Source organism: Coregonus lavaretus (genome assembly GCF_964263955.1).
Source record: "Coregonus lavaretus genome assembly, chromosome: 7".
Lineage (NCBI taxonomy): Eukaryota > Metazoa > Chordata > Actinopteri > Salmoniformes > Salmonidae > Coregonus > Coregonus lavaretus.
The window spans coordinates 43577771-43648815 of record NC_139994.1 but is presented as its reverse complement, the minus strand read 5'-3'; the positions used below and the strand labels follow the sequence as shown (position 1 = coordinate 43648815).

Here is a 71045-nt window from a genome sequence, read left to right as displayed (position 1 = left end):
CCGGAGCCTGTGCAGTTCAATCCACCGTCGTCGGGTCCAGCTCCAGTCAACGGTGCCAGTCCAGACCCAGACGTCAGCCCCTCTCCAGGTTCGGGGTCTCCCACACCAGGGTCCAGACAGGGCTTGGTACTTCGTGGGAGGAAGGAGAGGGGAAGCAGCGCGCCGAGGTCCAGACCAGACCAGGGGTGCAACAGGGAGGTGGAGAGAAGGTGGTGGTCACGCCCGGAGCCGGATCCGCCTACGAGGCGGAATGCCCACCCGGCCCCTACCCTGTTATGTTTAGGTTGCGAGGTCGGATTCCGCACCTTTGGGGGGGGGTACTGTCACGCCCTGGCTCTGGGGACTCTTTAATGTTGAGCCAGGTGTGTAGTTTCTATGTTATGTTTTCTATGTTTAGTTTCTAGATCGTTTAGATCTATGTTGGCCAGGGTGGTTCCCAATCAGAGGCAGCTGTAGCTCGTTGTCTCTGATTGGGGACCATACTTAGGCAGCTTGTTGGCACCAGTTAGTTGTGGGATCTTGTTCTGTATAGGTTTGTAGTGTGTACCTTGAGACTTCACGTATCGTTTGTTTTGTTGTTTTGTCGTGTGTTCAGTACTTAAATAAACATGTACGCTTATCATGCTGCGCCTTGGTTCAACCAGTCTTTAAACGATCGTGACAGTGATAAAGTTACTGTGTGATTTTCTGTGTTCTTCTTAGTCAATTGAAACGTTTTGAAAAAACTTCCTTTTTGATGATCTGTTTTGAGTATTGTACTAAGACCCAACACACCTCCAGCCTGTGTAAGGGCTATTTGACCAAGAAGGGGAGTGATGGAGTGCTGCATCAGATGACCTGGCCTCCACAATCACCCGACCTCAACCCAATTGAGATGGTTTGCGATGAGTTGGACCGCAGAGTGAAGGAAAAGCAGCCAACAAGTGCTCAGCATATGTGGGAACTCCTTCAAGACTGTTGGAAAAGCATTCCTCATGAAGCTGGTTGAGAGAATGCCAAGAGTGTGCAAAGCTGTAATCAAGGCAAAGGGTGGCTACTTTGAAGAATCTAAAATCTAAAATCTATTTAGAGTTGTTTAACACTTTTTTGGTTACTACATGATTCCATATGTGTTATCTACAATGTAGAAAATAGTAAAAATAAAGAAAAACCCTTGAATGAGTAGGTGTGTCCAATCTTTTGACTGGTACTGTATGGCAACGCAAAACTAAGGTGAGCCATAGGAGGTTGGTGGCACCTTAATTGGGGAGAACAGGCTTGTGGTAATGACTGGTGCGGAATCAGTAGAATGGTGTCAAATACATCAAACACATTCTTTCCAGGTGTTTGATGCCATTCTGTTTGCTCCATTCCGGCCATTATTACGAGCCGTTCTCCCCTCAGCAGCCTCCTGTGAGGTGAGCCTAGTATGTTGATATTTTTTGCTTACTGCATTCGTTTTCACTAAATAGAACATTCTAAATAGCAGGTAGTACGATTATTACACAGCATGTAGTTTTAGTAAGTAATAGACATATTTCGGACACGGCCAACGTGTGCGTGTGTGTAAATGTTTGAATTACTTTTTCTCGTCTCTGATGTGCCAAAGGGCTTCTTGAGACTTTCCAACCACATTAACAGTCTATATTACTCAGCATTAGTCATCTCACTGTGCCACCTCGAATAATGTACACACTTAGACACTACACACATTTATAATAAGTTTCTCACCCTATTTTTTAAAAGACATCTTAAGACTCATCTGATGAAGAGGGAGAGAGAGAGAGATGGAGGGATCTGATGAGATGGACAACACAGTCCAGATAGAAAAAGAGCAGGATTGGATGAGAAAAGCAGCCAACAAGTGCTCAGCATATGTGGGAACTCCTTCAAGACTGTTGGAAAAGCATTCCTCATGAAGCTGGTTGAGAGAATGCCAAGAGAAAATAGTAAAAATTAAGAAAAACCCTTGAATGAGTAGGTGTGTCCAAACTTTTGACCGGTACTGTAGGTCCTGGATGGCAGGAAGCTTGGCCCCAGTGATGTACTGGGCCTTACGAACTACCCTCTGTAGCGCCTTACGGTCGAATGCCGAGCAGTTGCCATACCAGGCGGTGATGCAACCAGTCAGGATGCTCTCGATGGTGCAGCTGTAGAACCTTTTGAGGATGTGGGGACCCATGCCAAATCTTTTCAGTCTCCTGAGGGGGAAAAGGTGTTGTCGTGTGTGCCAACCCTCCTCCCCGTGGTTGTGTGTGTGTTGGGTGCCGCAGAGCGTTCATACATCAGTCAGTTTGACAGATGGACTCAGAGGTAATTCCAGACCAGCACACTGACATGAGTTCTACTCCAGGCCCCTCTATCTCTCTGACTTTCTTTCTTTTCTGCTGCCCTGCCCTTTCTCTCCCTTTTGCTCCCCCCATCTCAATCGCCCTCTATCTCTGCTCGTCCACCTCTCCTCTGGCCTCTCTCTCGCTCTCTCCCAACCCTCCTCCCCTGCCCCCTGCCCTTTATCCCTCTAACCCCCTCTCCCTTTCTCTCCCTCCCTCCTCTCCTCCCCCCTCATCCATCCCCCTCTCTCATCCTAGGAGGTTAGTGTTTCTCTCTCTCTTTCTCTTTCTCTCCCTCTCTCTCTCAATTCAATTTAAGGGCTTTATTGGCATGGGAAACTTGTGTTAACATTGCCAAAGAAAGTCTCTCTCTCTCTCTCTCTCTCTCTCTCTCTCTCTCTCTCTCTCTCTCTTGCTCTCTCGCTGTCTTTCTCTCTCCTCCTCCCCCTCTCCAATCATCCCAGGCGGTTAGTGTCTGGTTGAGTGTTCTCCCGGCCTCCGAACCACTACATCCTGCCTCCTCTGATAACGAGGCGAAGCCTTGACAAACTCGCCCACTCTAACACACACACACGCACAAGCACACACACGCACACTAACAAGACCAACAGCTGTTCCATGTCCAGCAACACATTTCTTTAGAAGACGTTCCACGTTCCATGTTCTAATCCCTCTCATATCGAGCTCTCCTCCCATCTATCATGCTTTCACAGACTGATAGAGACATACTAGAAATGCTAGTGTACATGTTTTTGTTATCAGTTAGTTAGTTCAAAGAGTTTGTCTTCTTTATTTGTATTTTTTTTAAACCTTTTTTCATCTCTTTCAGGGTTGGGAGGAGTAGGAGGAAGTTGCCACAAGAAAGATCTAAGACTGATCTACGATCAGTTTGGAAGTTCTCCCTCTTATGGTTAAGGTTAGGATTCAGAGAGGGTAAACTGATACTAGATCTGTGGGGAAGTTTCTTCCCCAAGCAAAGGCCCATCATCAGAAGACAGGAAGTGATCCATTTTAATATCTCAAGGGGAGTGATCTCATTGGTTAATCTGTCAAAGGGAGTGATCTCATTGTTTATGTTGTTTTCAACGGCGGCAGTGGGACGTGAGGAAGAGAGCTGGCCAGTGAAAGATGAAGGAGGAGACCATCAACAACTGCTTATTAGGGTATAGGGAAGGAGAGGGTCATCATCACATGCATCTCTCTGAGATCCTTGAGCACAAATTATGACTTTTTTGTGTCATGTTTTGACTTCCTTTGCAGTAAATTCTGGGTATATACTGGTAAATTGTCTTTATCGAATACTTTAGTCAGTTAAAGCATTGGCAATGTATCACTCTGGATGAGATGTAACTTATCGTTGTACCATTTCAGTAATATTTTATTTGTATATAATGTATAAGTACTATCTAACTAGATATATATATGTAAAAAAAAAAAAAGGCATGTAAAAAGTTTGTAGAATGTACATGTAACAACAAAAGAAAAAGCTGTAAAAACAAAGTTTATATACACACTACATGACCAAAAGTATTTGGACACCTGCTCGTCGAACATCTCATTCCAAAATCATGGGCATTAATATGGAGTTGGTCCCCCCTTTGCTGCTATAACAACCTCCACTCTTCTGGGAAGGCTTTCCACTAGATGTTGCAACATTGCTGTCGGGACTTGCTTCCATTCAGCCACAAGAGCATTAGTGAGGTCGGGACTGATGTTGGACAATAAGGCCTGGCTCACAGTCTGCATTCCAATTAATCCCAAAGGTGTTCGATGGGGTTGAGGTCAGGGCTCTGTGCAGGCCAGTCATGTTCTCGCTTTGTGCACGGGGGCATTGTCATGCTGAAACAGGAAATGGCCATCTCCAACTGTTGCCACAAAGTTGGAAGCACAGAATCGTCTAGAATTTCATTGTATCCTGTAGCGTTAAGAATTCCCTTCACTGGAACTAAGGGGCCTAGCCCAAACCATGAAAAACAGCCCCAGACCTCCCGGAGCGCGAACATGAGGTGGGGCAACAACATATCCCAATTCTTCACGTGATGATATTATTCAGCCGTTTACACAGCCCATCCGTCTGGGGGTGGTACACACTGGTTCTTATTTGTTTGACCCGGTATAACTGACACAGGTCCTTCATCAGTCTGGACAAGAACAGCGTGCCCTGGTCGGTCAGGATGGTGGCTGGGAGTCCCACTCAGGAGAACATGAGATACAGTTCTTTCGCTATGGCTTTCGTTGCCATCGACCTCAGGGGAATAGCCTCTGGGAACTTTGTTGCATAGTCCACCAACACCAAGATGTACTCATGTCCGCATGCCGAACACGGCAGGGATCCCACCAGGTCCATGGCTATGCGCTCAAACGGGGTCTCTATAATTGGAAGAGGGATAAGAGGGTTACGGTGTGTTTGCTTAGGAGCAGTGCGTTGACAGGTGTCACAAGATTTACAATACTTAGCAACATCTTGGGTAATCCTCGGCCAATAGAAACGCCCCAGCAACCGTTCAGTGGTCTTCTCCCTGGCGAGGTGGCCACCTAGTACATGTGTATGGGCCACGTGTAACACAACCATTCTGTATGAACGGGGCTCTATTAACAGTTCCTGTTCTAACCCTCTACGTTTGGCCACCCAGTACAAGAGACCCAACTTGATGGCGTAATAAAGAGTGGTTAACTCACCTCCCAAGCCGATACTCCTCCCATCTATCCTCTTCATCTTCCGCATAGCCTGGCGAAGGTCGGGGTCCCGGTGTTGGGCGGTTCTGAATTAGCCCATTAGCTCTTCCGTTGGGGCGAGGGAGGGGGTGCTCCTGGTCGGGGTCGGATGACTCCGTGCCAAACCCCCTCCAGGTGCTCTCTCTCGATGACTCCTGAAACACCTGGCATAACTGCTCCCTCTGGAGCTCATCGACTGGACTCAGTACGGGGGTCTGGTTAGAGCCGGCTCCCACCAGGTCTAACACCCTCCAGGTGTCCTCCTCCGTGGTCTCCTGGAACAAGTGCCTCAGTCGGTCATCGGGGGAGTCTCCTTCTCCCCCCTGGCCTGACGAGGAATCCCGGTTGCCCTGCCACACCTCCTTCGCTTCATCCCGTCCTTTCCCATGCGGTGTGCGCCATCAAGTGTGTCTCCGGGTGGGCTCTGAGTGCACCAGTGCTCGGCGATTAGGATTGTTCGGTCTCAGTGCTCTATCGGGGCCACTCTCCCATCCCGCCTTCCTCCACAGAAGCTTGAACAGGGGGCAGTCCCTCCCCAGTAGCACCAGTGCCTTCATTTGGGGAACATCCCCGATGATTAGGGAGGTCTTCCTGGCAGGGGTATGGAAGCTGACTCAGGCTGAGGGGTGGCGTTTCGTGTCCTCGTGGATGCAGGCTACCGCTCTTTCCGTCTCGAGTCGGGGCGCATTGGACAGGATCTCCTCCCGTACCAGAGACACCATGCTTCCCGAATATAGGAAGGCCTCCCAGTCCGTTCCTCTTACTCGTACCGGCACACGCCAAGCCGGGGCCAGCTCTGCATGCCAACATACCTGTGGCGCGGGACATTCCGTCCGGTCACGGCTCAGGATTCAGTGGGCATAGGGACGTCTACACTGGGGCAGTATCTAGCCAAATGACCATACGTGTTGCACTTCAAACACTGTATATGGCCCTGAGGTGTGGCCTTACTAAAAGTCTTGCCTATGGGGCTGGGTTCTGGCCTTGTCGACCCTCCGGCTAGCCATGGGACATACCACTGGAGTGGTCTTTTCGTACCTGCTAATGGCAGCAAGGCTTTTAAATAGACAAGTATAACTCGATGCACTGGACTAGGTGGTCAACTGTAACTGGATTAGCCTGACTGACTATTCTCTGCATGGTGATGGGTAGTTCCCCCAAACACTTGTCTATGACCAGGGTTTATAACATTTCGGCCATGGTTTTTGAGGGGCCTAGCCACCCCCTTACCAGAAGGATAAGTTGGTAGAGCTGGCCTCTCGGAGACTCCTCTTCGGCATACTTCCAGGCATGAAAACTTTGGGCCCGGTCTCTGGGGTTAAGCTGATAGCGGAACTGAATCTCCACCTTCAGACGTTCGTAATCTGTGGCAGCCGCTTCCTCAATGTCGTAGTACGCCGCCTGTGCTTTGCCTATGAGCAGGGGAGCCAGGAGGCCCGCCCAGTAATCCTGAGGCCATCTCTCTCTCTGCGCCGTTCATTCGAAGGGCAGAAGATAGGCCTCCACATTGTCGTCCTCCGACAGACGTGGAATCAGCACGCTGACGTTGGGCCTCCTACGATCCCTGGGAGACAGGCGGTCTGCTAGTTCGAACCTGAGGAGGTCTAGGGTCTCCTGTTGGGCGATGGCGCAGACCGTTAGCTGAGGTTTCAACTCTTCGCTCATACCTATCAGCGGGTGTAGTGGGCTTCCGAAATATTTAAAAAAGAATCATAGCCACCGTAAAGGGGAATGATTGTGGTCTTGCCTCAAGATGCCATCATTCTCCACCAGTTGTGATGGATCAGCTTGTCCGAAACACCCTAACACAGGCGGGAGGCATGAAATGAACAGACCGGAGGCAGTGGTTGTGGTTCCTTTGCTTTGTATTGACAAAATGATTCCAGTACAGAGTAGCGTCCACCGTTGAAACAACAGCGAAAAAAAAGGAATACAAATAAACTAAGCAGTTGACCTAAAGGCCGTGGCCAAACAGGGAAAACAAAACAATAAAAGGCTTCACCCATCTTTAGACTATCGTCTACACATAGCATTTACAGGGGGAACGCTTCTCTCTACATATAGCCTGCCTTGCTTAACCGATAGCCAAGGTGCATCAGAAGAAGAAGCTTTCTATGAGGTAGGAGAGTACTACGTCCTCATAGGTCCTCGTGTATGCTCCCCGCCCCGAGCTCATCTCCTGGCACACCTTTATAGAGGGAGACACTAAGCAATTAGTGGGCCCAGCTGTGTACTAATTGGCTTTACACTGAGTACCTATCCCCTGAGGAGGGTGCTGTCATGTCGTCTTCCTCCGGCCGGTCACTGAACTCTCACAACGCGTACAAACACTTGCGTGGCATCAGCCTCAGGCAAACAGGCATTAGATGTAACAACGTTGCCCCTCAGTGTCATTCAAACTTACTTTTTTGTTTTATTTTTAAACTTTTATCTTTGACCGTCATTCTATCTCCCGCCCAGCAACTCCACTCCAACTTGTCTACAATTCCACATCCCAACCCTCAGCTTCCCTCAGCCCATCCCACCTATCTCTGCTGGCCACCCTCTTCGGATTTCTACGCACCATATATCTTTCAACTATGCTGTGATGTTTAACATACAATTTGGAATCTATTGAATAAAATAGTATCCACAGATTGCGAGTTGAAGATAAATACTTTTACTAAGAGTATTAGTATATTGGTAATTGACTGACCAGGTCTCTCCAGATCTCCCAACAATGTTATTTCTAGGGTCAATTTTAGATTAATGTAATGCTATTTCAGCCATTGCTGAACCTGAGACCAGAAACAGGCTACCTGAAGGCAATACCAAAACAAATGGTCTATTGATTCTGTATCCTCACAACAAAATCTGCAGAGCTGTGATGATTGTATGCCCCAAATATTCAACATGTTGTTGGTAGCAAGAATTCTGTACAATAATTTTAGCTGAAAAGCAGTGGTGGAAAAAGTACCCAATTGTCATACTTGAGTACAAGTAAAGATACCTTAATAGAAAATGACTCAAGTAAAAGTGAAAGTCACCCAGTAAAATACTACTTGAGTAAAAGTCTAAAAGTATTTGGTTTTAAATATACTTAAGTATCAAAAGTAAATTTAATTGCAAAAATATACTTAAGTATCAAAAGTAAAAGTACAAGTATAAATCATTTCAAATTGCTTATATTAAGCAAACCTGACGGCAAAATTTTCATGTTTTTTAAATTTACGGATAGCCAGGGGCACACTACAACACGCAGACATAATTTACAAACAAAGCATTTGTGTTTAGTGAGTCCTCCAGATCAGAGGCAGTAGGGATGACCAGGGATGTTCTCTTGATAAGTACGTGAGTTGGACCATTTTCCTGTCCTGCTAAGCATTCAAAATGTATGGAGTAAAAATAACATTATTGTCATGATCGTCGATAGATGAAGCGGACCAAGGCGCAGCGTGATAAACGTACATATTTTATTGAAGTACACCACACGAACAAAACAACAAACGAAACGTGAAGTCCTAGGTTAACACAAACCTTTCGGAACAAGATCCCACCATGACTAGTGAAAACAGGCTGCCTAAGTATGGTTCCCAATCAGAGACAACGAGCTACAGCTGCCTCTGATTGGGAACCACCCTGGCCAACATAGATCTAACCGATCTAGAACGAAAACCATAGCAAACAAAACATAGAAAATCCACACCCTGGCTCAACAATTAAGAGTCCCCAGAGCCAGGGCGTGACAATTATTTTCTTCAGGAATGTAGTGAAGTAAAAGTCAAAGTCAAAAAATATAAATAGTAAAACAAGGTACAGATACTCCAAAAAACTACTTAAGTAGTACTTTAAAGTATTTTTACATAAATACTTTACACCACTGCTGAAAAGCACGAAGTCTTGAATCGTGTGTCATTTTATATATCAACTCATACACCCTGTACCATAGAATCGGTACATAAAAATATCTTCCCAACTATTTTACAATCTGTATGGCACAGCTGTCAACATCCTGATCCTCAAATGAAACTGGTATACCTTCAAATGTATGCTTGTTTTATTCTCCACCAGTTTTGATCCTATATTGGGCAGACAGACCAGTTCCCTATCTCCTTCCGCTGCCACATGCCTCCTCCATTTTTGGGGTAATGCTGTAATCAATTGGTTGTAATCTTGGATTGAGCTGACCTGCCCATACAATTCTGATAACTCCATGAAAGACATAACTCTACCATTCCAATTTACAATATCATTTAAAAACAAAATACCCTTTTAAAACATATTTTCCATAAATACAGGTATTTTATCAACCAGCACATTTTAGTTCAACCATAATATTTGTTGTAATATTTGTTCTGTCTTTTCAGGGGGATGAAATTGAAATTGTAACCAGCTCTGCAATGCTTGAAAAAGAGAAATACTTTGAAAAAGGTTTAATTTTCAATTAATCGAAAATGAGACATGGCAATCTGCACAAAGGCAAAAAGGCTATTTTTAAACAATAGATTAGCTTTTCTTAGTAATCTACTTGAGAACCATTTAGGGTTCAAGCAGGGGCGCAACTTTCACTGGGGACGGGGACGGGGGGACATGTACCCCAACATTCATTTTTGTCCCCCCCCCCCCAGTTTTATAATTGGAATGTGATACAAAACAAGGCAACGGTGTGCTTTAGGACCATGCGGACGCCTCCGAGCAGTCTTTTGGAGCTGTTTGGAGTGTTTATCCGACTGGATAAAAATTGTCTTAAAGTAATAAGAATTATGTCCCCCCCCCACTTCTAAAACCAAAGTTGCACCCCTGGGTTCAAGTAAAACTTTTGTATAAGTGAAGCTTTTATATTTAATAATCTCAGCCCACCCAGTTCATATTCATTATATAGATAGGCACGTTTTATCTTGTCTGGTTTAGCATCCCAGAAAAAGCTAAATATGTTTTGCTCATATGATTTGAAAACGAATCATCAGGAGTAGGCAGCGCCATAAGTAAGTGAGTAAACTGAGATATGACTAAGGAGTTAATCAGTGCAATTTTTCCATAATTAGATAGGTATTTACCTCTCCATGGTTGTAGGATCTTGTCTATTTTTACTAGTTTTCTATTGAAATTCATTGTGGAGAGCTGATTTATATGTTTTGTGATATGAAAACCAAAGTATGTCTACTTCACCGTCAGCCCATTTTATAGGTAAACTGCAGGGTAATGTAAATGTTGTATTTTTTAAAGATCCAATACGTAATATTGTACACTTATCATAATTAGGTTTTAGTCCAGAGAGTCCAGAAAAGTTATCTAGATCTTCAATGAGACATTGCAGGGATCTAGCTTGCGGAATTAATATAAAACTTGAGTCAGCGGCATGCATGAACACCTTTGTTTTTAAGCCTTGGATTTCTAAACCTCTAATGTTGTTATTTGAATTGATTTTAATAGATAGCATTTCAATGGCCACACAGAATAGATGTGGTGACAGCGGACACCCTTGTTTTACTCTTCTTGACAATTCAAAACTCTCTGATTAGCCGCTATTTACTATTTTACACCTGGGGTTGCTATACATAATTTTTACCCATTTTATAAGACTCACCGAAATTGAAAAAATCGAGGCATAGTTTATTGAAGGCCTTTTCCAAATTTGCTATAAATACCAGGCCTGAATTCTTAGATGTTTCATGTTGTTCTATTATTTCTAGTAGTTGTTGTATATTATCTCCAATGTATCGTCCATGTAGAAAACCTGTCTGATCAGGATGAACAATATCTGGTAAAAACCTTTTTTATTCTGAGTGCTATGCATTTCACTAATATTTTTGCATCACAACATTGAAGTGTAAGAGGCCTCCAGTTTTTTAAGATAGACTGGATCTTTATATTTGCCATCTGGGTCTTGTTTTAATAATAGTGAAATCAGACCTTCCTGCTGAGTACCTGACAGACTACAATTTATGTAGGAGTAGTTATAACAAGCTAATAATGGAGCTTTGAGTATATCAAAAAAGGCTTGATATACCTCTAACAGTATGCCATCAAGCGCTGGGGTTTTTCCAGACTGAAAGGATTTAATAGCCTCAAAAAGTTATTCCTCTGTAATTTGGCCTTCACACTGATCTTTTTGTACATTTGTTAATTTTAAAGGTGTTGTATTATTTGGAAATAATTCCTTACAGTAATCGTCATTCAGAGGGTGAGGAGGAGACGGAAAAGAAAACAACTGCTTAAAATATTTAGCTTTTAAATATAATTCTGAGAATCAACTACCTCAACTAGCCGGTGCCCCCGCACATTGACTCTGCACCGGTACCCCCCTGTATATATAGCCTCCCTCAGTGGCGGCTCCTGAAAAAATTCTCAGGAGGGGCAATTTTTCTGATGATTTAGGTGACCTACACACATTTTAAAAAAGATATGTCCAGCAACAACATGAAGACAGGGGCAGCATATAAGTCAATACCAGAAGCATTTATTGACTGATCTGGGGAGATGGATTCCAGTTTCTGTGACAGATTATAAATAATCTCTGATGCCTTTGTTATATTAGCTTTTGGTTGAATGTACTGTCGTAGTAAATATATAATGTTATAGCTTGGTCTGACTAAAATCTTGTGCATGACCCATTTTGTGTTGGGCCTTTGTATTCAATACAATGAACAAGATTCCTATCTTGTCAGCCTTGTCAGCAGGTGGCTAAGGATAACACCCACGCCATAGGTCTCTCAGTTCTTCCAACTCACGAGTTCTTGCCCTGAGGACACACACACACACACCCACACACACACACACACACACACACACACACACACACACACACACACACACATCATCACTGATAAACACACACACACACACACACACACACACACACACACACATCATCACTGATAACAAACACACACACACACACACACACACACACACACACACACACACACACACACTGATAACAAACACACACACACACACACAAATCCTCTTCTCTTAGGCTGAACATCTGAAGACAGAGAACCCGACTCAGAGCCAATGCAACAGTGACACTAGCCTGGAGGTGACCTCGCCCAACTCATCAGGACCAATCAGAAGATCAGAACTACTAGATTCAACCTACTTCATTTTATTGTATAAAATGTCAGCACACAATGTTTAGGGGCTCTTCTGATAAACTCCCTACGAGTTTGACGAACGGGTCCGTGCACGCGATTCCAGATATCTTTACCTCTGAATAAACTGCCTTATATTATACAATTATCCACCTTGTCCAAAAGTCTCTACTTGGTCTCCGTTCTCCAGTAAACTTGTTTTATCAACAATAGTAAGGTTCAATGACACAGAAAGCAGTTCAATGTCGGGGTACAGAGTCGCTCTCTTACCAGGATCGCGGTCCGCTCTGACCAGGGTGAAGCCGGCCGGCTCCACCTCTCTGTCCGGGACTCTGTCATCCAGCCAAGTCTCCCAGCTGTATTGGGATTCCGCTGCCAGCAGCGTTTTCATTATTTAGTCCGTTCGTAGCGGGTATGTACACGATCAACAAGATCAGTCCAAAACCGAAGATCAGTCCAAAGCAGAATGTTTGCAGAATGTTTGTAAACTAAGTCTACAAATTAAAAACATAAAATAACGCCACACTGCAGGTCGCAACATAGACGCTGCTAGCCGCCATTGTCTTAGTTACGTTCAACGTTACGTCACGTATGACGAAAGCGCGTAAGTGCATGCACACAGACACCCATAGAGAATGTATTGAAAGCTTTGAAATGTGAAAAAAATAGATTTTACATGACAGGCTATGAGAGACTTCTGGGCGATTTTCAACCTGACTGAAATCGCCCAAAAAACGGGCGGGGCCATTTGAAGCACGACTTTAGCCTGATTTGACATTTAGTGGCTGGCAGATCAGACGTGAACACTGATAACTGCTGTTGCCGTGATATAATTGATTAGAAAAAAAATCCCTTCCTTTTCCCGTTTGGCAGTGCGTCGCCCATATCGCCCTATTGAACAAGCCGTCCCTGGCCTCCCTACTGTTATTTTATTTTACTTCTGCTCTTTTTTTTTCTCAACACTTTTTTTGTTGTTATTTTATTTTTACTTTTTTTGTTAAAAATAAATGCACTGTTGGTTAAGGGCTGTAAGTAAGCATTTCACTGTAATGTCTGCACCTGTTGTATTCGGCGCATGTGACCAATAAAATTTGATTTGATTTGATTTGATTTGATGTCTTTAGTAACGAGTTTCTGCAAATTATTTTTGGTAGCGTTCCTGTGTTGGAGATTCAGGAAGAATTTGGTGAATTTTTCTACATATTCCATCCAGTTTGCTTTATTTTTGTAATAGATTACATTATATAATTCTTGAATAAGTTCCTCCAGTTCTTTTTGTTTTTTCTCTAACTAATTTTGTATCTCTGTAGTACCATTTGTTTTGCTATCTACCTGTACTATTAGTTCATGTATTTCCCTTGTTAGTCTTGTCTAAAGAGACAAGACTCCTCTGTAGCTCAGCTGGTAGAGCACGGCGCTAGTAACGCCAGGGTAGTGGGTTCGATCCCTGGGACCACCCATACACAAAATTGCATGCACGCATGACTGTAAGTCGCTTTGGATAAAAGCGTCTGCTAAATGGCATATTATTATTATTAGGCAGAAATTGCTTTCTTATTACTGATTAATATTGAATTGAATGACCTCTGAAGGTACATTTAAAGGTATCCCAAACAATAAGGGGATTTGCTGAACCTATATATGACTGGCTCGATTTGGTCTTATGTAGCAAAATTTGAAATTGTGTTTTTTTACATTGGATAAAAGTAGAGACTCAGAGCTAGAAAATGGTATATCCTACACTACAGTTGATGAACAATGGGAAAGTAATTCTGGTTTGAAAGTTGATAAACTTGTATCCTCACTTTTGAGAAAATGGCCTTTGAATGTTTTGGTACACCTACTGGAGACCTCTTCTTTGTATACACCAATTCAATATTGTTCACACCCTCTTAAGCTTTAGCCCCACCCATCTCTTTAAGGGTTAATCCGAGCATTCTGTCCAACAACAGCAGTCAAGCACCCAAGCTAACTGGCTAAAAATTTGTTAAACAAATCAAAATCTATTTTATATTTGAGATTCTTCAAATAGCCACCCTTTGCCTTGATGCCAGCTTTGCACACTCTTGGCATTCTCTCAACCAGCTTCACCTAGAATGCTTTTCCAACAGTCTTGAAGGAGTTCCCACATATGCTGAGCACTTGTTGGCTGCTTTTCCTTCACTTTGCGTTCCAACTCATCCCAAACCATCTCAATTGGGTTGAGCTCGGGGGATTGTGGAAGCCAGGTCATCTGATGCAGCACTCCATCACTCTCCTTCTTGGTAAAATAGCCCTTACACAGCCAAAGCACCCCCACACCATAACACCTCCTCCTCCATGCTTTACGGTGGGAAATATACATGCAGAGATCATCCGTTCACCCACACCGCTTCTCACAAAGCCACGGCGGTTGGAACCAAAAATCTCCAATTGGGACTCCAGACCAAAGGACACATTTCCACCGGTCTAATGTCCATTGTAAGGGGTAGATCAGCTTTAATAATGCAGATAGATTGTAACTTCCATCAGTGTGATTGTCTGCATCACTTCCAATCCCCCATATGTTTTTTTTCTCTTGCAATATATATATATATATATATATATATATATATATATATATATATATATATATATATATATACATACACATACGTATACACATACATACATATAAATAAATATACATACATACATACATACATACAGTTGAAGTCAGAAGTTTACATCAACTTAGCTTGGAGTCATTAAAACTCGTTTTTCAACCACTCCACACATTTCTTGTTAACAAACTATAGTTTTGGCAAGTCAGTTAGGACATCTAACCATTGTTCACAGACAGATTATTTCACTTATAATTCACTGTATCACAATTCCAGTGGGTCAGAAGTTTACATACACTAAATTGACTGTGCCTTTAAACAGCTTGGAAAATACCAGAAAATGATGTCATGGCTTTAGAAGCTTCTGATAGGCTAATTGACATCATTTGAGTCAATTGGAGGTGTACCTGTGGATGTATTGCAAGGCCTACCTTCAAACTCAGTGCCTCTTTGCTTGACATCATGGGAAAATCAAAATAAATCAGCCAAGACCTCAGAAAAAAATTGTAGACCTCCACAAGTCTGGTTCATCCTTGGGAGCAACTTCCAAATGCCTGAAGGGAACACGTTCATCTGTACAAACAATAGTACGCAAGTATAAACACCATGGGACCACGCAGCCGTCATACCACTAAGGAAGGAGACGCGTTCTGTCTCCTAGAGATTAACGTACTTTGGTGCGAAAAGTGAAAATCAATCCCAGAACAACAGCAAAGGACCTTGTGAAGATGCTGGAGGAAACAGGTACAAAAGTATCTATATCCACAGTAAAATGAGTCCTATGTCGACATAACCTGAAAGGCCGCTCAGCAAGGAAGAAGCCACTGCTCCAAAACAAAAAAAAGCCAGACTACGGTTTGTAGCTGTATATGGAGACAAAGATCGTACTTTTTGGAGAAATGTCCTCTGGTCTGATGAAACAAAAATAGAGTTGTTTGTCCATAATGACCATCGTTATGTTTGGAGGAAAAAGGGGGTGTCACGCCCTGGCTCTGGGGACGCTTGTATGTTGAGCCAGGGTGTGAGTTTTCTTTGTTTGTTCTAGTTTTGTATTTCTATGTTGGCCAGGGTGGCTCCCAATCGGAGACAGCTGTAGCTCGTTGTCTCTGATTGGGAGCCATACTTAGGTAGCCGTTTGGCATTGTTTAATGTGGGATCTTGTTCCAGTATAGGTTTGTGTTAGAACCGAGGACGTCACGTTATCGTTTGTTGTTTTTGTTCGTGTGTTCATTCTAATAAAAATAAGTATGTTCGCAAATAACGCTGCGCATTGGTCCTCTGTATCCGACGATCGTGACAGGGGGTACTTGCAAGCCGAAGAACAACATCCCAACCGTGAAGCATGGGGGTGGCAGCATCATGCTGTGGGGGTGCTTTGTTGCAGGAGGGAATGGTGCACTTCACAAAATATATGGCATCATGAGGAAGGAAAATGATGTGGATATATTGAAGCAACATCTCAAGACATCAGTCAGGAAGTTAAAGCTTGGTCGCAAATGGGTCTTCCAAATGGACAATGACCCCAAGCATACTTCCAAAGTTGTGGCAAAATGGCTAAGGACAACAAAGTCATGGTATTGGAGTGGCCATCACAAAGCCCTGACCTCAATCCTATAGAAAATTTGTGGACAGAACTGAAAAAGCGTGTGCGAGCAAGGAGGCCTACAAACCTGATTCAGTTACACCAGCTCTGTCAGGAGGAATGGGCCAAAATTCACCCAACTTATTGTGGGAAGCTTGTGGAAGGCTACCCGAAATGTTTGACCCAAGTTAAACAATTTAAAGGCAATGCTACCAAATACTAATTGAGTGTATGTAAACGTCTGACCCACTGGGAATGTGATGAAAGAAATAAAAGCTTAAATAAATCATTCTCTCTACTATTATTCTGACATTTCACATTCTTAAAATAAAGTGGTCATCCTAACTGACCAATGACAGGGAATTTTTACTAGGATTAAATGTCAGGAATTGTATAAAACTGAGTTTAAATGTATTTGGCTAAGGTGTATGTAAACTTCCGACTTTAACTGTATATATACAGTGAGGGAAAAAAGTATTTGATCCCCTGCTGATTTTGTACGTTTGCCCACTGACAAAGACATGATCAGTCTATAATTTTAATGGTAGGTTTATTTGAACAGTGAGAGACAGAATAACAACAAAGAAATCCAGAAAACGCATGTCAAAAATGTTATAAATTGATTTGCATTTTAATGAGGGAAATAAGTATTTGACCCCTCTGCAAAACATGACTTAGTACTTGGTGGCAAAACCCTTGTTGGCAATCACAGAGGTCAGACGTTTCTTGTAGTTGGCCACCAGGTTTGCACACATCTCAGGAGGTATTTTGTTCCACTCCTCTTTGCAGATCTTCTCCAAGTCATTAAGGTTTCAAGGCTGACGTTTGGCAACTCGAACCTTCAGCTCCCTCCACATATTTTCTATGGGATTAAGGTCTGGAGACTGGCTAGGCCACTCCAGGACCTTAATGTGCTTCTTCTTGAGCCACTCCTTTGTTGCCTTGGCCGTGTGTTTTGGGTCATTGTCATGCTGGAATACCCATCCACGACCCATTTTCAATGCCCTGGCTGAGGGAAGGAGGTTCTCACCCAAGATTTGACGGTACATGGCCCCGTCCATCGTCCCTTTGATGCGGTGAAGTTGTCCTGTCCCCTTAGCAGAAAAACACCCCCAAAGCATAATGTTTCCACTTCCATGTTTGACGGTGGGGGTGGTGTTCTTGGGGTCATAGGCAGCATTCCTCCTCCTCCAAACACGGCGAGTTGAGTTGATGCCAAAGAGCTCGATTTTGGTCTCATCTGACCATAACACTTTCACCCAGTTCTCCTCTGAATCATTCAGATGTTCATTGGCAAACTTCAGACTGGCCTGTATATGTGCTTTCCTGAGCAGGGGGACCTTGCGGGAGCTGCAGGATTTCAGTCCTTCACGGCGTAGTGTGTTACCAATTGTTTTCTTGGAGACTATGGTCCCAGCTGCCTTGAGATCATTGACAAGATCCTCCCATGTAGTTCTGGGCTGATTCCTCACCGTTCTCATGATCATTGCAACTCCACGAGGTGAGATCTTGCATGGAGCCCCAGGCAGAGGGAGATTGACAGTTATTTAGTGTTTCTTCCATTTGCGAATAATCGCACCAACTGTTGTCACCTTCTCACCAAGCTAATTGGCGATGGTCTTGTAGCCCATTCCAGCCTTGTGTAGGTCTACAATCTTGTCCCTGACATCCTTGGAGAGCTCTTTGGTCTTGGCCATGGTGGAGAGTTTGGCATCTGATTGATTGATTGCTTCTGTGGACAGGTGTCTTTTATACAGGTAACAAGCTGAGATTAGGAGCACTCCCTTTAAGAGTGTGCTCCTAATCTCAGCTCGTTACCTGTATAAAACACACCTGGGAGCCAGAAATCTTTCTGATTGAGAGGGGGTCAAATACTTATTTCCCTCATTAAAATGCAAATCAATTTATAACATTTATTACATGCTTTTTTCTGGATTTTTTTGTTGCTATTCTGTTCAAATAAACCTACCATTAAAATTATAGACTGATCATTTCTTTGTCAGTGGGCAAACGTACAAAATCAGCAGAGGATCAAAAACGTTTTTCCCTCACTGTACATATCCTTTAAAAAAAAATATTCCCTTTATTACTTTCCAACCCCACCACCCCTTCCCTAATTGGAGTAAACTAGTGAACAACAATGCTTAGGCCTCTACTTACATTCACATTTACATTTAAGTAATTTAGCAGACGCTCTTATCCAGAGCGACTTACAAATTGGTGCATTCAACTTCCAGCATATACATACTATATACATTTTTATGGACACAGTCAATTTTACAATAATTCTATTTTGTTTGTTTTTACTCCTGAATTTCCTCTACCCTCAACCTCTCCGATCATTTTCATGATGTCCATCCGGTTTGCTTCTATATGCCATATCTTTCTAACTGTGCTCTTTCACAAAATCTCTCAACCTATAACCTATATACCTATTATAGACACAGTATGCTTTACATTAGTTATCTTGTAGTTATTAGTTGTTGTTAGTTGTTATTAGTCCCATCCTTCAACTCAATTCAACACCACCCATCTATCTCTTAACACCATCCATATTGGATGTATATTTGCCATATAGTGTTCAACTGTACTGTGATGTTTTGCCAAAGTTCTGAACCCTTCTATTCCATTGTTTCTACAGATTGTAAATTCAAAATAAACATTTTTGCTAATAGTATTATGATATTATTGATCGATTGACTATGACTTTTCAGATCACCCAGTAGTGCTTTCTGCAGGGTTAGCTCCAGGTAACTATTGCAATCCTTTAGCCATGTCACGATCGTCCAATGAGGGAGACCAAAGCGCAGCGCGTTGAGCGAACATGACTTTATTAACTTAAAGTACTCAATGCCAAAACAACAAACAATGACGATACGTGAAGTCCACAGTGACAAAGACTGAATACGGAACAAAAACCCACAACCCCAAGGTGAAAACAGACAGTATAAATATGGCTCCCAATCAGAGATAACGAGCCGACAGCTGACACTCGTTACCTCCGATTGGGAGTCACTCAATACAAACATAGACATCGACAACCTAGAACACCCAACATGAACACATAGAATGCACACACACCCTGGCTCAACATAATGAGTCCCAGAGCCAGGGTGTGACAGTACCCCCCCCTAAAGGCGCGGACTGCGACCGCGCCTCAACTAACCAAAACAGGGGAGGGCTGGGCGGCCATACCTCCTCGGTGGCGGTTCTGGCTCCGGCCTTGATCCCCACCTCCTCTCCAACCCCCCAAAGTACCCCTGGTCCTGTCTAGCCCCGCCGGCCGGAGCCAGACTGACGACACGCGCCCCTGGCTTGGTGCGGAGAGCGGGACCGGACCGGACAGGGCTGACGAAACGCACCACAGACTTGGTGCGGGGAGCAGGAACGGGCCGGACAGGGCTGACGACACGCACCACAGACTTGGTGCGGGGAGCAGGAACGGGCCGGACAGGGCTGACGAAACGCACCACAGACTTGGTGCGGGGAGCAGGATTGGGCCGGACAGGGCTGACGAAACGCACCACAGACTTGGTGCGGGGAGCAGGAACGGGCCGGACTGGGCTGTCGACGCACACCGTAGACTTGGTGCGTGGAGCAGGAACAGGCCGGGCAGGGCTGTCGACGCACACCGTAGACTTGGTGCGGGGAGCAGGACTGGGCCGGACAGGGCTGTCGACGCACACCGTAGACTTGGTGCGTAGAGCAGGAACAGGCCGGGCAGGGCTGTCGACGCACACCGTGGACTTGGTGCGTAGAGCAGGAACAGGCCGGGCTGGGCTGGCGACGCACACCGTAGGCTTTGTGCGTGGAGCAGGAGTGGGCCGGACAGGGCTGTCGACGCACACCGTAGACTTGGTGCGTAGAGCAGGAACAGGCCGGGCAGGGCTGTCGACGCACACCGTGGACTTGGTGCGTGGAGCAGGAACAGGAACAGGCCGGGCAGGGCTGTCGACGCACACCGTAGACTTGGTGCGTAGAGCAGGAACAGGCCGGGCAGGGCTGTCGACGCACACCGTAGACTTGGTGCGGGGAGCAGGACTGGGCCGGACAGGGCTGTCGACGCACACCGTAGGCTTTGTGCGTGGAGCAGGAACAGGCCGGACAGGGCTGGCGACGCACACCGTAGGCTTTGTGCGTGGAGCAGGAACCGGCCGGGCTGGGCTGGCGACGCACACCGTAGGCTTTGTGCGTGGAGCAGGAACAGGCCGGACCGTCCTGGGAACACACACCACTGGCCTTAAACGGGGATCAAGAACGGGCCGGACCGGACTGGTAACACACCTCAGTCCTTCTCGCCGTGCCTCAACTACTTCCTTCCCTCCTCTCGCCAATGGCTCCCGTAATCCGGTGGCCTTCTCTCCACGTCTCCCTGTGGCAGCCTCCTGCTGCCCAGCCGCACAAGCCATGTGCCCCCCCCAAAAAATTATTTGGGGTTGCCTCTCTTCCATCCGACGATGGCCCTGCTGACGCCGTTGCTCCTCTCCATCCTGGGTCTCCCCCTTCATAGCCCTCCGGTACCGGACGGCCTCCTCCTCGGTGATCTGCCCCCAACCGAGGAGGACATCCACCAGAGTCACCTCCTGCGTGTGTTCCTGGACACGCTGCTTGGTCTTTGTATGGTGGGTTTTTCTGTCACGATCGTCCAATGAGGGAGACCAAAGCGCAGCGCGTTGAGCGAACATGACTTTATTAACTTAAAGTACTCAATGCCAAAACAACAAACAATGACGATACGTGAAGTCCACAGTGACAAAGACTGAATACGGAACAAAAACCCACAACCCCAAGGTGAAAACAGACAGTATAAATATGGCTCCCAATCAGAGATAACGAGCCGACAGCTGACACTCGTTACCTCCGATTGGGAGTCACTCAATACAAACATAGACATCGACAACCTAGAACACCCAACATGAACACATAGAATGCACACACCCTGGCTCAACATAATGAGTCCCAGAGCCAGGGTGTGACAAGCCATTCCTGGACCTGTGTCCAAAAACAAGCTACAAATGGACAGTACCAAAACAAATGACCTAATGATTCTGTCTCTTCGTAGCAAAATCTGCAGAGCTGGGAAGATTGTATCCCCCATATAAATAACATTCTATTGGTAGCAAGAATTTTGTATAATAATTTAAATTGAAAAATTCTAAGTTTTGAATCCGGCGTTGTTTTGCGTATCAGTTCATAAACACTATGCCATGGAATCGGTACATCAAAAATCTCTTCCCAACTATTTTGCAATCTATATGGTACGGCTGTCAATCCTTTGGTCCTTAAATGAAACTGGTATACTTTTTTCTTTATCACAATTTTCTTTAACCAATTATGTTCTTTAATGCAGGGCCGACAGACAAGTTCCTTACTTTTCCCCCCTTCCAGTAGGAAGAGTCTTAGTGGTTCCAAACTTCTTCCATTTAAGAATGATGGAGGCCACTGTGTTCTTGGGAACCTTCAATGCTGCAGAAATGTTTTAGTACCCTTTCCCGACACAATCCTGTCTTGGAGCGCTACGGACAATTCCTTTGACCTCATGGCTTGGTTTTTGCTCTGACATGCACTGTCAACTGTGAGACCTTATATAGACAGGTGTGTGCCTTTCCAAATCATGTCCAATCAATTGATTTTACCACAGGTGGACTCCAATCAAGTTGTAGAAACATCTCAAGGATGATCAATGGAAGGAGGATGCACTGGAGCTCAATTTCGAGTCTCATAGCAAAGGGTTTTAATACATTTGCAAACATTTGCCTTGTCATCATGGGGTATTGTGTGTAGATTAATGAGGGAAAAAATATATTTAATCAAATTTAGAATAAGGCTGTAAAGTACCAAAACGTGGAAAAAGTCAAGGGGTCTGAATTATTTCCGAATGCAGTGTATTCTTTGTAGCACTATTGAAACCAAGCATCCCAGATAAGGCCCTAGGCAGCCAGCCTGATCACTAGAAATAAACTTCGATTTCTGACATTTGAAAAGGTCCTGAGAACGTCGATATGTGCCTTGCTCGGTGCTCACAAAAAATTTACCAGCAAACTCGTGATGCTCGGAGCCGAAGCGCACTGCTCAGAACACTGTGCCACTGCAGTTCACAATGCTCTAGCAAGCCGTGAGAATACTGATGATACCTGATGGTAATAGTGAGTCGTTTTTAATTATTTTGTTTTAAGCCTTCCCGAAACCATAGCCCTTAAATTAACCACTCGGAATGAATGCTTAAACTGTTCACCTTTGAGTTGTTTCTGTTTTAACCCTGTAACCACACAGAATTAACCCTGTAACCATGCGGAATTAATGTGTCAAAAATAGACGTTCATCCATAATATGTCAAATTTCAAAGGGAAACTATGAGATCTTGTTGCAGCAGCACTATCAGTCCCACTACAGTCTAAAGACAAATTCCACAACAAACAAGATCCATAATCAGGCCAGGGTAGGTAGGTAACAACACATCTGCCACGTTGATCCTCAACACTGGGGCCCCTCAGGGGTGTGTGCTCAGTCCGCTCCTCTTCACCCATGACTGCATGGCCAGGCAAAACTCCAACACCATCATTAAGTTTGCCGACGACACAACAGTGGTAGGCCTGATCACCAACAACGATGAGATAGCCTATAGGGAGGAGGTCAGAGACCTGGCTGTGTGGTGCCAGGTTAACAACCACTCCCTCAACGTGATCAAGACAAAGGAGATGATTGTGAACTACAGGGAAAAAAAGAGGACTGAGCACCCCCCCATTCTCATCGACGGGGCTGTAGTGGAACAGGTTGAGAGCATCAAGTTCCTTGGTGTCCACATCACCAACAAACTATCATGGTCCAAACACACCAAGACAGTCGTGAAGAGGGCACAACAAAGCCTATTCCCCCTCAGGAGACTGAAAAGATTTGGCATGGGTCCTCAGCTCCTCAAAATGTTATACAGCTGCACCATCAAGAGCATCCTGACTGGTTGCATCACCGCCTGGTATCGCAACTGCTCGGCCTCCGACCGCAAGGCACTACAGAGGGTAGTGCGTATGGCCCAGTACATCACTGGGGCCAAGCTTCCTGCCATCCAGGACCTCTATACCAGGCGGTGTCTGAGGAAGGCCCTAAAAATGGTCAAAGACTCCAGCCACCCTAGTCATAGACTGTTCTCTCTGCTACCGCATGGCAAGCGGTACCGGAGCACCAAGTCTAGGTCCAAAAGGATTCTTAACAGCTTCTACCCCCAAGCCATAAGACTCCTGAACAGCTATCATGGCTACCCGGACTATTTGCATTGTTCTCATCACACCCAGACCACTGCGCCCCCGCAGTTCACAATGCTGTAGCAAGCCGTGAGAATACTGATGATACCTGATGGTAATAGCGCATCATTTTTTTTATTATTCTGTTTTAAGCCTTACCCAAACCATAGCCCTAACCTTATCCTTCATCAGGTCATGCCAGAGACCATCACACACACACACACACACTAAACACACACACACACACACAGAACAGTTAGTCCTAACTAGTTATATCCATGATAGGGTTCAGAGGTCAGAGCTCTTTTTCTGTGGTGGGCTGTGCACATGTTACTACTGTCTGCTCTTCTTCTATGGTGAGCTGGGACCACGTTTCTACTGTCAGGCTCTTCTTCTATAGTGGGCTGGGGCCATGTTGCTACTGTCTGCTCTTCTTCTATGGTGGGCTGGGGCCATGTTGCTGCTGTCTACTTATCTTCTATGGTGGGCTGGGACTATGTTGCTGCTGTCTGCTCTTCTTCTATGGTGGGCTGGGGCCATGTTGCTACTGTCTGCTCTTCTTCTATGGTGGGCTGGGGCCATGTTGCTACTGTCTGGCTCATCTGGTAGACTGGGTGGACTAAAGGTATTCAGGCACACTTGGAGGGAAATAAGAGTAAGGCTGCCTCCCAAATGGCACCCTATTCCCCACATAGTGCACTTCTTTTGACCATAGCCTATTCTCCATGTAGTGCACTACTTTTGACCATAGCCTATTCTCCATGTAGTGCACTACTTTTGACAACCAGGGTCCATAGGGTTATGTAGGGAATAAGGTTCCATTTGGGAGAAAACCTCAAATATAACGTATTTATTTTACTATTTGTAACATAGTCATACGCAAGTATTGTTTTTTGTTGATTCTCTGTAATACTACTAGCCACCTAGCAATTTTATGAAGTTGGCTTTAGCTAGCCCAGATAGGTTCCCAATCTCCCAACCTCATAACTATCTACCAAGAAGCCATTTCAGGCTATCAATCAAGTTAGAGTAGCTAGCTTGTCTAACTATCTCAGCTGGCATGCCTGCTGGCAAGGTTGGTAGACTTTAGAAAAGGATGCAATAACTAAATGTACTGAATAAGACTCACATTCCTTTCAATCTTTTACCCAGATTTTAGCAGAGAAGCATATTTAGTTTATTTTTAAAAATAACCACCAGTCAGGAGGATACAGACAGCTCAAGAGGTATGCTTAGATACGCAGAAAAATACACATTTTTTGTAATAGAATTGAGCATAATGATTATGGCTCTATATTGCAGGAAAAAGCTGTTTAAGGTGTTTGACAACCCCGTACAGACCACCCAACAGCCATCCTCACGTACTTTGTGCCCCCTTAGATTTTTGGTCGGTGCCAGTGGCATACCGGAAGAGGGTCTTTATGTGGGCTGTGGTGTGTGTGTGTGTGTGTGTGTGTGTGTGTTTGGAAGGAGTCGGGGAGTTTAGATACTCAGAGACAGGAAGAGAAGGACATTCAAATTGAAAGAATCCAGTCAATTACTTTGCTCTCATTTTTGACTTTACACAAGTTCAAGTTTCTTTATTAGCATTTCTAAACTACATCTCAAACATCAGGGTCTTGTTTAATAGGGCACTCAGCGGAAAACTGAAAATAAAAATAAGGTAGTCTCGCCCTGTTTCAGTTTGTTTGGTCCCTAATGAGCATGACCACTGTGAGATGAATCATTGTACTGCCACATACTGAGACTGATTACTTTTATAGGTTAAAAGTCAGGGGTCGAGGGGTTAAAAGGTTGTGAAGCGTGTGTGCGTGTGTGTGTGTGTGTGTGTGCAAGGTTGGGGAGTTACATGTCATCTGATTACAAAAAACTGTAACTGTAATAAGTTACGTTACCAGCAAAGATATTGTCTCACCTAGCTATCTTCATTTACTGCAGTGGGCTAAATCAGGGTCACACAGTGTTTCTTTGTAGTCTTAAACAAATCTACTTTGAAACAAAAGTATACACCTCACACACAAGGTTATGGGCTTAAAACACCTTTACCATGTCAGATATAGAGTTGAAATGTATTCAATTTTGAGTTTGCATCCCAATATTACACTTTATATACATCACAAAAGACTGAAATATAACAAAACCGTTTGGCATCGAAACACCGGATTTTTGTTAGTTAAAAAAAAACAATGTTTATTAATTATGAAATGACAAATATGACAAATATGAATAACATTTCACCCATGAGGCCACTAGAGGGCGATTTGGTCATTTGACTGCAGGAAAGGGCTACAGGGATACTTCGGGATTTTGTCAATGAAGCCCTTTATCTACTTCACCACAGTCAGATGAACTCATGGAAACCATTTTTATGTATCTACATCCAGTATGAAGGAAGTTAGAGTTAGCATGCTAGCAGTTGCCATAGACTTCCAGTCATTGCGTTAACGCTAGTTAGCAATTGCTCTAACGCTAGTTAGTAACTTATTTCGAACTGCACGCAGAGACATAAAAATGGTATCCACGAGTTCATCTGACTGGGGAAGTAGATAAAAGGCTTCATTGCCAAAATCCTGAAGTATCCCTTTAAGATGAATGCACTAACTAAGTCACTCTGGGTAAGAGCATCTGCTAAATGACTAAAATGTACATGTCAAATGTAAATTAAGTTACTGATTACAATTTTGGACAGGTAACTAGTAACTGTAACAGATTACATTTAGAAAGTCACCTACCCAACCCTGTGTGTGTGTGTGTGTGTGTGTGTGTGTGTGTGTGTGTGTGTGTGTGTGTGTGTGTGTCTAATGGAGGAGGTTGGGGGTAATGACCAGATTCACAAAGACAAATTCCAGATGCCGAGGAATTTCTCATTATCAGAGCACTGTGCCCCAGGCGTCCTTGTGTGTTTTCGTCTGTGCATCTCTCTTCTGGTTGTGTGTAACAGTCTTGCTTCCGTCCCTCTCCTTGCCCCAACCTGGGTTCGAACTAGAGACCCTCTGAACACATCAATAACTTGCCTCCCACGAAGCATCATTACCTATCGCTTCACAAAAGCCGCAGCCCTTGCAGAGCAAGGGAAACAATTACTTAATGGTCTCAGAGCGAGTGACGTCACCCATTGAAACGCTACTAGTGTGCACCGCTAATTAGATAGCCATTTCACACCGGTTACACTCACCCCCCTTTGACCTCCTCCTTCTCCGCAGCAACCCCAGCAGCTGGGCAGAGCCCAACTGAATGATCCGGGTCAACGGCATCAATGTAACAGTATTGCTTCCATCCCACTCCTTGCCCCAACCTGGGCTCAAACCAGGGACCCTCTGAATACATTGACAACAGTCACCCATGAAGCATCGTTACCTATCGCTCCGAAGAGCAAGGGAAACAACTTCTTCAAGGTCTCAGAGCGAGTGACGTCACCGATTGATACGCTACTAGCACACACAGCTAACTAGCTAGCCATTTCACACTGGTTACTTGTAGGGCCGAATTTGGAGGGCCGAATCACTTGGAGGGCCGAATTTGGCCCGCGGGTGATTTTATTTAGCCTTCTATGGTTTCGGAGCAAAAATATATATATTTTACTAAAAACACCAGCAAATCAGCTCCAAGTGATTTTAATTTTGGATATCTGTTCCAAAGTATTCCCACGTATAATAGAGAGATACCGTATATATGTGATCGTATACAAATGTAAGCAAGGTTTGAAATTATTATCTTGCGGTCTATTTGTGGTTTTCAAATTATTTGTAATTATGTTCCGGCCCCCTGACCATCCGCTCAAGAAAAAATCAGCCTGCGGCTGAATCTAGTTGATGATCTCTGCTCTGGTGTGTGTTAAAAAACTCTGACACAGCAGATAGAGGTGAAAGGTCATGAGAACTCTCAGTCTCATGTCTCTCCATGGTTGCACCCCAAATGGCACCCTATTCCCTATATAGTGCATTACTTTTGATGGGCCCTGGTCAAAAGTAGTGCACTATATATGGAATAGGGTGCCATTTGGGACGCAACCAAGTCTCTTCCTTTCCAGAGTCAGTCTCTTCCTTTCCAGAGTCATATAAAAAACACAGCCAGAAAGATACATCTGTAGGACATAGAGCCTCCACACATGTTACTTTAAAGGGGCCTGAGTAGGGTTGCAAAATTCCTGTAATTTCCCCCAAATTCTCAGGTTTTCCTGAAATTCTGGTTGAAGGATTCCAAATGTCCTGCTTATTCCCTCCTGAATCCAACCGACTTTTGCAACCCTAGACATCACAGTGGTTTGATGTAGGATGAAGTTTCCCCTAAGAACTGGTCTGTGGTCAGTTTTAGCTATTGCCTTCCTGATGGTTTAAGTTAGGGTTGGGGTAGGGTAAACTGATCCTGTGGTTAGGGACTGTTCAGGGGAACCAGGCTGGTATAGATTAGTACAGACCAGGATGTCAAGGACTGTGGTTGAGTGCGTTTTTAGCAATTACATTTAATTAAGCATGGCCCGTCCATGTTTTAAATGTTTAATTGAGAAAATACATAGGTTACATCTCAAATGGCACCCTACAGCCCCTGGTCAAAGGTAGTGCACTAGACTATAAAGGGAATAGACAATAGATATCTGCATCTGTGATGCCGACATCATTTTTCTTTGCCTCTGGGTACAGTACATTTTCAGATGACATTCTTTAAATACAAATGTATCAAAAGCAAGGAGAGTTGTCTACTGCATGATAGCTCAGTACGAATAGCGATCTCAGAGTAGCCTACGATTGGTCCGTTATACCTGTCAGTCATAGTCTGTTTTTCAGTCTCCTCAGTCACCCTTGGTTGAATCGGCAGACAGGCTTGTGACATCACATACCACGAAGCCCACTCCTTTGTTGGAAGCGTTTGGCCTTGCTGTCTCTGTGCCATTCCTTCCACAAGTGGAATATAGATTTCCTTATCTCAATGTTCTATTCCAATAGGAGGAAATAGAATATAGAACCGTTTATCACTTCTCACTGTTCCATTGAAACTGTTACATTCATTCTCATACAATGACATCACAAGAGAGTCAACTGGGCTAAATCCATAATTCCAATTCTGGAACCAAAACTAGAACCATCAGAACCATCTCCTTTTCCATTATTATCACAGCGTGGTAGTGGAAGACTTCCCCTTGGATGAGAGCACCTGTCGGAACCGCCTTTTTAGCTCTTGCATGTTGGGGGACTTAGGCCGGGCTAGGTGCAGCCCCCCTCTCCTCTTCTCCCCGTTCCCCCCGCCCAGCGCCCGGCTCACCTCGCCACAGAGGTGGAGAAAGGCGGCGTGGACCCCCTCGTGGTTCTCCCGGGCAGAGACTTCGTAATACGCACCACCCAGAGAGGCTGCCAAAGACTCACCATCGTCGGCTGGCACCTGGCGGGCACGGAGGAGGTCGCTCTTGTTGCCCACCTGGAAGGAGATGACAGATGGATTAGACCAATGTTAAGGCGATGTCCAGAAATACTTCTTGATAAAATAAAGGTCATCTAACCATCAGTATGACGAGGACATATACCGTGAAAGTTAAATATAACATATAATTTAATGTATCTCTATGGTCAAGGATGTAATAGATGGGTAATAGATACAGTTTAGTTAAATAATTATAATAACATCCAGCTCCCGTTACAAATAGATGTAATATAACAGTCAAACCCACCAGTATGACAGGTATATTCCCTGCAGGGTGGATGCGTCTGACGTGCTGGTAGAGAGGCTGGATGGTTCTATAGCTGCTGTGGTCGGTGATGGAGAAGACCAGGACGTATCCATCCGCCCAGTAGATAGACCTGTTGATCTGCTCCTGACAATATAGTCCCTCTGCATTGTCCTGGATGGAGGGGGGGGTGGGGGGGAGAGAAAGAGAGGGAAGAGAGAGGGAAACTCAATGGTATGTAGCTAGTGATGTGTTCATCTGAACTCCTACAGTAGTCTGCACGGTTATTATTATGAGATTATGGAGCAGGCAGACAGACAGACAGCCAGCCAGCCAGCCAGCCAGCCAGACAGCACACACTCTTTATCTCAAGCATATAGTTTGTTTACAAGACCAGGCCTTTGAACGGGTGGTTGAAGTGAGTTTGATAAATGAATGGGAGCCACCCCTAGGCCTGGCACTGAATTATCAAAAAACACTACAGAGGGAGAAAAATAATTGGGATATGCCCTGATACTGGATGTAGACCTGTTCTACTGTAACATCATACCTTCTTACTGGTAATGATGAACAGTAAATAAGGAGATGTTTCCACTTGGTATATCCAGACCGGGGTCAAATACATAAGCTACTGTATGTCAAATACTTTTTGCGATGAAACCAATACAACGGAATAGTCCCACAAGTGCAAACGGAGATACTGTCTGTGTTGGCACAACTCAAATACTTTCAAGTTTTTATTTACGGTCACTTTTATTTTATTTAACCAGAAAGTCCCATGGAGGTCAGAAAACCTATTTCCCAAGGGAGACTTGGCAAGTACTTTAAAGTACTTGACATTTGAAAGTATTTCACCTGTATTTGACACAGGTCTGGTTACATATACCCTTAGACTGTAGTGAGGACTAGGAGTTACCTGTAGCGAGACACAGGGGCCGTGTTCCAAATAGCACCACACTCCCTAATGCCTGAGACTCCAGTCACCCAAGCAACGGATTGTTCACTCTGTTACCATTTGGAAAGCGGTATCGGAGCATCGGGTCTCGGATCAACAGGCTCCGAGACAGCTACTACCACCAGGCCACCAGACTGCTGAACAGCTGACCCTAGCTGTCTCCCTGCACAGACCTGCACTGTAGTGACTATTTGCACCTAAGAGACTATCTGCACTTTAGAGATTATTTGTACTGACTACCCACACATCCGACCCTTACACACACACACACACACACACACACACAAACACCCATAAACACACACCCAAGCACCCACACGTACTCAGAACTCACACACAGACACACACACAGTCAACGCTGCTGTTCTATTATATACTATTTATTCCAATGTGGGAACAAGTCACTACCCACTTTATATTTGTAAATACGGTGTAATACAGTCCATTATTACTATGCTACCTCTCTTATTTGATATTTTTGACTTGACTCTTTTTATTGCTATTAATGTTATTGACTGATGTACTGCATTGTTGAGGGAGCTAGCACATAAGCATTTCACTGCACCTTTTATACCTGCTGTAAACTGTGTATGTGATGTGACTAATACAATGTAATTTGATTTTAAATGTAGTGTACTATATAGGGAATAGGGTGCTATGTGGGACACAGCCCTTGTGTAGAGAGAGAGAGACCTACCTGTAGAGAGACGCAGGGTGTGTCCTGAACCTGTAGTGAGACCTGTTCTCCATCTAGATTGATCTTTCTGGAGTACAAGGCCCCTGCGGACAGAGATAAGCAAAACATTACTGACTAAACACGATGGATTGATATGCAACAAATGAATGACGATGCAAAATGTATTAATTGCCTGTATTATTAGGGTGTGTGTTTACAGTATAAGTTAATAAAGAGAGTCGCCCACTCTATATCATTTATTGGGTAAACCACTAACGTTTCGGCATCCCAGTGCCTTCTTCACAGTGTAGTGCCCTATATAGTGCACTACACTGTGATACCGAAACGTTGGTGGTTTATCCAATAAATTACTGGGAGCTTATAGAGTGTGCGACTCTATTTATTTTTATAGCCTACATTTAAGTTGCCGTTAGTCAGCATCTCTACTAACTTTTTTGGGTGTGTGCCAGCTGATGCTTTTCACTGTGTGTTTATAACTGAAATTGTTTCTAAATGTATAGTAAACTAGTATGGGGTTCTTAAAAGATTATTACAATGTGAAATGACAAGTTCAAGTTCAAGTTTTAATGTCAGATGCACAAGTACGGTGAAATGCTTAACTTGCAAGCTCTACCCAACAGTGCAGTAATCAATATCAAAATAGTATAACTATATATAACAAAGAAAAACACAAAAATAAGATACATACAGGGTCAGTGCCAATACCAAATGTACAATATTATGCATATTATGCAAGGATACTGGAGTAATTTGAGGAAGATATGTACATGTAGGCGGGGGATTAGGAGAAAGTGACTGGTAGCAGGATAAATAAGGATAATAGCAAACAGTATGGCAGCAGCATAAGTCGTGGGTGGGTGAGTGCATGGTGGTGTGTGTATATTATATGACTGTGACTGTTAGAATGATAAAATCATACCGGTGTTTGCCTCATAGTCCCCGATGAACCTCTTGGTCAGAAACCTGACTATCAACGCTGTGAATGAAACAACGAGAAGAATAGTCTCCAATGAGAAACACCTTGAGAATAATAATGTAGTTGACTACATATTTTCATAGTTGCCATTGAAGAATACTGCAGTCCTATTTGGCATAGGCCAACAACATCCTAAACATGGCGGCAGGTAGCCTAGCGCAAAGCTAGGTCAAAAATATCGATGTACCCTTGAGCAAGGCACTTGACCCTAATTACTCCTGTTAGTTTCTCTGGATAAGAGTGTCTGCTAAATGGAAAAATTGAAATATAACACCTTGACAAGAATACTAGAAGGTCACATATCTGTTATAGTTGCAAGAAGAGAATACTGCAGGCTACATACTGTATCGTTTTCACAGTTGACATAGACTGCTCCTTAGCTGGCACAGGTCAGGTTCCCATCAGCAGCCTACATGCAAAATATCACCCTATTCCCTACGTACTGCACTACTTTTGCCTATACCCCTATGGGTCCTGGTCAAAAGTAGTGCACTATATAAGGAATAGGGTGCCATTTGGGACATGATCTCAGCCTGTCTATCTATCTTGGTCTGGTCTGTGAATGTACACGTCGCCCCCTGGCGAGATTGTTTACCTCTCACTGTTCAACTGGCACACCAGTGTGTAGCCTATCCCAGAGACACAATAACATATTTAAGTGATAGGTGGAAATATTAGTACGTTTTTCCAAATTTAATAGGCTATACAGGCTACATGTATGGCCAATCCGTTTGTGCCAAACTGATGCAAATACATTATTCCCATTCTAGCCTTAGTTTTCCATTAGGACCCAATTAATACGCCTCGATAGATTCTGAAATTAAAAACCTCCGGACTTTCACTCCAACGGTGCGATTCAGCTTACTTTTGGGCACTTCTCCTAAAGCTTGATCTCCTACCTGTTTTCCCCACGTTGCTCGCTCCCAAAACCACGATCTTAACGTTTTTGTTGGGCACGCAGTCTAGAACGGGATACTCCGGTATTGGAACTAGCAGAAAGTTGCTAGAACCACTATTCATTGTTGTCGTTAGGTCGACAGGAAGACGCATTTAGGAGTCCTTATCGGTCCAGTCTGGGAATGCCGTGCCTCTCTCTTCGTCCTCGTCACCCCACTGCTAAAGCAATCCTGAGCCTCAGGAGCTGAGGCTTAGTGTGTCGCCCATGATGATAACTGAAATTATAATCGTCCACTTTGGCTGCTACTCGAAACAATCCAAACTACCACTTGCATTGAGTGCGCAACAAGAACTGTTATCTGACCGCAGGTTTTATAATTGGCCCGGTTATTTCACATAGGCTAAGTATACCGAGACAGAGCACCAAATAGTCCACATAAGCCAAGAAGAGGTTAGAATAGCCTAGACAAGTCTATCCCCCCAGTTCCATAGCCCGCAGCAGTGGTTAGTCAAGTGAGAGAAGAGAGACAGAGCAGCCGGAGCGGGTTGAGAGAGAATAATGAGTAGGCTAGAGTTGCTGAAGAGGCACAACCCCAAACCGCAAGACACTTTTTTGTCTCATAAATGGCACCCTATTCCGTAGCCTATATAGTGCACTACTGTTGACCAGAGCCGTATTGTACCCTGGACCAAAGTAGTGCACTATATAGGGAATAGGGTGCCATTTGCCCTGGACGAAGTAGTGCACTATATAGGGAATAGGGTGCCATTTGGGACTCCCTCACAGACCCAACTCAAGGTGTCATAAAAAAATACACCTCACTCCCCAACGTACAAAATATTTTCACATCATTCTCCTACTGTAAAATGAATGTAACACCCTTCCCCCTCATAGAATTAACTCAAAATAATGTTTACGCCCACAAATAACAATAACTGTAGCGACCATGTGTTTATAAACGTGTATATCGACTTTGACACTTCAGCATGCTTTTGAGGCACAGTTGATACCACGCTGGGCTTCGGTACAGAAGGTTGAGGGTTAGCTGACCGCCGATCACCACAGACAAGCTCACTCTCCCTGAATGTTTCAATACCTCACGATCAGAGCCTTTTGCAGACAGTGATCAACTAGGAGGGAATCAGATTATCAACATATTGATGCCATATTTATAATTATATAAAAAGATATGCAACACATTTTCCACCATCAAGTTTCTGTGCCAATGCACCACACAACCGATAAACAAAACATTTTTTTGCTGTAGTTTTAAAACAGCATATCACTTGAATATTGTTGCTTTAAATCAGTGCGCACATGAGCATTCTGTCATAGTCTTTCTCTCTCTCTCCATCAATTCCATCCAAATTGCATCCAAAACAGATAATACTGTTCAAAACTAATAGATAGATAGATAGATAGATAGATAGATAGATAGATAGATAGATAGATAGATAGATATATAGATAGATAGATAGATAGATAGATAGATAGATAGATAGATAGATAGATAGATAGATAGATAGATAGATAGATAGATAGATAGATAGATAGATAGATAGATAGATAGATAGATAGATAGATAGATAGATAGATAGATAGATAGATAGGTAGGTAGGTAGGTAGGTAGGTAGGTAGGTAGGTAGGTAGATACAGTGCCTTGCAAAAGTATTCATCCCCCTTGGCGTTTTTCCTATTTTGTTGCATTAAAACCTGTAATTTAAATTGATTTTTATTTGGATTTCATGTAATGGACATACACAAAATAGTCCAAATTGGTGAAGTGAAATGTAAAAAATAACTTGTTTCAAAAAAATTCTCCTTCAAGTTGGATGAGTTCCGCTGGTGTACAGCAATCTTTAAGTCATACCACATATTCTCAATTGGATTGAGGTCTGGGCTTTGACTAGGCCATTCCAAGACATTTAAATGTTTCCCCTTAAACCACTCGAGTGTTGCTTTTATTTTATTTTTTAATTGGGTCGAGTATGGTCCTGCTGGAAGGTGAACCTCCGTCCCAGTCTCAAATCTCTGGAAGACTGAAACAGGTTTCCCTCAAGAATTTCCCTGTATTTAGTGCCATCCATCATTCCTTCAATTCTGACCAGTTTCACAGTCTCTACCGATGAAAAACATCCCCACAGCATGGTGCTGCCACCACCATGCTTCACTGTGGGGATGGTGTTCTCGGGGTGATGAGAGGTGTTGGGTTTGCGCCAGACATAGCGTTTTCCTTGATGGCCAAAAAGCTCAATTTTAGTCTCATTTGACCAGAGTACCTTCTTCCATATTTAATAATTAATTAATATGCCATTTAGCAGACGCTTTTATCCAAAGCGACTTACAGTCATGCATGCATACATTTTTGTGTATGGGTGGTCCCGGGGATCGAACCCACTACCTTGGCGTTACAAGCGCCGTGCTCTACCAGCTGAGCTACAGAGGACCATATGTGTGGGGAGTCTCCCACATGCCTTTTGGCGAACACCAAACGTGTTTGCTTATTTTTTTCTTTAAGCAATGGCTTTTTTCTGGCCACCCTTCCGTAAAGCCCAGCTCTGTGGAGTGTACGGCTTAAAGTGGTCCTATGGACAGATACTCCAATCTCCGCTGTGGAGCTTTGCAGCTCCTTCAGGGTTATCTTTGGTCTCTTTGTTACCTCTCTGATTAATGCCCTCCTTGCCTGGTCTGCGAGTTTTGGAGGGCGGCCCTCTCTTGGCAGGTTTGTTGTGGTGTCATATTCTTTCAATTTTTTAATAATGGATTTAATTGTGCTCTGTGAGATGTTCAAAGTTTAGAATATTTTTTAATAATCCAACCCTGATCTGTACTTCTCCACAACTTTGTCCCTGACCTGTTTGGAGAGCTCCTTGGTCTTCATGGTGCCGCTTGCTTGGTGGTGCCCCTTGCTTAGTGGTGTTGCAGACTCTGGGGCATTTCAGAACAGGTGTATATATACTGAGATCATGTGACAGATCATGTGACACTTAGATTGCACACAGGTGGACTTTATTTAACTAATTTCTTCTGAAGGTAATTGGTTGCACCAGATCTTATTTAGGGGCTTCATAGCAAATGGGGTGAATACATACAGTGAGGGAAAAAAGTATTTGATCCCCTGCTGATTTTGTACGTTTGCCCACTGACAAAGAAATTATCAATCTATAATTTTAATGGTAGGTTTATTTGAACAGTGAGAGACAGAATAACAACAAAAAAATTCAGAAAAACGCATGTCAAAAATGTTATAAATTGATTTTCATTTTAATGAGGGAAATAAGTATTTGACCCCCTCTCAATCAGAAAGATTTCTGGCTCCCAGATGTAATAATAATAATAATATGCCATTTAGCAGACGCTTTTATCCAAAGCGACTTACAGTCATGCGTGCATACATTTTTTTGTGTATGGGTGGTCCCGGGGATCGAACCCACTACCTTGGCGTTACAAGCGCCGTGCTCTACCAGTTGAGAGCAGGAGTGCTCTACCAGTTGAGAGCAGGAGTGCTCTACCAGTTGAGAGCAGGAGTGCTCCTAATCTCAGTTTGTTACCTATATAAAAGACACCTGTCCACAGAAGTAATCAATCAATCAGATTCCAAACTCTCCACCATGGCCAAGACCGAAGAGCTCTCCAAGGATGTCAGGGACAAGATTGTAGACCTACACAAGGCTGGAATGGGCTACAAGACCATCACCAAGCAGCTTGGTGAGAAGGTGACTACAGTTGGTGCGATTATTCGCAAATGGAAGAAACACAAAATAACTGTCAATCTCCCTCGGCCTGGGGCTCCATGGAGTTGCAATGATCATGAGAACGGTGAGGAATCAGCCCAGAACTACACGGGAGGATCTTGTCAATGATCTCAAGGCAGCTGGGACCATAGTCACCAAGAAAACAATTGGTAACACACTACGCCGTGAAGGACTGAAATCCTGCAGCGCCCGCAAGGTCCCCCTGCTCAGTAAAGCACATATACAGGCCCGTCTGAAGTTTGCCAATGAACATCTGAATGATTCAGAGGAGAACTGGGTGAAAGTGGTCAGATGAGACCAAAATCGAGCTCTTTGGCATCAACTCAACTCGCCGTGTTTGGAGGAGGAGGAATGCTGCCTATGACCCCAAGAACACCATCCCCACCGTCACACATGGAAGTAGAAACATTATGCTTTGGGGGTGTTTTTCTGCTAAGGGGACAGGACAACTTCACCGCATCAAAGGGACGATGGACGGGGCCATGTACCATCAAATCTTGGGTGAGAACCTCCTTCCCTCAGCCAGGGCATTGAAAATGGGTCGTGGATGGGTATTCCAGCATGACAATGACCCAAAACACACAGTCAAGGTAACAAAGGAGTGGCTCAAGAAGAAGCACATTAAGGTCCTGGAGTGGCCTAGCCAGTCTCCAGACCTTAATCCCATAGAAAATCTGTGGAGGAAGCTGAAGGTTCGAGTTGCCAAACGTCAGGCTCGAAACCTTAATGACTTGGAGAAGATCTGCAAAGAGGAGTGGGACAAAATCCCTCCTGAGATGTGTGCAAACCTGGTGGCCAACTACAAGAAACGTCTGACCTCTGTGATTGCCAACAAGGGTTTTGCTACCAAGTACTAAGTCATGTTTTGCAGAGGGGTCAAATACTTATTTCTCTCATTAAAATGCAAATCAATTTATAACATTTTTGACATGCGTTTTTCTGGATTTTTGTTGTTGTTATTCTATCTCTCACTGTTCAAATAAACCTACCATTAAAATTATAGACTGATCATGTCTTTGTCAGTGGGCAAACGTACAAAATCAGCAGGGGATCAAATACTTTTTTCCCTCACTGTATGCAAGCACCACTTTTCCGTTATTTATTTATTTAATTTGTTTTGCCAAGAATTTTGTAAGGAACTGTATCTCTTAACACCATCCATATTGGATTTCTACTTGCCATATATTTCTCAACTGTACTGTGATGTTTCACAAAAGTTCTGAACCCTTCTATTCTTTTTGTTTCTACAGATTGTAAATTGAAAATAAACATTTTTGCTAAAAGTATTATTATATTATTGATCGATTGACTATGACTTTTCAGATCACCCAGTAGTGCTATCTGCAGGGTTAGCTCCAGGTAAATATTGCAATCCTTCAGCCATTTCTGGACCTGTGACCAAAAACAAGCTACAAATGGACAGTACCAAAACGAATGATTAAATGATTCTGTCTCTTCGCAGCAAAATCTGCTGAGCTGGGAAGATTGTATCCCCCATATAAATAACATTCTATTGGTTGCAAGAATTGTGTATAATAATGTAAATCGGACAATTCTAAGTTTTGAATCCGGCGTCGTTTTGCGTATCAGTTCATAAACCATTTGCCATGGAATCGGTACGTCAAAAATCTCTTCCCAACGATTTTGCAGCTGTCAATCCTTTGGTCCTTAAATGTAACTGGTATACTTTTAAAATCTTTGTGAAGACAAAAGAAAGCCATCTGCATCTTATTCTATATTATAAACTGGGTGTTCGAGCCCTGAATACTGATTGGCTGAAAGCTGTGGTATATCAGACTGTATACCACCTGTATGACAAAACATTTATGTTTACTGTTATAATTATGTTGATAACCAGTTTATAATAGCAATAAGGCACCTCTGGGATTTGTGGTATATGGCCATTATACCACGGCTAATAATATTGTTTACATGCAGATTTTTGAATATTCGCATGAAAATCTGTTGTGAGCATTATGAGCAAAAAATATATATAACTTGTATAAATAAAGGAAGAGAAGCTTAGGCCTATCCCCAGAGAGATAGAGAGGTAGAGATATGCCAGCGGCATGCTACCACACTGACTGAGTCTGCTATATAGTTTAGTATACTATATATAAGGTACTGTAGACCAGGGTTCTTCAATTCCGGTCCTGGAGGGCCGAAACACCTCTGTTTTTCATCATCTCCTTCTAATCAGGGACTAATTCAGACCTGGGACACCAGGTGAGTGCAATTAACTACCAGGTAGAAATAAAAAACAGAAGTGTTTCGGCCCTCCAGGACCGGAATTGAAGAACCCTGCTGTAGACTATACTAACCTGTTGTAAAAATTAACACACAGAAAATAGTAGTGCATAAGGGAAGTACCAAAACACCTTGATATAGGGGAGGCGCATGCAAGCAGATTAGGAAATGTGGCTAGGATGGAATAAATTATATAGTAAAACCTGCAAAAGAGCAAACGTTAACCAGGGAAAAAAACGCACAACCCTCCCCCGTGCCAAATAAAAAATCACACAACCTTCCCCAAAGCAAATAAACAAGTTTGAAAACCAACCCCTATTTTGGACCACTTCTCCCCCCTCAATAAATTGCGGTCTGTCCCTAATTTAGCTCAACCAGGACACTTCCACATATTTGACGGTTTTGCCTGTCTATGACCATGTTTTCTTAGATCTGCATTCTTGCATGAGTAATCTATTAAACATTCTGAAAGTGAGTTGCATAGGTTACGATTTAGCCTGCTATAATGTATTATCTGCGCAACGACGGATCAATTATAATCCACCCAGTGCTAGTGCACAAACGTGTGTGCGCGTGTACTTTATCTGCGAGCCTCGTTCTCGCCATGAAACTGGCCTGTGAGAAAACAGTGCATCAACACTCTCTCATCCCCAAACTGGACGGTGCGAAAGGTCTCCCCGGAACAGCCGTTGCGGCTGTCACTGTTTTCAAATTGGGGTTCGGTCCAATATGGCGACAGACGGATGGAAATACTGATGACTGTCCGAAAGATTGCCTCGATTTGTACGATGGTACGGTATTTTTTCTGTTTAAAATCCGTTATTTTTTATGCGACTAGCTAGTTGGCTAATGCTAGCTAAGTAAACTGGCGAACAGGACATGACTGAGGAGGTTTTCCAGAAAGTTGGTTAGCTAGTTAGGCACATCTCTCTAGAGAAGCAAACATAGGTGACTGTTATTGATGCGTTTAGTTGTTGGGGTTCAAGAATGCTAAGTATCACTAGACTGCATGGTCTTTTGATATGGGTGGATCAACAGGGATAGCTAACGTTAGCAAATAAGATAGCCAGCTAACTAGTTAGCATATACCCTAGCCACAAGCAAATGCTAGTTTTATCAATACCACAAAGTTGTTTTGATAGTTAGCTAAATTACTTGTCTAGTTAACTAGGTAACGATAGTTATGTTGCTTTCTCAGTCATCTTAGGCGTTTATTTGATAAAGTAATTTGGAAGCTGCTAACAGTAGCTAGCGAAATCATATTGGTCAACCTTTCAACTTCAACTAGCTAGCTAACGGTACATCAAGGTAGCTAGAATATTAGCCAGCTACTACTGAATAGATGCTTGCCAGCAACATTTATCTGGCTAGTTAGCTACCTACATAGTGAGTTAGCTGTGTTCTGCTAATCTAGTTCTATGTATTATTTTGATGTGCCTAAAGGCAGTAATGAAATGGGAAATCCGTTGCAGAGGTCAGTGCTTTTTAGTTAGCTAGCTAGCTACATAACAAACCAATGAAGCCCGAACTATCAGCAGCAGCTGAATTCTATGGATTGAACGAACGCTGGCTGTATCTAGAATTCCTGGAGAGATGCTCCACCTGAAATGCAACTCAACCAATTTCCTCCCCTGTCCCTCTGTCAAAACATCAAAGTTGCCAGGGAACGCGCCGTCAGAGTGCCACCTGACAAGTGACAGTTTGTTTATTTACTTCGCCTACCAGTCGCTGACAAAGAAGTGCATTATCCGGCGACAGATTAAGTTTGAACCCCTCTGCCGCTGCACCAAGCCATATCAGACCAACAGCCGGTTGAGATGAATGACAGGGGTGTATTCATTATGGCGATTCTGTTACAAAACATTTTGTCTGTTGTACAACGTTTTGCAACAAACGGTTTACTCCAAACATAACTTTTTGCGACGAAAACGAGTTTATATTCGACAAAATTCAGTTAGGTCTCTCCCAGTGATTTATATATACACATCATTGGTTTCTCCCCGTTTCTTTCAGTTTACTCTATTTGCTTCAGTTTAAATGGTTTCCGTTGCAAGACGTAATGAATGCACCCCAGATGTCAGGGAGAAATCTCACACACAACCTTTTTTAATTAAGAGTGTGTTGAGACTACGTTTAAGCCTTGCTACTGCTAGTCATATTCATAGCCTTTGGTCTTCATGCACAGCGGTTAGCTAGTCAGTTCACTGGCATCTTCGGTCTGTCTGTGCATCTTGTAGATCTGTTGCATCATATGGAACCATCACACATGAGACACACACACACACATCTTTTAGTTATTTCAGTCAGCTGTGGCCGTTCTTAAATGATGACATAGAGCATAGTAAATGTGATATCATGGATAAGGACTAGGAGGACCACTCCTTCTGTCCCAAGGTGTTACTGGACTGGTGGAGTCTCGGGCAGACAGTGCACTTGATACCGTGTAAAAACATTACATAATGATTGTGAAAGACTGTTGCACATTGCAATGATAACTTAGCATAACCAGGGGTCAAACTGGGTGGGAATATAGTCCAAACAGTGGTTAGCGCAGGCCTACAGTGAATCTAACTAGGCTACGTCCCAATAATTATACTAGCATACTACATGGGCTCCCGAGTGGCGCAGCGGTCTAAGGCACTGCATCTCAGTGCTCACTACAGACCCCGTGATTGAGAGTCCCATAAGGCGGCGCACAATTGGCCCAGCGTCGTCCGGGTTTGGCCGGTGTAGGCCGTCATTGTAAATAAGAATTTGTTCTTAACTGACTTGCCTAGTTAAATAAAGGTTAAATAAATAAAAAAAAACATGTAAGCCATTGCCAAGCGTACTAACTTTGTAGATGTACGTACCAGACCCAGGGGAAAATGGGGTGGGTGAGGATACAGTCCAAACAGTGTGTAGGGCATGCCTACAGCCAATCTAACTAGGCTATATCCCAATATTCATACTACATGAAAAGTTATTAGAGTATACTAAAAAGTATGCTAGTGTTGATTTTATCGGCAGTATTGGCTAGAATACATGGCTCATGGTATGTACTTCCTTTGACTCTTACTGATTGTAAGTCACTCTGGATAATAGTGTCTGCTAAATGACAAAAATCGATGTAAATGTAATACTTTCCTTTCCAGGGCGCCAATGCCTCAGCTTTGGAGAAGGAGATCGGACCGGAACAGTTTCCAGTTAATGAACACTACTTTGGATTGGTCAACGTAAGTACCAACACAACAATATAAACCATAGCTGTTGGTCAACGTAAGTTTCCCAGCATGCACCTGCACAAACACAATATATAACCATTTTACTGTTAGTGTGTTTGCTTTTGAATTAAGATTGGATTACTTTGTTCCAACAATCATAACACAAGACTTAGCACACGCTCTCACACTTCTCCCTCCCTCTCTCTCCTCCCTCTCTCCTTTCGTCTTGTCTCCTCCCTCTCTCCTCTTCTCTAGTTTGGGAACACCTGCTACTGTAACTCGGTGCTGCAGGCCCTCTACTTCTGTCGTCCTTTTAGGGAGAAGGTCCTAGCCTACAAGGTCCAGCCCAGACGTAAAGAGTCCCTGCTCACTTGTCTGTCTGACCTCTTCAACAGGTAAATGGGAGGGAATGTGCCACACCCTTAGCATCTTGCATAAACAAATGAAATGGTGCTTGGAACCAAAAATTGATCAGAAATGGAAAAAAGGCCAGCATGCACTTTAAGTTACAATTTAAACTTTGTTACAACTTGTTCAACAGCATTGCTACACAGAAGAAGAAGGTCGGAGTCATCCCTCCCAAGAAGTTCATCTCACGTCTGAGGAAGGAGAATGGTGAGAAGGATGGAAGGGTGGGGTGATGGGAAGGGGTGTAAAGGAAAAAATAAAAGTTAATCTCGCTCCTGAAAAAGAAGGGATAGAGGGAATAGTGCAGATGGAGATTGGAGAAAATGTAGCAACTTTAGACAGCTCATTACTCTTCCTTCATCCCCTCTTTCTCTATCCTCTTCTCTCTCTCCCTCCAGAGCTGTTTGACAACTACATGCAGCAAGATGCCCATGAGTTCCTCAACTACCTCCTCAACACTATCGCTGACCTGCTCCAGGAGGAGAAGAGCCAGGAGCGACAGCAGAATGGAAAACTGGTGCAGAACGGAGGAGGTGGGGGGAGCAGCGGGACAGGAGGAGGAGACGAGGGGGAGAAGACACAGCAGACCTGGGTCCACGAGATCTTCCAGGGAACCCTGACCAACGAGACGCGCTGCCTCAACTGTGAAGCTGTAAGTGGAGGGAGATCCAAGATGGAGGCTGTTAATGGGGAGATGAATGGGTCTCTGAGCAGGAATGGATGCCGGGCTGTGCTAGTTTCCCGATACTATATTGTAATGGGAAAGGGAGATCCAAAATGGAGACTGTCATTGTTTTTTAAATTAAGGAGAGGAATAGGGCCAGGAGCTGTAATTTATGCCAGTTTCCTATTATTGAACATTGTTTAAACAGAGGTAGATTTAACCAGTGTTGTGCTTGGCTCTGCTTGTCCAGGTGAGCAGTAAAGACGAGGACTTCCTGGACCTGTCTGTCGACGTAGAGCAGAACACCTCCATCACGCACTGTCTTAGGTAGGTGTGTGTGTGTACTGTCAGAGAGATAGCCACTGAAGGGATGGAGTGGAGATGGAGAAAGGAATAGAGGTAAATAACAGAGAGAGGAAAAGAGAAATGGATGGAGGAAAAACAGAACAGAGTTCAGTAGGCCCAAATAGGAGGAAGCGTTATGGAAATGTCCAAGTCATACATATGCCAAATGACATCACTTTGTGGATGCTCCAGAACTCATCTGTGTCTTCTTTTCTCTCCACAGGGGTTTCAGCAACACCGAGACACTATGTAGTGAATACAAGTACTACTGTGAACAGTGTCGGAGTAAACAGGAGGCACAGAAAAGGTGAGCTGGCTGGTCTCTGTGAAAAACGTACCCAAAAAGTGCATTTAAATGGCTGTCCGAGCAAACATACAGTAAGTAGGTGATTAGTAGACAAGAACAAGGCTAGCCTGTCTTTCTGCCTGTCTTACACCTAAAGAGGTTTAAATACTAACATTAAAGGCCCAATGCTGTCATATATTTACACACTATGAGGTTGGAATAATACTTTGTTAAAATATTAATAATGCCCTTTTAGTGTAAGAGCTGTTTGAAAAGACCACCTGAAAATTCAGCCTGTTTTGGTGGGAGGGAGTTTTGGCATTCCATGTTGACATCACCATGCGGTAGATTAGTTAATAGACCAATAAGAAAGCTGATAAAACTGGTTGTTTGGATCCTGGATGCTGATTGGACAAGCAGCGTTCCAAGCTGTGCTGTATTGGCTGTCACAGGCACACTAGGTCTGCTAACAGTTCCATCTGAAAATGATCACTGCGCCTCCATAAGAATGTCATGTTGCTGTCCGATTCATCTTTTGTGTTTATCACACATTATTTCCCCTTGCTTCCAGCCTAGCATTTAGTTTGGTACAGCGGGGGTTAATATAATCCTCGCTGTCTGCCAGTCTGACCTCGGAAACAATGCTTCACTTTTGAGTGTCGGTCTCTGTACCATACATAGAGTGAACGGTGCCCAGACAAGATGAGACATTTTCTGAGCCAGGCGAAATCACACATCAACGTCATTATCATGGAGATATCCAAATAAATGATGCTATCGCTTTGGGCCGAACAACGCCATTTACCTGTGACTGTGTTCATGATACAGCACTGCCTCTTGTGCCTTATTGCTTAAGTGTTCCAAACCTCTCTGCCAATAACAGCTCATTTTCTGTTACCCAGAAATGATTTAATATTGAGATAAAAACGGCTGCATTGGACCTTTAACCCTTCCCGCTCTATCATATAATATTATCATGTTCTTTTATTATTAGGATGCGTGTTAAGAAGCTTCCTATGATCCTGGCGTTACACCTGAAGAGGTTTAAATACATGGACCAGTTGCATCGCTACACCAAGCTGTCCTATCGCGTCGTCTTCCCCCTGGAGCTCCGCCTCTTCAACACCTCAGGAGACGCCACCAACCCCGACCGCATGTACGACCTGGTCGCCGTGGTCGTCCACTGTGGAAGGTAAAGAGAGCGACTGTGTGTGCGGTCGCTCACTCAGTTTGTGCCAGAGATGATCTGTGTGTCTGTTTTAGACTGTGTGTCTGTTTTAGACTGTGTCTGTCACCTTTTCAATATTTCTCTCTCTTTCTGTCCATCTGTCTGTCTCTTCTCTCCTGCTCAGCATAGTGTTTAATTGTACCTCCTGTCTATAACGGTTATATTTATTTTCCTCTCTCCAGTGGTCCAAACCGTGGTCATTACATCACCATAGTGAAGAGTCATGGATTCTGGCTCTTATTTGATGACGACATAGTAGAGGTATGGAGAGCTTGTCTATACTCTATTGGCTATATTATTTTCTAGTGATAAGAGTTCTCTTTATATTCTAACGGTTGTTTTCCTTCAATGAGTCTATATTCCATATGTTCAAAGAGAAGAGTGAAAGACGCTGATCGTCTGTAGTACATGGGACCCTCAAACACCCAAGCTGTCTTTTCAAAGACAGTTCTTAGTTGTAATACGGTATAAAATAAACTTGTACAAGACCTGCTGGAGACAGGCAAAACAGAACGGCAAAATTAACTGTAGGTACTCGCAAATTCGCAATGAATGTCTCCAACGGCACCTCCAATAATGACGTGTTGTCAACAAACGACACCTTCATTTATTTTTATGGTATAAACTGGTAGTTTGATTCCACTAACTCATTTCCAGCATCCATAGAGATCCAACAGAGACCTATTCCAAGCTGCATTCCAGTCCATCCCCCTACTCCCTACCAGACCTGGGTTCAAATACTATTTGCAATAATTTCAAATATTTTTATCTGGGCTTGATTGAGCTTGCCTGGCACAGTGGAACCAATAAAATACTCGGAAGGAGTGCAAACCCTGAACATCTGGCACTCCAGGCAGGCTAGAGCAAACGCTAAAAGTATTTGAAAGATTTCAAATAGTATTTGAACCCAAGTCTGATCCCTACTCGCTCCCAATGTTGTCTGGAATTCCATTGCGCCGCACCGGTCGACCCAGATAGCTCCAGGTGGCTGTGTGAATAATGTATAATCTTTATAAATAGGGAGTGGGAGACAGACTGGAATACCAGTTTTAGATAAGTTAGTAGAATGAGCCGGAGGACTATGAGAACTTTTGTGTGTGCGTGTATGGTAGTGTCACTCTCTCTCTCTCCTCACTCACTCAAAATAATCAACCTGCTTTTCTCAGGTTATGAGAATGCATTAAAACATGGCAGAGCACACACTATGAAATACTTCAGTTCCTGTAGAACGTAAAGTAGGCTGCCTGCGTCTGTTGAAATGCTTTCAGTCCAGATCACATTCAGGGAATGAGTCCACACAGTAGTAGTATATGGCCCTGTTTCAAATGTACCCACAGTGTAGAGGTATGTTATAGCAATCGAGGGGCCTGCTTTTTCCACTCCGGGAAGACACTTTCCATAGGCAGAGATCTAGAATCAGTTTACACTCAGTTTACCCAGCGTAACCATTAGAGTGGAACAATGCAAAACTGACCTTAGATCAGTGTCTAGGGTTTTTCCACTATGGAAAGAGTCCTATTGTAACATCTGGTAGATGAGCAGAACCTGGCTGAGTGATGAAGTTTCCGCTGGTCTTGGAAAGACACTGGTCTCAGATCAGTTTTGGGTTTACCCTCTAATGGTTAAAGGGATAGTTCGACATTTTGGCAATTAAGCCCTTTTTTGTACTTACACCGAGTCAGTCTAGACGTCCAGTCATGAGCTAACTAATGTCTCCTACTACACGCGGAGACATTAATGGTATCCATGAGTTCATCTGACTCTGGGTAAGTAGAACATTCTTGAACTATCCCTTTAACACTAGAACCGCTGGGCTTCGAGGGAGCCCCCTTCAAGCTAATGAGCAGTCATTCTAACTGCAACATTCTAACAGTATAATTAATACATTTAATTAGGGATGTGCATCTTTCCCTTTCAAGACGCTTTGATATGTATCTAGATACATGGGCTCTGATATGATACTGGAACGATACGTTTTAGTTTGAAACGATTCGGTTTGATGCACTAACTTTTCTTGCTTAAGCATGTTCATTTTCCATTCTATACTGAAAACATATATAAACACAACATGCAACAATTTCAACGATTTTACTGAGTTACGGTTTATATTAGGTAATCAGTCAATTGAAATAAATGAATTAGACCCGTAATCTATGGATTTCACATGACTGGGCAGGGGCGCAGCCATGGGTGAGCCTGGAAGGGCATAGGTCCACCCACTTGGGAACCAGGCCCAGCCAATCAGAATGAGTTTTTCCCCACGAAAAGGCTTTATTACAGACAGAAACACCCCTCAGTTTCGTCAGCTGTTTGGGTGGCTGGTCTCAGACGATCCCGCATGTGAAGAACCCTGATATGGAGGTCTTGGGCTGGCGTGGTTACACATGGTCTGCGGTTGTGAGGCCGGTTGAACGTACTGGCAAAATCTCTAAAACAACGTTGAGCAGGCTTATGGTAGAGAAATTAACATTAAATTATCTCGCAACAGCTCTGGTGGACATTCCTGCAGTCAGCAGGTCAATTGCACGCTCCCTCAAAACTTGAGACATCTGGGGCATTGTGTTTTGTGACAAAACCGCACATCTTAGTGGCCTTTTTATTGTCCCCAGCACAAGGTGCACCTGTGTAATGATAATGCTGTTCAGTCAGCTTCTTGATATGTCAGGTGGATGGATTATCTTTGCAAAGGAGAAACGCTCACTAACAGGGAAACATGGGACCAACACATCTGTCTGAGCTTGTGTGAATTATGTATGCCTATGGTGTATGTACTATGTAGGCACCTGATGTGAACCCCAAGGGAGACTAGGTAGGCATCTACCACCCCACTATAGTGTTATAGGGTATAGCACTATGAGATGGGGGGGGCAATAGCATATGTTTTTTGTCCACTTTGGTTCTGAAATCACCATCACCCACTAATTAACTTGTCATTTTTGCAGATTAAGTGTTTGAGCTTGAGGTCAGGGCTCTGTGCATGCTAGTCAAGTTCTTCCACACCGTTTTCGACAGACCCTTTCTGTATGGACCTCGCTTTGTGCACTGGGGCGTTGTCATGCTGAAACAGGAAAGGGCCTTCACGAAACTGTTGCCACAAAGTTGGAAGCACAGAATCATGTAATTGTATGCTGCAGCGTTAAGATTTCCCTTCACTGGAACTAAGGGGCCTAGCCCGAACCATGAAAAACAGCCACAGACCATTATTCCTCCTCCACCAAACTTTACTTTGCATTGGGGCAGATAGTGTTCTCCTGGCATGCACCAAATCCAGATTTGTCCGTCGGACTGCCAGATGGTGAAGCGCGATTCATCACTCCAGAGAACGCATTTGCACTGCTCCAAAGGTCAATGGAGACGAGCTTTACACCACTCCTGCCGACGCTTGGCATTGCGCATGGTGATCTTAGGCTTGTGTGCGGCTGCTCGGCCATGGAAACCCATTTCATGAAGTTCCCGACGAACAGTTCTTGTGCTGACGTTGCTTACAGAGGCAGTTTGGAACTCGTTAGTGAGTGTTGCAACCGAGGACAGACGATTCAGCACTCGGCGGTCCCGTTCTGTGAACTTGTTTGGCCTACCACTTCGTGCCTGAGCCATTGTTGCTCCTAGATGTTTCCACTTCACAATAACAGCACTTACAGTTGACCAGGGCAGCTCTAGCAGGGCAGAAATTTTACAAACTGACTTGTTGGGAAGGTGCCACGTTGAAAGTCACTGAGCTCTTCACTCTCTTCACTAAGGCCGTTCTACCGCCAATGTTTGTCTATGGAGATTGCATGGCTGTGTGCTCGATTTTATACACCTGTCGGCAACAGGTGTGGCTGAAATAGCCGAATCCACTAATTTGAAGGGTTGTCCACATACTTTTGTGTATATTGTGGATCGCCCATAAATTCGAATAATTTAGATTTTTATGCCATATCGCCCAGCCCTACCTGGATTGTACAATATTTGCCCATTATTTTTTTAATTATTCAAGCTCTGTCAAGTTGGTTGTTGATCATTGCTAGACAGCCATTTTCAAGTCTCGCCATAGATTTTCAAGACGCTTTAAGTGAAAACTAAGTCGTCTTGGTAAGCAACTCCAGTATATATTTGGCCTTGTTTTTTTTAGGTTATTGTCCTGCAGAAAGATGAATTTGTCTCCCAATGTCTGTTGGAAAGCAAACTGAACCAGGTTTTCCTCTAGGATTTTGCCTGTGCTTGGCTCTATTCTGTTTCTTTTTATCCCAAAAAACTCCCTTGCAGATGACAAGCATACCCATAACATAATGCATTCACCACCATGCTTGAAAATATGAAGAGTGTTACTCAGTGATATGTTTGGGGCTAATTCAAAACAACACAACTTTTTGTGTTCAGGACATAAAGTTAATTTCTTTTTTTTGCAGTTTTATTTTAGGGCCTTATTGCAAACAGGATGCATGTTTTAAAATGTTTAGTCTGTACAGGCTTCCTTCTTTTCACTCTGTCAATTAGGTTAGCATTGTGGAGTAACTACAATGTTGTTGATCAATCCTCAGGTTTCTCCTATCACAGACATTAAACTCTGTAACTGTTTTAAAGTCACCATTGGCCTCATGGTGAAATCCCTGAGCAGTTTCCTTCCTCTCCGGCAACTGAGTTAGGAAGGATGCCAGTATCTTGGTAGTGACTGGGTGTATTGATACACCATCCATAGCCAAATCAATAACTTCACCATGCTCAAAGGGATATTCAATGTCTGCTTTTATTTTTATTTTTAACCCATCTACCAGTAGGTACCGTTTTTGCGAGGCATTGGAAAACCTCCCTTGTCTTTGTGGTTGAATCTGAATTTGAAATTTACTGCTCGACTGAGGGACCTTTTCAGATAGGTAGTCATTCAAAAATCTTGTTAAACACTTCTTGCACACAGAGTCCATGCAACTTATTATGTGACTTCAGCAAATGTTTTATCCTGAACTTATTTAGGCTTGCCATAACAAAGGGGTTGAGTACTTATTGACTCAAGACATTTTAAGCTTTTCATTTAATTAATTTGTAAAAATTTCTAAAAACACAATTCCACTTTGCCATTATGGGGTATTGTGTGTAGGCCAGTGACCCAATCTCTATTTAATAAATGTTTTATTCCGGCTGTAACAACAGAATGTGTAAAAAGTAAAGTGGTGTGAATACCTTCTGAAGGTACTGTGTTTTCGGAAGGTAGAAAGAAAGTAATATGAGAAAAAAATGTCAGTGAATCAGCGATTCGTAACGTTTTAATTGATCTTCTGACCAATGCATGCCACATTTGGATCGATTTGGGGTCCATGGAATTGATGCGTATCGGTGCATTGTTACATCTCTACCTTTCATATATATTCTATCGCAGAGATAATCATTTGGTTGTGTTTATGATGGTCTTATGTAATTGAAATAACACTAGCGTTTTCATTAATTTGTTACTGTAGTCTATATGTAAAAAAAAATATAAAACACATTCAAGGGCATATGTCTTGAAATGTGGTAAAAGCTTCTTTTTGTAAAGACAAAAAAAGAAAAATGACCCCAACCACCAAGATGCACACTCAGCAAGACGCACGATCAAATAATGAAAACATCAGTAGCCTACACATCATTATAAGCGCCAAGTGTGCTTGATAAATAGTGAAAATCAGGCAAAAGCAATAATGGCGTTATAGTGAATATGAATGTCGAATTGACAGGAGTCAAAACTAGTCAATTATTGTCCGTTCGTGCTTACATGGTGTGCGTCTTCCACGGTTACAAAGAAATTCCCTGGTTTTCCCGAAATTCCGTATGGAATATTCACGGAATCTGGAGGCAATAAGCAGGAAATCCGGAATCCTCCAACCAGGATTTCTGGAAAACCAGGGAATTTATTGAAAGTTCCTGGAATTTTGCAACCGTAGCGTCTTCATGCAATGGCATCAGTTGGAGCATGTCACATAAACAACAACAACATTTGGTGAGTGCGTTGCTGATGTCGTTTTTTGCTTGATGTCGGGCCTGCTCTCTGTGATAATCGACCTGTAGCATTGTCACCAGCTTGTTCTATCCAAATGGTGCCATCACCTCTTTTATCCTGCCTCGCAGTTTCATTTGGTGGTGGTGCGGGCACCTGTTCAGTGCGCACCGTTCTGGCTTTATTGCACTTAGGGCTCGGAAGTGTAGGTTCAGGCTGGGGCTCAGAATCAGAAAAATAATCATCAGAGATGTCATGATTCATTTCTTCCCCACCATCTGAGTCCTTTTCATTCAGATTTTGTAGCAACTTTAACGCGGCAGCCATTTTTCTTGGCATTGTAAATTACACACGCACTCACTGTGCACTCCAAGTAGGCCAGAGTAGACTTATTTATATATATATATATATATATATATATATATATATATATATATATATATATATATATATATATATATATATATATATATATATATACAGTGAAGTTGGATGTTTACATACACCTTAGCCAAATACATTTAAACTCAGTTTTTCACAATTCCTGACATTTAATCCTAGTATAAATTCCCTGTCTTAGGTTAGTTAGGATCACCACTTTATTTTAAGAATGTGAAATGTCAGAATAATAGTAGAGTGATTTATTTCAGCTTTTATTTCTTTCATCACATTCCCAGTGGGTCAGAAGTTTACATACACTTAATTAGTATTTGGTAGCATTGCCTTTTAAATTGTTTAACCTGTGTCAAACATTTCGGGTAGCCTTCCACAAGCTTCCCACAATAAGTTAGGTGAATTTTGGCCCATTCCTCCTGACAGAGCTGGTGTAACTGAGTCAGGTTTGTAGGCCTCCTTGCTCGCACACGCTTTTTCAGTTCTGCCCACACATTTTCTATAGGATTGAGGTCAGGGCTTTGTGATGGCCACTCCAATACCTTGACGTTGTTGTCCTTAAGCCATTTTGCCACAACTTTGGAAGTATGCTTGGGGTCATTGTCCATTTGGAAGACCCATTTGCAACCAAGCTTTAACTTCCTGACTGATGTCTTGAGATGTTGCTTCAATATATCCACATAATTTTCCTTCCTCATGATGCCATCTATTTTGTGAAGTGCACCAGTCCTTCCTGCAGCAAAGCACCCTCACAGCATGATGCTGCCATCCCCGTGCTTCACGGTTGGGATGGTGTTCTTCAGCTTGCAAGCACCCTCTTTTCCTCCAAACATAACGATGGACATTATGGCCAAACAGTTTTATTTTTGTTTCATCAGACCAGATGCCATTTCTCCAAAAAGTACGATCTTTGTCCCCATGTGCAGTTGCAAACCGTAGTCTGGCTTTTTTTATGGCGGTTTTGGAGCAGTGGCTTCTTCCTTGTTGAGCGGCCTTTCAAGTAATGTCGATATAGGACTTGTTTTACTGGGGATATAGATACTTTTGTACCTGTTTCCTCCAGCATCTTCAAGGTCCTTTGCTGTTGTTCTGGGATTGATTTGCAGTTTCACATCAAAGTACGTTCATCTCTAGGAGACAGAACGCATCTCCTTCCCAAGCGGTATGACGGCTGCGTGGTCCCATGGTGTTTATACTTGCGTACTATTGTTTGTACAGATGAACGTGGTATCTTCAGGCATTTGGAAATTGCTCCCAAGGATGAACCAGACTTGTGGAGGTCTACAATCTTTTTCTGAGGTCTTGGCTGATTTCCTTTGATTTTCCCATGATGTCAAGCAAAGAGGGGTTAGGCCTTGAAGAAGGTAGGCCTTGAAATACATCTACAGGTACAACTCCAATTGACTCAAATGATGTCAATTAGCCGAACAGAAGCTTCTAAAGCAATGACATCATTTTCTGGAATTTTCCAAGCTGTTTAAAGGCACAGTCAACTTAGTGTATGTAAACTTCTGACCCACTGGAATTGTGATACAGTGAATTATAAGTGAAATAATCTTTCTGTAAACAATTGTTGGAAAAATTGCTTGTGTCATGCACAAAGTAGATGTCCTAACCGACTTATCAAAACTATAGTTTGTTAACAAGACATTTTGTGGAGTGGTTGAAAAACAAGTTTTAGTGACTACAACCTAAGTGTATGTAAACCTCCGACTTCAACTGTGTGTGTGTGTGTGTGTGTGTGTGTGTGTGTGTGTGTGTATGTATGTAATATATATATATATATATATATATATATATATATATACACACACACACACAGTGGGGAAAAAAAGTATTTAGTCAGCCACCAATTGTGCAAGTTCTCCCACTTAAAAAGATGAGAGGCCTGTAATTTTCATCATAGGTACACGTCAACTATGACAGACAAATTGAGGAAAAGAAATCCAGAAAATCACATTGTAGGATTTTTTATGAATAGATTTGCAAATTATGGTGGAAAATAAGTATTTGGTCACCTACAAACAAGCAAGATTTCTGGCTCTCACAGACCTGTAACTTCTTCTTTAAGAGGCTCCTCTGTCCTCCACTCATTACCTGTATTAATGGCACCTGTTTGAACTTGTTATCAGTATAAAAGACACCTGTCCACAACCTCAAACAGTCACACTCCAAACTCCACTATGGCCAAGACCAAAGAGCTGTCAAAAGACACCAGAAACAAAATTGTAGACCTGCACCAAAGTAGAGCTGGGACCAAAGTAACAAAGCCTACCATCAGTAACACACTACGCCGCCAGGGACTCAAATCCTGCAGTGCCAGACGTGTCCCCCTGCTTAAGCCAGTACATGTCCAGGCCCGTCTGAAGTTTGCTAGAGTGCATTTGGATGATCCAGAAGAGGATTGGGAGAATGTCATATGGTCAGATGAAACCAAAATAGAACTTTTTGGTAAAAACTCAACTCGTCGTGTTTGGAGGACAAAGAATGCTGAGTTGCATCCAAAGAACACCATACCTACTGTGAAGCATGGGGGTGGAAACATCATGCTTTGGGGCTGTTTTTCTGCAAAGGGACCAGGATGACTGATCCGTGTAAAGGAAAGAATGAATGGGGCCATGTATCGTGAGATTTTGAGTGAAAACCTCCTTCCATCAGCAAGGGCATTGAATATGAAACGTGGCTGGGTCTTTCAGCATGACAATGATCCCAAACACACTGCCCGGGCAACGAAGGAGTGGCTTCGTAAGAAGCATTTCAAGGTCCTGGAGTGGCCTAGCCAGTCTCCAGATCTCAACCCATAGAAAATCTTTGGAGGGAGTTGAAAGTCTGTGTTGCCCAGCGACAGCCCCAAAACATCACTGCTCTAGAGGAGATCTGCATGGAGGAATGGGCCAAAATACCAGCAACAGTGTGTGAAAACCTTGTGAAGACTTACAGAAAACGTTTGACCTGTGTCATTGCCAACAAAGGGTATATAACAAAGTATTGAGAAACTTTTGTTATTGACCAAATACTTATTTTCCACCATAATTTGCAAATAAATTCATAAAAAATCCTACAATGTGAAGCTGCTTACCTATTGCAGATTCAGTCTTCCCAGCCTGGTGCAGGTCTACAATTGTGTTTCTGGTGTCCTTTGACAGCTCTTTGGTCTTGGCCATAGTGGAGTTTGGAGTGTGACTGTTTGAGGTTGTGGACAGGTGTCTTTTATACTGATAACAAGTTCAAACAGGTGCCATTAATACAGGTAACGAGTGGAGGACAGAGGAGCCTCTTAAAGAAGAAGTTACAGGTCTGTGAGAGCCAGAAATCTTGCTTGTTTGTAGGTGACCAAATACTTATTTTCCACCATAATTTGCAAATAAATTCATAACAAATCCTACAATGTGATTTTCTGGATTTTTTTTCCTCAATTTGTCTGTCATAGTTGACGTGTACCTATGATGAAAATTACAGGCCTCTCATCTTTTTAAGTGGGAGAACTTGCACAATTGGTGGCTGACTAAATACTTTTTTTCCCCACTGTGTGTGTGTGTGTGTGTATATGTATATATATATATATATATATATATATATATAGAGAGAGAGAGAGATATGGCCCTATAAAATCTGCATTGTGGACAGAATCACGGAATCCAGACATTAAAACAGAATTCAACAATATGTTTTTTATTGAACTTATTAGAAAATGTATTAATATGCCCAAATTTCATAACACATGAACAAAATGCATCAGGGATACATATTTTCTTTCGAGGCAACGCATGAATGCCCCGGTCTGTGTGCGTGCGTTTGTCTACCACTTTGTGTAACTGTTAGCGATGATGCTAATAATTATAAACGTCTTCTGGTAGATGGAAAGGCTTTCCTAAAAACCTTCTCAATTAAATGTTAACTACAAAGTAGCAAGTGCCTACCTTATATCATGATTGTTTGCATCAATGCAGTGGCGATTTGTTTAGCAAACTCTGCAATCACATGTATGCTACAGAAACACCACTTACAAAACAAGTCTCTTGCTGGTGTGCAGTTGAATTAAAGGATATCTACAACCAAAAATGACAATGTCTTTAGATTTTTCCCAAACCTCAAAAGTGGTCTCCTGGTGCGGTTTAAGCATTGTTGAGGACTTAGAACGTCCAATTTGGTTGTTCAGCATATGGTCTCACAAGGGGTCTGAGGATCTCATCTCGGTACCTAATGGCAGTCAGGCTACCTCTGGCGAGCACATGGAGGGCTGTGCGGCCCCCCATGACTGACCCACTGCCAAACCGGTCATGCTGGAGGATGTTGCAGGCAGCAGAACGTTCTCCACGGCATCTCCAGACTCTGTCACGTCTGTCACATGTGCACAGTGTGAACCTGCTTTCATCTGTGAAGAGCACAGGGCGCCAGTGGCGAATTTGCCAATCTTGGTGTTCTCTGGCAAATGCCAAACATCCTGCACGGTGTTGGGCTGTAAGCAAAACCCCCACCTGTGGACGTCGGGCCCTCATACCACCCTCATGGAGTCTGTTTCTGACTGTTTGAGCAGACACATGCACATTTGTGGCCTGCTGGAGGTCATTTTTCAGGGCTCTGGCAGTGCTCCTCCTGCTCCTCCTTGCACAAAGGCGGAAGTAGCGGTCCTGCTGCTGGGTTGTTGCCCTCCTACGGCCTCCTCCACATCTCCTGATGTACTGGCCTGTCTCCTGGTAGCGCCTCCATGCTCTGGACACTACGCTGACAGACACAGCAAACCTTCTTGCCACAGCTCGCATTGATGTGCCATCCTGGATGAGCTGCACTACCTGAGCCACTTGTGTGGGTTGTAGACTCAGTCTCATGCTACCACTAAAGTGGTAGCAGCATTCAAAAGTGACCAAAACATCAGCCAGGAAGCATAGGAACTGAGAAGTGGTCTGTGGTCACCACCTGCAAAACCAGTCCTTTATTGGCGGTGTCTTGCTAATTGCCTATAATTTCCACCTGTTGTCTATTCCATTTGCACAACAGCATGTGACATTTATTGTCAATCAGTGTTGCTTCCTAAGTGGACAGTTTGATTTCACAGAAGTATGATTGACTTGGAGTTACATTGTGTTGTTTAAGTGTTCCCTTTATTTTTTGAGCGAGAGAGAGAGAGAGGGAGAGAGAGGATTTTTATAGGGCCCTAGATATAGCGTACATACCATTTTGAGATTATAATTACAATAGATCAATACAAAAGAATGGCCCTCCCTCTTATTCATTCACAATTGGTGATTACATAATTAGGCATCATTCTCTCCCCTCACACATTCTCTCCCATCGTACTTGAACTTCATTTATTTAATCTGTTATACTGTATGTGTAAAATTTGTTTAGGTTAAGTTTCAAGGCAATTATCAACAGGGCACGGCACCTTTAACTGTCGGGGGAAGGAGGGGCATTCAAAGAGAAAAAAAAAAAATGAAATGCCCTCCTAAAACTGATTTATAACTCCAGTTCTGTTAGTGATAGTAAGATTCCAACAACGACAGTATGTTATATAGACTTATTTAGCAAAAGTCAAGGACGGAGGGGGGCATAACTTTAAAAATGGCAGTAATATTTAAAAACAATTCATGAGCAGTCAAATTACTGTTTTAGCGGTTCTAGTGTTGGGGTTTGGAGAAGGTAAGCTGATCCTAGATCTGTAGCTAAGGGCAAGGGGAGCGGAGGGAAGAGTAGACATGGCTGCTGTGGGTTTGTTTTACATTTCTTATTTTCCTCCACTCTCTCTCTCTCTGTCTCCGTTTGTTTACTAGCAGTCCACTCCAATTTCAGTTTCCAGACGAAAGGGAGAGGTCCCTTTATCCTGGAAACTGAGATGGCCGTGGACTTCTAGTAAACATTGTTTCCTCACTACTCTACCCCCACAACTGGTAGAAGCACAACCTATTTATTCTCGCTTTTCTCTGAAGGGATCCACATTTGTTGTACCACATAAACATATATTATTCTTACAGATTTCCAAAATGTGTTTGACAAGTAACACAGTAAAAAGATAGGGCGGTCATTACACATAAGGCTCCTCTCCAAAAGTAGCGCACTATATGGTGAACTTTGTCGCTACATGTCTGTGTCGTGACAGACGAAGTCATTGGAGATTCGGCCTTCTCTAACCTTAAACTCTCCTCCTCTTCTCCTCCTCTATAGAAAATCGACGCCCAGGCGATCGAGGAGTTCTACGGTCTAACGTCTGACATTTCTAAGAACTCTGAGTCAGGTTACATCCTGTTCTACCAGTCCCGGGACTGAACCAGCCAATGGCAGTGGCCCAAAGCTGAAATGGGCCATTGGGATTGGGACTCTGCATAGAGAGGGAGGGGCTTGGGCAGCCACAGGCCCTGCCTAGCCCACCACCTGTTTTAAATATTTAAGCTTTACAGTGGGAGCTGTGGAGTACCGAGAGGATGAATGGAGGAGGATCTTCAGCAGACAGGAGCCAACGATGCCCGAGCGACCGATCAGTTGATATGACAGGATATGACGTCATCATCGTAGAACGAAGAGCAGGTACCCGGGATTGTTATGTTTCGTCATCCTCTCTCTCCTCTTCATCATCGTCAACATCGTCCTGATTGTCTTTTTTTTGGTTTGACAGCAGATTAGAAATATATGGTGTGTTGGCTTGGCTAGCTCTCTGCTTACATGGTGTGCCATTAATGGTATGGCACCATTACTGGTGTTGAATCAATTATTGGTATCCTTGTCATATTTAGTGCCACTCAGGGGCTAAACAGGATTTGGGTTTGATGAAAAGTGGATCTGCCATTTCCTGAATGTTCTCAATACTTTGTTGCCAGTTGTTTTAGTTTGGAGAGTCGAGTTTGGTCCCTTTGCAGTTCAGCAGGCCAGATCTGGCTGTGTTTTATTATATCATGGTTCGGATGCTGAAAGCTGCACATATATTACCATCTGTTTAAAGGGACACACACACACACACACACACACACACACACACACACACACACACACACACACACACACACACACACACACATACACACATACATACATACGCTCTCTAGCTTCCCCCTCTGGCAACAACAGCAAACTACACCACCAACTACAAATAACCTGCCAACCAGATATTTATCTTATATCCATCTCCTAAGCAAGCAAGTTACTCATTGGTGTCAATGGCTGTGCTTCAAATTGCAGCATATTCCCTACGTACTGCACTCTAAAAGTAGAGCAATATATATCGAGTAGGCTGTCATTTGGGACATAACCCAGCCATCCTCTTTGTGTCGTCTTTAACGCAGTATAAACCTGATTGGCTGCTGCAACATTTAGCTCCTCTTCCTGTCACCTGATCTGAACCTTCAAATCAGAGCCTGAGGTAGACAAATGTTTCCTGTTTATTTTGTATTTTTTTGAACGCACAAGTAAACCAAACATAGCGGTTTTGTTTATAATATTAAGTATGTGCTACACTGCCAGTTGGGGTAATTAACCTAACTTCACTCTTTAAAAGGCTACGTCCCAATATCTATTCGAGCACACTACCAAGTATGTAGTCCCAATACATTCTAAGTAGTACGCTGGTGTGGGTATTGGAGCAGAGCCTGTTTCTCTCAACAGAAATATACATTGATTAAGGCCCACTATTCATAAAGCATCTCAGAGTAGGAGTGCTGATCTAAGATCAGTTTTGCCTTTTAGATCTGATCCTAGATCAACACTCCTACTCTGAGACGCTTTATGAATACAGGCCCTGATCCATAGCTCTGACATGGGAGGTGTTTATGTTATGTTAGCTAGGCCCAGAGTGGGCCCTGTATTAAGTTGAATGTAAGACAGTCTGCAGTTGAAATGTACAGTAAGAAACTGGCTGCTTATTGGTTGGCCCATACATAGGGCCTGGAGTTTTTACCTATCCTGACCAATACTAGATATATAGGTTACGTCCTAAATGGCACCCTATTCCCTACATAGTGCGCTATTTTTGACCAGGTCACATAGGGACTCAGCTATAGTCTATGACAAGGGCCCAGAGTTCTCAAATCTCAAACACACCCCACCAGTTGGAGACCTAGGCTGTGTGTCAAATGGCACCCTATTCACTACATAGTGCACTACCTTTGTCTAGAGCCCTAATGGGTATAGTGTGCCATTTTGTGTATTTAGGCTGTGCTCTGCAACCATATATTAATTCATATTTTAATACATAAACCATTCCTTTATGTGTGATCAAATCTAACTGTCTAAGACATGCTGCTTGTCTTTAAGGTTAACTAATTACTAATATGAGATTGTCATTTGTGAAGGACTAAAACTGAAAAATGTTAGATTGTGTATAGAGTTGCAAAACTCCGGTAACTTTCCCAAAATGCAAAGGTTTTCCAGAAATCCTGTCTGGAAGATTTGCAGAAATCAAGAAGAAATAAGCTGGAAATCCGGAATCCACCAACCAGGAATTCTGGAGAATCTAGGAATTTGGGGGAAATTACAGGAGTTTTGCGAACCCTAACTAAACTGATATTAAAGGGCAATTCAACCACTTTTCAACCTAATTTTCATTATCTTCAGCACAATACCATTGTCTAGATATGTGAAAAATGCAGATTTCTACGTTAAGTTCTACCCAATGACATCATTAAATGTTAAAACATTTTCAAACAGTGATTTGCGGTGAAGTGGGGAGCAAGAAAATACATTTACATTTTGCAGACACTCTTATCCAGAGCGACTTACAGTTAGTGCATACATCATTATTTTATATATATATTTTATATATATATATTTCTTTTTTTACTGGCCCCCCGTGGGAAATGAACCCACAACCCTGGCGTTGCAAACGCCATGCTCAACCAACTGAGCTACATCCCTGCCGGCCATTCCCTCCCCTATCCTGGACGACGCTGGGCCAATTGTGCGCCGCCCCATGGGTCTCCCGGTCACGGCCGGCTTCGACAGAGCCTGGATTCGAACCAGGATCTCTAGTGGCACAGCTAGCACTGCAATACAGTGCCTTAGACCACTGCGCCACTCGGGAGATTACCCTCCCTCTGGCTAAATCAAATTGAAATATTTGTAACATGCTTTGTAAAACAACAGCGAAATGCTTACTTCCTAACAATGTAGAGAAAAAAAAGGAGAACTAACAGAAAAATAATAACATGAGGAATAAATACACAATGGGTAATGATAACTTGGTACCAGTACTGAGGCGAGAAAGTCTTTGCAGGTTTTGAAAAAAGTTGTTGTACTTTTAATCGTACCCTGTGATGTCACAGAGAAGCGTTATTTTTTTACCTTAACTTTTTAACCAGAGATCATTGGGCTCCCGAGTGTCGCAGCGGTCTAAGGCACTGCATCTCAGTGCTTGAGGCGTCACTACAGACCCCCTGATTCGATTCCAGGCTGTATCACAACCGGCCGTGATTGGGAGTCCCATAGGGCGGCGCACAATTGGCCCAGCGTCGTCCGGGTTTGGCCGGTGTAGGCCATCATTGTAAATAAGAATTTGTTCTTAACTGACTTGCCTAGTTAAATAAAGGTAAAATATATTTTTTTTGAAATACGTCGTTTTCACATATGTAGACACTGGTATGGTGCTGGAGATATGAGGTTGAAAAAGGGGTGGAATTGCCCTTTAAATGTAAGATTGTGTGACTTGCTACTCTACATAGAACGCGTTTGGAGTGTGGGAGAGCTAAACTCATTAATGATTGAACTTAGTAATAGCCTATCTATCTAGAGTATCTACCTAGTACACTCCGCTAGCCTCTAGCCTATAGGGTTCACTGTCACTGTCTTAGTCCCAAATGGAACCCTATATCTTTTGTAGTGCACTACTTTTCACCAGGGCCCATAAGGAATAGGGTGCCATTTGGGACGCACTTCTGTCTACCCTGTCTGTCTGGGTCTCTGTACTCCCTAACCTTTGGTGTGTCTGTGTGTAGTAGGTGAGTGAAGTGAGGCGTGGCATACCTGAGGTGTGTGCGTGCGTATATATAAACAGTAGTTTGACCCCTTTCTATCCGGGTTGTTTGGGGTTGCTGCTGACAGTGCAACTGACACACACACACACATGGCCAATTATCACGCTTGGGTTGATTTGTGTTTGAAGTGAGCGACCGCGAGCACACGCCGCAGGACACGCATGGCTGGACACAGTACATAGAAACAGGTGTCACACAGCTTTCCATAGCGTGTATTCCAGCCTAACTGACAGAGCGACATGTAATGTAGCCTAATGTTAAAGGTAGACTCAGTGAAATGATGTTGCCACAAACAGCACCGCCGATATTTGCGATGAGCGAGATGCAAGACTTCGCTCGCACACAATATTTGCGAATGTGGATGGGTTTGCTTCACACTGAGATGTTTAGCCGCGCGCTTCAACGCTCTTAGTTGCGGAAATGTACCCACTATGCGGTTTACTTTGTGCACCTACGTCATATCGCTGAGTCTACCTTTAGCAGCAGTGAATGGTATTTTAGATCTAGCAGCTTCAGATGTAACTAACAAACTACACTGGTCTGCAATGCATCCCGTTTTGCTTCCTGGGTGCGTATCAATAGTCTAACGTGGCTTCCTCTCCTCGTCTCCTCTCCTCTCCTTCATCTGCAGTGACGTGTAAAACCTAGGTAGGGGACAGCAACATTTTCTATCCATTTCCAGGGATTTGCTTTAACCAGTCCAGTTCTTTTCACCTCAGTGTAGATCAGTGGTAGTCACTAATATTTCAGAGGGAGACACTTTTGTAGGACAAAATCACTGGGCGAGTCGTCATACCCATCAGAGAATGGGGGTAGAGGGGGTCACAAAGTCAAATTGTACATTATATTAAATGGATTTATACATGATATTTAAGATACTATTAACATAGACCATCAGTATATTTGATTATCTATTTTTGGACACTTGGGGGTATCAGAAACAAAATAATTTGAATGTTGAAATGCATCAGAAAAGTATTGGAAAACATCATGGATGATAATCAAACCATCCTATAAGATCATTTGTGGAGAATCAATTCATTTCCCTCAGTTATTCTGTGCAGATTCATCACTCTCCCTTCTAACAAGCCCTGCAAAGCTTTGTAGGTGGTAATCGCTCCAACCGTTCAAAATCTAGAGCAAAATGTGTAGGAAGAAAACGATTTCAAGATGCGCTAGAAACTATTTTACTGCTGGGTTTGTCCCTTGATTCTACCAAGTAAGCGTCGCATTCAGCTGACTGAGGAAAACACAACACATTCTTTCAGATTATTGCAGCGAGTCGGCAATTAAGTCACAGAGCCGCATGTCGCGAGCCGCGCAATGACTGACTGGTTTAGACTAAGGAGAGGAGAGGAGGCTATGTTAGACTATTGAGACCCAGCCCTCATGTCTTGGAGGAGTTCTAGGATCTGTGGGATCAATAAACCCTAACCTTTACCATTAGGTTGAAAACATCTTAAACTGACCTTTAGATTAGTGTCTTAATGCAACTTCATCTGTTTATTTTTCTTCTAAAGAAATTCTCTGTATGTACTGACACATACTGATTGTGTCCCAAATGATGCCCTTTTCCCTATGTAGTACGCATCCACCACCATACCTCCATAAACTTGATGAGAGGGGTAGTGATGGTTTAGAAGACAAGGGTGGGAACAACTCAAATTAAAACTAGGGTCTGTAGTTTTTATTTTATTTTAAGTATTATTATTGTTAACTTTTTCCTAGATGTTCACTTTTTATATATATTTTACTAATTTAGTCCTACAATTGTTGTGTAGGCAGCTGAGATGAATGGGGTTGTGATTTTATTTGGGGTTATATTTGAGAGATAATGACTGTCCCAAATGGCACCCTATCCCCTATGTAGTGCACTACTTTTGACCAGGGACCATAGGGCTGTCAAAAGTAGTGCACTATATAGGGTACTGTGTCAAAAGTAGTGCACTACATAGGGAATAGGGTGCAATGTGGGACATAAGCATTGAAAATGTGTAAATTATAAAGATGTTATTATTGGAGTATAATTAATTGCTTGCTTGAAATAAGAGGTCCATAGGTTAGTATGGTTGATAATGTTAAATTACAACCAGGAAGTTTTTCCTGACTGTGACCTGACCAGGAAAAACCCCTGGTCCTAGAAATATTACCTGGGGGGGTAATTTCATTTAAATCCCAGTCAACTAAACTTGCCATGGGGGATTTGTCCATAGAGGTCCACTTCACTTCTATAACTCGCCAAGAATGTAAATGGAATTTAACCCTGCTCTTCTGTGTAAAGTGATTAAGTTGATGTGCACTTTGAGAAGGGGAGGAGGGTTTATTGGGGTGTAGAGTGAGACGTCGCGGCCCGGATGCAGTGAAAAGTGGAAGAAAATAATGTTTTGGTCTCCAATAAATAAAAAAAAGAACTGGTTTATGATGGGAAAAGTGTCTGTCTCTTTCTCTCTCTGTTGTATGTGTGCACTAGTTTGGTTACATTGCACATTTTTATAAGTAGAATATTTACAGAATTTGGCTGGTAAAGCTGATTTGATTTCCTCAGGGGTTGCTGCGGTGTCTCCACTGACCCATATTGTTCTACACGGTCATGTCTTTTCCATAACTAGATGAAATTCAAAAAATACAGAATTTCCCCAAACATTACGAGGGATATACTTGAGAATTAAAACAAGATTATTCCTGCTTCACTAAGCTATGAATCAACAACTGTTTTGTGTTTCTAAATCTGTTTTACCCACAAGGGTTTCCCCCCCCCAATGGATTCAATAAAGGATGACAAAGCAACAATTGTACATTTAATTCAGGTACATAGATACATTCCGAGATACATGTAAGAAAATACAGTTTGAAGTCTAGCTACACCTCGAGGGGATATTGCTTGCTTGTTTACAAAGTATAGAAAAGTATTGCCAAGTAAAAATATATATATATACTGTATATGTAATGGTACAAGAGTTAAGGAGAGAGAACTTCATATTTACAGGATAGCAAGCACCTCATGGAACAAGTCGTTTGTTCGATAACAACACTGAAATGCAATGAGGTCCAGAACAAATACAGAGACTGATGCATACACAGGCCTACATATTTTTATATACATACAAAAACGAGACAAAATACTGCATTTACATGGTAGGAACAGATTTACTATAAGTAGAAGTTGTCTCAATCCTCAGCCCAATAGAGTTGTCAGGTAGTTCAGTTAATTTGGTTTCTTAGTTATTGAACATATGGGCTCTCAATGGCCACATTGTCCCTGGTAGTTAATTAAAATAGTCCTGTGAAGCATGATCAATTCCAGACAGAAACGGTGTATATAGGCCCTATCGTGTGGCAAAGGTCGCCCCCTTGTGGAACAGGAAGAAGAGGCCCAATTTCTAGTTATTTACAGCAGAAGATGAAGCAAACACATTGAATGATTATATACTTTTCTGGACATCTGAAAAACTGCACGTTGTCATGGCAACCAATATTTCAAACCCAATATATGAGCTTCGAGAAAATTGTATTAATTTCCGATTGAACCGACATATGCAGCGTTTACCGTGAATGCAGTCTCCGCTAGCACGGGAACATTGTCTTAAAATGTCAATCGGGCTATAACGTGAAACTTCACTGCTACGGATTAAATCGAGCCTAGTCTTCATGGTTTAAAATAGTGATGTATTTACAGCGTGATGGCATTGCCCATCGTCTCCCTAGTCTTCAACCGTATCACACATACGAGTTGAGTTAGCCAACAAAGGCTTCAGAATATAGATGATCATAAAGGATACATCCACTGACGTTTTTTCTGGCTGTTAGATTGGATGGAGCTCAGCGTAGCATCACGAGAGATCACGGATAAATTGAGGGATAGAGGGATGGGGATATAAACGCTATAGTAAAAAAAAAAGACTTTGTAATGAAATACCCATATAAATTCACACGTTACAACAGTGTGTGTGTGCGCGACTATATTTGCACTCGTATGAATACGTATAAACACTCTTCACCCGTGTCTACAACATTCGCAGAGTACGACCCTACTTTACACAGAAAGCGGCACAGGTCCTAATCCAGGCACTTGTCATCTCCCGTCTGGATTACTGCAACTCGCTGTTGGCTGGGCTCCCTGCATGTGCCATTAAACCCCTACAATTTATCCAGAACGCTGCAGCCCGTCTGGTGTTCAACCTTCCCAAATTCTCTCATGTCACCCCGCTCCTCCGCACACTCCACTGGCTTCCAGTTGAAGCTCGCATCTACTACAAAACCATGGTGCTTGCCTACGGAGTTGTGAGGGGAACGGCACCTCCTTATCTTCAGGCTCTGAATCAGACCCTACACCCAAACGAGGGCACTACGTTCAACCACCTCTGGCCTGCTAGCCCCCCTATCTCTACGGAAGCACAGTTCCCGCTCAGCCCAGTCAAAGCTATTCGCTGCTCTGGCACCCCAATTGTGGAACAAGCTCCCCCACGACAGCGGAGTTACTCACCACCTTCCGGAGACACTTGAAACCCTACCTCTTTAAGGAATACCTGGAATCGTCTAACAGTAATCCTTCTACCACCCCCCCCTCCCCTCCTCCTCCTCCTCCTCCCCCCCCCCCCCCCCCTCCCCCAGTGGTGGTTGTCCCACTGGCTATCCTAATTGAATGCACCAATTTGTAAGTCACTCTGGATAAGAGCGTCTGCTAAATGACTTAAATGTAATGTAAAATGTCCCTCAACATGGTCCAACCACCTCCCAGCCACCCAGAAATGACAATAGGGCAGACCAGGCAAAGGCATGGTGGACCACTCCAACCATTTATAGTCCCAATCCGCCCTGCACCCACCCCTCCATACCACCCACCAGTGTTCGAACCTATCATACCATAGTCTCAGACCCTGAGCCCTTGCCTGTGAAGAAGTCCCAAAAATGACTCGTATGACTAGGAGAGGGTTTCTCTTTCTCCTCCTGGGGTGTCTGCCTCACCCAGATACTGTTTTCCCCCTGTCCTCCCAGGCTGGAGCATGAGGCAGCCCCCAGGGTGAAGCTCAGACCTTCGCTGTGCTCTGGGTGGACTCTGGAGCTACTGGAGGGCTGGGCCAGACTCAGTAGGTTGTGGTGGGAGTGGAACTGTCTCATCTGACCAATGGATTTAGACGGGATCTCGCTGGAACCTGGTGAGGGAGAGGTGTTATTACAATGCTACTTTGTTGTTACAATGTTATCAAGCTCTTAACAGAATAATAAGATCAGTATTTAGGCCAGGCACCCAACCCTAAAATATATATTTTTAAAAATCTTAATCATATCACAATCAACTTTTAACAGTTGAATGTACACAAATATAATACTTTTTTGTATTAACATTTTCCAGAAATATTTTATTAAAATATGCAAATTAGGCGATGGTCAGTAAATATGCCCATATTTGCGCATCATGCAGATCTATTTTTCTGGGCACTGGATGAAGTCAGCCTAAATATTTTGGTTTAATTTTGTTAAGACACTCCAGGACCAGACTTGTCCAGAGTGACTTGTGGATAAATACTTTTAAAATCTAAAAACTTACGTAAAATGTATTTTTGGCACATTTTCCCCCTAAGAAAATGTTATCTAGAATAAAACATTTACAACATATCAACAATTCCCCCTGGGGAAGTCTGGAGAATATATCTAAGCATAACCACACAAAATGTGGTGAATGCAGATGCCTCTGAAGAGGAAAAAATGTGGGAAGTCTAACTGCCATTTCCCAAAAGTCAAAGACAAGTACACTGAAATTAGACTACCAAATGACAAACCCCTATTTAGACCCAATCACCATCTCTTCTAAGTTACTAAATTTAGTCCAGTTTGTAATGTTCTCTATGAAATGGGCTTTTACATTATTGATGTGTCCATTTTAAAGTGGTTAAAATTCATAAAAATGGTGATGACAGTAGTATGATAAACTAACGAAAATATACATTTGCATCCATTTTTTTAATATATATTTTGAAAATACAAAATGGACCAAAATACCAACAAATCTCAAAATCGATAGGTAGATGCAAAAATTTTATTTCAGCCTGTGGTGCCTTAACCCTAACCCTAGTGTGGCAGACCTGAGGGTTTGATCAAGACATTTACACAGATCAGACACAAGTGTGATACCTCAGTTTCAAGGTGTTTATTTAAAACAATAAAGAAAAAGAAAATAAACCAGTCTCCTCCTGGAGACCTCTTCCGGGTTACCGCCTTCTGGGCTCCGGGGAATGCTGTCTCCTCTGGGGTAGATAACCGAGCCCCTCGGTTCTATCAGACCGTGAGGACGTCTGTCTGGAAGCAACCTCTCATTACCTCCAACCCTCCCATGTGCTGCCCTCCTTGCAGCTTTATGGGCCCCATATGGCTGGTGAGTAATCAGCCCCTTGATTACTCACCAGCCTCAATCAGCCCCAATTAGTCCTGGCCGTCGAGACCTGGCACGTCCAGCAGAGGGAGCCACCTCCGCGTGATGTAGGCCTCGACGAGTCTGTCACCAGGCCTCGACGAGTCTCCCCCTTGTGGCTTGTCCGCGGAACGCCACACTGGCTTCATGTCCACACCCCGGCTCAACCCTAGATTCATGTCTACACTGCGGCTCAACCCTAATCCTAACCATAGCACGTCCACACCTCGGCTCACCCCTAACCCTAACTTTAACCCTAGCTGGATGTTGCATAACAATAGAGCTAATAAAGGTGTAGTGACCCCATAAATATCGATAACTCACGTCCCGCTAAGTACACTGAACAAAAATATAAATGCAACATGCAACAATTTCAAAGACTTTACTGAGTTAAAGTTCATATAAGCAAATCAGTCAATTGAAAGAAATTAATTAGATGTTAATCTATGGATTTCACGACTGGGAATACAGACATGCATCTGTTGGTCACAGATACCAAAAAATAAAAAAGTAGGGGCGTGGATCAGAAAACCAGTCAGTATCTGGTGTGACCACCATTTGCCTCAAGCAGCGTGAGACTTGATCAGGCTATTGATTGTGGCCTGTGGAATGTTGTCCCACTCCTCTTCAATGGCTGCGCAAAGTTGCTAGATATTGGCCGGAACTGGAACACGCTGTCATACATGTAGATCCAGAGCATCCCAAACATGCTCAATGGGTGACATGTCTGGTGAGTATGCAGGCCATGGAAGAACTGGGACATTTTCAGCTTCCAGGAATTGTGTACAGATTGTTGCGACATGGGGCTGTGCATTATCATGCTGAAACATGAGGTGATGGCGTCGGATGCATGGCACGACAATAGGCCTCAGGATCTCGTCATGTACAGTGCATTCGGAAATTATTCAGACATTACGTTACAGCCTTATTCTAAAATTGATAAAATATTTTTTTCCCTCATCAATATACAAACAATACCCCATAATGACAAAGCAAAAACAGGTATTTTTGAAATTTTTGCAAATGTATTCCAAATAAAAAACAAAAATACCTTATTTACATAAGTATTCAGGCCCTTTGCTATGAGACTCGAAATTGAGCTCAGGTGCATCCTGTTTCCATTGATCATCCTTGAGATGTTTCTACAACTTGATTGGAGTCCACCTGTGGTAAATTCAATTAATTGGACATGATTTGGAAAGGCACACACCTGTCTATATAAGGTCCCACAGTTGACAGTGCATGTCAGAGCAAAAACCAAGCTATGAGGTCGAAGGAATTGTCCGTAGAGCTCCGAGACAGGATTGTGTCAAGGCACAGATCTGGGGAAGGGTACCAAAACATTTCTGCAGCATTGAAGGTCCCCAAGAACACAGTGGCCTCCATCATTCTTAAATGGAAGAAGCTTGGAACCACCAAGACTCTTCCGAGAGCTGGTCGCCCGGCCAAACTGAGCAATTGGGGGAGAAAGGCCTTGGTCAGGGAGGTGACCAAGAACCCGATGGTCACTCTGACAAAGCTCCAGAGTTCCACTGTGGAGACAGTAGACCCTTCCAGAAGGACAACCATCTCTGCAGCACTCCACCAATCAGGCCTTTATGGTAGAGTGGCCAGACAGAAGCCACTCCTCAGTAAAAGGCAAATGACAGCCCACTTGGAGTTTGACAAAAGGCACCTAAAGGACTCTCAGATCATGAGAAAGAAGATTATCTGGTCTGATGAAATCAAGATTGAACTCTTTCACCTGAATGCCAAGCGTCACGTCTGGAGGAAACATGGCACCATCCCTATGTTGAAGCATGGTGGTGGCAGCATCATGCTGTGGGGATGTTTTTCAGCGGCAGGAACTGGGAGACTAGTCAGGATCGAGGGAAAGATGAACGGAACAAAGTACAAAGAGATCCTTGATGAAAACCTGCTACAGAGCGCTCAGGACCTCAGACTGGGGCGAAGGTTCACCTTCCAACAAGACAACGACCTTAAGCACACAGCCAAGACAACGCAGGAGTGGCTTTGGGACATGTCTCTGAATGTCCTTGAGTGGCCCAGCCAGAGCCCAGACTTGAACCCGATCTAACATCTCTTGAGAGACTTGAAAATAGCTGTGCGGCGACGCTCCCCATCCAACCTGACAGAGCTTGAAAGGATATGCAGAGAACAATGGGAGAAACTCCCCAAATACAGGTGTGCCAAGCTTGTAGCGTCATACCCAAGAAGAATCAAGGCTGTAATCGCTGCCAAAGGTGCTTCAACAAAGTACAGAGTAAAGGGTCTGAATACTTATGTAAATGTTATATTTCCGTTTTTGCTTTGTCATTATGGGGTATTCTGTGTAGATTGATGAGAATTGATTATTTTTTAAATACGTTTTAGATTAAGGCTGTAACGTAACAAAATGTGGAAAAAGTCAAGGTGTCTGAATACTTTCCGAATACACTGTATGTGTGACTTAACATTCCTGTTGTGGTTGAGTCTACCTGCTATGGGTGTAATAAAAGAGGTGGGACCCCGTAAGAATGAGTACCTTCCGTTTCCTGTTGTGGTGGTGTCAGAAGACGTCCAGGACACTGTTTAAACCTAAACCCAAACCTGATCCTCAACCTAGACCTAAACTCGATGACTTACGTTTTTTGTTGTTATGGTGGCGTTGGAGGACGTCGAGGTTGAGGAACACCTCTGTGGTCAGCCTGCCGTCCCCGGGCTCGTCGGGGTTGAAGAGGAGCAAGGGGGGCTCCAGGGGTGACAGGCTACCACTAGACGCCCCTACAGAGTCCAGAGATGCCCCCGTGTCCCGCCGACCCCCCGCTGTGTCTGCCGTCTCCACCGTCAGGTGACTGCCACTGTGGGAGCGGGGAGAGGGGGTAAGAGGAGAGGAGGGGAAAGAAAGGAGAGGAACGGAGAGAGAAATGGGGGAGGAGAGCAAGTAGAGGGAGTAGAGATTAGAGTATTTTATTATCCACGTTGCAAAAAGTCTTGCAGCGCCACAAATAGAGCTATTGAAACATGCTCAATAAACACACAACACTAAGACTCAGAGACAACTGAAGTGCTGATCCAGAATCAGTTTAGCCTTTTAGATCATAGTAAATAAGAATATATGGACAGGCTGGACCTAATCCGAGATCAGCATTCCTACGCCGAGACTCTTTGTAAATATGGGCCCTGAAGTGTACACCTACCTGATTTTCCTGCGAAGGAGATAGTCGATGATTTCAGGATCTGTCTGGATGAGACTCATCAGCACCTCCTGCTGGAGCTCTGCTGTCACCTAGGGAGATGAGGACAGGAGGGTGACCCACACACACGTGCTTGCGCACGCTAACACACACAGTGGTGTAAAGTACTTTAAAGTGCTACTTAAATAGATTTTGGGGGTATCTGTACTTTACTATTTATATTTAGGACAACTTTTACTCCACTACATTACTAAAGAAATAAGGTACTTTTTACTCCATACATTTTCCCTGACACCCAAAAGTACTCGTTACATTTCGACTGCTTAGCAGGACAGGGAAAT

At 43.3% G+C, this 71045-nt stretch overlaps 3 protein-coding genes across 3 annotated transcripts in view; 1 reads left to right on the top strand and 2 right to left on the bottom strand.

The window, feature by feature from the left end:
* Positions 1–28028: 28028 nt before the first annotated feature.
* LOC311131702 (ras-like protein family member 11A-like) lies at positions 28029–32865 on the bottom strand. The gene is made up of 5 exons (XM_084164810.1): positions 32686–32865; positions 31730–31786; positions 30811–30893; positions 29162–29332; positions 28029–28911 (listed from the first exon to the last, which is right to left on the bottom strand). Exons 1-5 carry the CDS (start codon positions 32834–32836, stop codon positions 28609–28611), a joined length of 765 nt encoding a protein of 254 aa, XP_084020936.1. The 5' UTR covers positions 32837–32865; the 3' UTR covers positions 28029–28608.
* A 6470-nt stretch (positions 32866–39335) lies between these two features.
* Positions 39336–58775, top strand: LOC311132299 (ubiquitin carboxyl-terminal hydrolase 12-like). The gene is made up of 10 exons (XM_084165537.1): positions 39336–39477; positions 41821–41901; positions 42145–42284; positions 42431–42504; positions 42696–42949; positions 43212–43288; positions 43530–43613; positions 44587–44784; positions 45003–45081; positions 57326–58775. The coding sequence occupies exons 1-10, from the start codon at positions 39430–39432 to the stop codon at positions 57425–57427; spliced, it is 1137 nt and encodes a 378-aa protein (XP_084021663.1). The 5' UTR covers positions 39336–39429; the 3' UTR covers positions 57428–58775.
* A 6964-nt stretch (positions 58776–65739) lies between these two features.
* arhgap36 (Rho GTPase activating protein 36) overlaps positions 65740–71045 on the bottom strand; it is a 109844-nt gene continuing 104538 nt past the window's right edge. The window contains exons 11-13 of the mRNA XM_084164890.1: positions 70708–70796; positions 70154–70368; positions 65740–66272 (exon numbers count right to left, since the gene is read on the bottom strand). Of these exons, the coding sequence (XP_084021016.1) occupies positions 65977–66272; positions 70154–70368; positions 70708–70796 (600 nt within the window). The 3' untranslated portion in view covers positions 65740–65976. The remainder of the gene's footprint in view (positions 66273–70153; positions 70369–70707; positions 70797–71045) is intronic.

Excerpts from the sequence above, each read along its gene's own strand:
- LOC311131702 (XM_084164810.1), bottom strand. The coding sequence starts at position 32,836 with ATGCGTCTTCCTGTCGACCTAACGACAACAATGAATAGTGGTTCTAGC. Across the intron at positions 30,894-31,729 it reads GGACTATGAGGCAAACACCG|GGGCCTTGTACTCCAGAAAG; the intron begins GTATGATTTTAT and ends CTCTGTCCGCAG. Across the intron at positions 29,333-30,810 it reads CACCCTGCGTCTCTCTACAG|GACAATGCAGAGGGACTATA; the intron begins GTAGGTCTCTCT and ends CCCTCCATCCAG.
- LOC311132299 (XM_084165537.1), top strand. The coding sequence starts at position 39,430 with ATGGAAATACTGATGACTGTCCGAAAGATTGCCTCGATTTGTACGATG. Across the intron at positions 42,950-43,211 it reads GCTGCCTCAACTGTGAAGCT|GTGAGCAGTAAAGACGAGGA; the intron begins GTAAGTGGAGGG and ends CTGCTTGTCCAG. Across the intron at positions 43,289-43,529 it reads TCCATCACGCACTGTCTTAG|GGGTTTCAGCAACACCGAGA; the intron begins GTAGGTGTGTGT and ends TTCTCTCCACAG.